At 40.5% G+C, this 72,089-nt stretch overlaps 3 protein-coding genes and 2 long non-coding RNA genes across 12 annotated transcripts; 4 read left to right on the top strand and 1 right to left on the bottom strand.

Moving 5' to 3' along the window:
- Nucleotides 1-19,094: 19,094 nt before the first annotated feature.
- On the top strand, nucleotides 19,095-33,934 carry LOC121591727 (U4/U6 small nuclear ribonucleoprotein Prp3). The gene is made up of 2 exons (XM_041912586.1): nucleotides 19,095-20,473; nucleotides 33,120-33,934. Exons 1-2 carry the CDS (start codon nucleotides 19,576-19,578, stop codon nucleotides 33,869-33,871), a joined length of 1,650 nt encoding a protein of 549 aa, XP_041768520.1. The 5' UTR covers nucleotides 19,095-19,575; the 3' UTR covers nucleotides 33,872-33,934.
- Nucleotides 33,935-34,032: 98 nt separating this feature from the next.
- On the top strand, nucleotides 34,033-57,004 carry LOC121591728. Of its 5 annotated transcripts, none has more exons than XM_041912591.1 (3): nucleotides 34,033-35,463; nucleotides 54,831-56,179; nucleotides 56,867-56,950. In XM_041912591.1, the coding sequence occupies exons 1-2, from the start codon at nucleotides 34,876-34,878 to the stop codon at nucleotides 54,846-54,848; spliced, it is 606 nt and encodes a 201-aa protein (XP_041768525.1). In that variant the 5' UTR covers nucleotides 34,033-34,875; the 3' UTR covers nucleotides 54,849-56,179; nucleotides 56,867-56,950. The 5 variants fall into 5 exon arrangements, with proteins under 5 accessions (XP_041768525.1, XP_041768526.1, XP_041768524.1 ...); XM_041912592.1 differs by having other exon boundaries at nucleotides 54,831-55,017; nucleotides 56,867-56,914; XM_041912590.1 differs by lacking the exon at nucleotides 54,831-56,179 and having other exon boundaries at nucleotides 56,867-57,004.
- A 3,379-nt stretch (nucleotides 57,005-60,383) lies between these two features.
- Nucleotides 60,384-62,319, top strand: LOC121594141. The gene is made up of 3 exons (XR_006004907.1): nucleotides 60,384-61,697; nucleotides 61,763-61,925; nucleotides 61,993-62,319. It is a non-coding gene; the product is annotated as an uncharacterized LOC121594141 (long non-coding RNA).
- An 81-nt stretch (nucleotides 62,320-62,400) lies between these two features.
- LOC121594140 (BRAP2 RING ZnF UBP domain-containing protein 2-like) lies at nucleotides 62,401-67,344 on the top strand. Of its 4 annotated transcripts, XR_006004905.1 has the most exons (4): nucleotides 62,401-62,643; nucleotides 66,422-66,533; nucleotides 66,636-66,996; nucleotides 67,099-67,344. XR_006004905.1 is itself a non-coding variant. In XM_041917142.1 (3 exons), the coding sequence occupies exons 1-3, from the start codon at nucleotides 66,531-66,533 to the stop codon at nucleotides 67,100-67,102; spliced, it is 198 nt and encodes a 65-aa protein (XP_041773076.1). In that variant the 5' UTR covers nucleotides 66,168-66,530; the 3' UTR covers nucleotides 67,103-67,344. The 4 variants fall into 4 exon arrangements, 1 of the variants encoding a protein (XP_041773076.1); XR_006004904.1 differs by lacking the exon at nucleotides 62,401-62,643 and having other exon boundaries at nucleotides 66,168-66,533; XR_006004906.1 differs by lacking the exon at nucleotides 62,401-62,643 and having other exon boundaries at nucleotides 66,168-66,533; nucleotides 66,609-66,996.
- Nucleotides 67,345-68,721: 1,377 nt separating this feature from the next.
- LOC121593925 lies at nucleotides 68,722-70,156 on the bottom strand. The gene is made up of 3 exons (XR_006004866.1): nucleotides 69,658-70,156; nucleotides 69,168-69,578; nucleotides 68,722-69,095 (listed from the first exon to the last, which is right to left on the bottom strand). It is a non-coding gene; the product is annotated as an uncharacterized LOC121593925 (long non-coding RNA).
- Between the last annotated feature and the right edge of the window lie 1,933 nt (nucleotides 70,157-72,089).

Below are 72,089 nucleotides of genomic sequence, written 5' to 3'. Positions count from 1 at the left end.
GCATCTTTGCGATCGGCTCTGCTGTTGGGGGTATTAAAAAGACACACTGTAGCATCTAAGCAAACGTGCGTGCGATATGTTGCACATTTATTTCTAAATCAGCTAGCGGACGCAAGTGGAAACAACATTTTGAATTGAATCCATACATAAGAGGATTTTGGATTTGTTTATTACGGTGCGCGTATGGTGCTGCACCTGTCCGTCCAGAATATGATGGCTTGTTGGTTTGGAGTGGTTATCATGACGCCGATTGACAGGCAATGCCTTGGAGTGGGTTCGGATCGGTAGGTTCATGTTTTGGTCGAGTGCATTCCGTGCATTTGTCGCGCCACAGCGGTAGACCCGGCAGCACCAAAGTCAAAACAAAAACTTTCCCCGAGTGTGGACTGCTATGCTAAGTTCTTCTTATTATTATTATTATTATTGGCGTAATAGCCAACGCGATCATGCCGGCCTTTTCAAGTCTTGAGTAGCACGTAGCCGGATAGTCAGCCCTTGCTACGGCGGACGGTTCATACGCGGTTAGAACCCACGACGGGCATGCAGATGTGCGGAATGATGGCGTTGCCGCGCGACCGTTCCTATCCAGCGGGTAACTTGCATACTGCCACACTGTCATCTGCCCGGTGCATACGCATACGCGGGGGATGAACCTCCACAAAAACACCGTCATGAACCAGCGGCGGACCTTACGGTAGGCGGACTAGGCGGTCGCCGAAGATCTCTTGTCTGTAGTATGCAGTATGTTTACAAGTGGACAGAGTATTAGCGACAAGGGCCCCCGAAAAGATGGTCGTTGGGGCCCCGTGGCGGGAGAACCATTTGCCCCCTCCCCCCCCCCCCCACCCCCCTCATGCCGGCAATAATTTTAGGGCCTGTGGTCGATGATCGTAAAGGTCCCATGGCCTAAGCACCCTCACCCCTCCCTCCCTCCGTTGGCAATTTAGATATACTGTTAAATCTCCCAACAGCTGCCCAAGCGGAAATTTTCGGACGATAACTCACACACTCCCATAATTTGACTAGCAATATATGACTGACTGTATGTGTGGTTCTTTCATTCGAACCATTTCGCTCTCCAAGCCCAGCGTTGAAGCAAGTCATATGTATTTCTTTTTGACTATTATGTTTAGTTTGCATTTAAATCCGTTGAGTTTTTTCGTAAAGTATCATTCATATAAACATCAACAATGTAAAAACTATTTAATCTCAAAATGTCTAATGCTAGACATGCAACGAAGATAGCAAACATGGCTAACACGCGGTTGAAGTTATGTGCCGAAAAAAGTATGAATCTCGTACACTGTTTCGTTTGTCAAATCGTGCACGAAATATCAATCGAAAACACAACCGAAAAGTGATAGGGCCAGTACCCCCACCCCCCGGTCATCAGCTACCATTTACAGGGGCCTCAACTCGTCCCATATAACCAAGATACCGAAAACGCCACCAATTTCTTGTACTAAAAATCCAGTTCCATCAAACAAAGCTATAAAACTATCAGTTTGGTGGGTTAAGCCACACGGCCACAGAAGCAGCCACCACTTCAATTTTGTTGAAGTCAGATTTTTATGCACGTGCAATTTATTTGCTCAACATGTTTCACCTGTGTTAAAAATGTTATTTATTTGTGCAAAGGAAGCAATTAAACGTGTGTGTTTAAGTTGCTTTGTTGTAAAACAGTCATGTGTAATATGTGTATATGTGTGTTTGTTTACTTGCGAATGAACTCTTCCATTTCGCTGGTCAGTGCATAGTTTATAGACTAATAATATTGCTGAAGTTGAAGTGCAGTGATCTAAGTGAATGAATTTAATCAACCGAGGAGTTCAAATCCTGTCCAGCACATTGACCTAAGCCAAACCTTGACCAAACTTTTCCTCAAAGCATTTTTGGAAAAGGTGGGTTAAGGGTGGACAAGATAAATACATCGGATCGGAACTGGCAGCTCCGACTGTTCTAAAATTTGGTGGGTTAACGACTGAATCGACCACCACAAACCCACGTGGGTTTGAAGTGGTTTTACAGTGGGTTAAAGACGATTTGGTTATTTGGGGTCTTTCACCCTTTCATGAACACCTTCCTTTCCGATGGATCATAACATTCCGGAAGAGCATACATTCCGCGACAGTTTTGCACACACACGCACACTCACACCCTTGCGCAGACGGCTCAGCATATCTGTGTAATCTACACCATACGAAAGCAAAAGCTTATGGTAACAAAGTTATGCTTAATGCTTAACACGTTCAGTTCGATGGCAGGCCCCAGGGACTGCCAGTGGACTTTCCAGTATGCCGGTTTCACAATCAGCTTGCGTTCTAGATGCCGGCGGAACGGAATGTTGATAGGGTTCTGCGCGTTGCACAGCAAACCCTCCATCGTGCGCTAGCGATTCCGCAGTCATTTTACTTTGCAGCGTTTGAACTTATTGCGCTTTTTTGGTTTGATTTATGAAAATGCAACTTCATCGCCGAAATGTTTGTTAACGGCTTTTTTGAGCGCCACAGCAACTCATGAGCATTGACCACACGCGAGAATGAGATAGCGCTATGGTGGGAAAAAGCACGGACGACGGCTGACAGCGATTGGCCGTCTGACGCACCAACACATCCAAACCTTCGACAGCGCGCTCAGGCGAGGGGTATGAGGCGGAGCCAGGGACGGGCAGCTCGACGAGCTGCTCGACAAATTTGCCGTTGGAGAGAAAAAGAAGGCATGATAAAATTCTCCGAACGCCATGATTTCTTCCGTCGCTTTGCACAGCGGGTTGTCTCGCCCTGCTCCGGTTTTAAAGTCCAGAATCAGTTTCGTTCGAAAACATCGCGTTGTTTTGGGCAGAAATACCCATCCAACTTCTCTATAGCCACCACGTATGGGTCAATAGCCTGGCTCTTGTCGTTCCATCACTTCTGCCCCTGGTAACGATGCATAAATCTCCTGGACATCGGGTCCGGCTCTTGCCAAAAAAATATTTTGTATTTTTGTTCGATCTTGCTCTCCAGTCGCAGCAATGATGTAATCAAAATTCCTTTTATATTTCACCCATTCACTCCTTATGGAGTTTCGATCCATCGACCTAAAAAGAAAATTAGAAATGTTCCAAGCATCCATTTCTTGAAACATACATTCATCATTAGCACTTATTTCAATTCTATTGTTCTTTCTACCTCGCCATTTTTTTCTTCCATTTCCTTATTTTATTTGTTTTCTATCGGTTCTCCGACCGATCCCTTTGGCGTTTCCCATCTGCTCTCCGACAGATAACCTTGATTTATTTTCCCTACTCCAATTGTGAAAATGCTCTCCGGCATTCACCACTTAATTTTGCGATCCCCGCAATTACTGTGCGATTCTATTATGTGTGCTCTCCGGCCTTTCTTCCCTATTGTAGTATTGTTCTCCGACAATCCTTTCTTCCCGATCATCCACTCTCCTGCAGATGATCATAACACATATACTTTGACACGGTACAATTGGACAATCACAACTGTCACATTTATTTATTAACCTTCTCTTTTTCACGTTTTTACTACTTTTCACAACTTTTCCTCGGTTTTACTTTTATCCTCGTCGCCAGATGTGGTACCCTTAAGATTCGACTGTCTCGGTCCGCGTCCTGCATCAAACTTACTTTATCATGTCGCCCCTTTATAATGATGGTCCATCGTCCCAGCTCCCTGTTCCATGTTGTAATTCCATCCGGATTGATGTAATCCGATCTTCTTTTCCATAACCTTTGTCATCATGTTGTGGTGATGGGTAGCTATATTTGCCGTACCACAGACTGAATTAAAAAGTGAGAATGCTAGGGTCTTTAGAACTCTGGTTTCGCTTTTCTTTTATTAGTCTTCATTCCAATGATTTAAGGTTGTAGTTTAATCTAGGTAACGGTGAATACATGACATAGTTTATGTAGTTTCACTAGGATCCTTCCACACTATGAGTAGATTCGATTTCGTCCCAACGAACATGGGATGTTTCCCCACCAAAAATCTTTGATTTGGCCCTAACGATATCCCGAAACTGATACTTTCCGGGTTATCTTACGAGTTCACCAAGTCTTTGTATCCGGCATTACAGTACCAAACAATTTTACTTCGTCGCGTAGCGAGCAGCAGCAGCATCAGATGCATTGACAAACGTACGCTTCAGTTTGCCTGCTCGCGTATTTCGGAACTTGGCAACAATTTCTTTAGATAATTCGGATATCAGACGCATTGTTTCTGGAGGATACTGGCACCCAAGAAGTTCAATGTTCGTAAATACTTGAGCAAGGCAAACAACTTCATCCTCTGGGAAACTATCTTGGTAAGATTCCATAAACGTTCTTTTCAACTGCCAATGCTCGTCACATTCGTAAAATGTTTTATATTTTTCCACATCAAACGGCATCTTGACGTATCACTCTATTTTGGATGTCTTCTTTTTGATGTTATGTACAAACGAAAGCTTTTTCTTCTATTCATAAGGCGGCGTTCTGGCACCAATCGAACATCACATCCGACCCAAGGTGGATTTAAAAATATCAGGTGGTGGACTCAAGTGCATTTTGCGATTATTTGGATGATTTTAATAGTATAACGATTATGAAAAAATAAGTTGAGATTGTTCCTACAAAACACCACACATTTAGGTTGACAGATAAAATCGGATGCGGCGTCCGACGAAATCAATAATTTTTTATTCCGTCGTATGACGAAATTGCACGTCCGACGTTATCCGTCAAATCCAAGGTGGAATGTATAATGAGGTGTAGTTATAGCGCTTTTGGCGATCCCCCCCCCTGGGCTCCGATTTTGACAGATGGTTTTCCGCTTGCATATGTATTGATGGAATGTTTACATTTTGCATGGTCAATATTTGGTGGAGATCAATTTGGGTGAATATTTTAGTTTATTACAACACAGCCCGTGATTTAAAATGGAAATTTTCCTTCGAGAACTTGAAGCGTTCGCCAAACGCGGAAAACTAACTGTCAGTTTTCTTCGTCGATTCTTCTTCCACCTAGCTGTCAAAACGGGCTTATAACTTGACCTGATATCTTTACGGTCCTTGGTCAAATCTCATATAAAATTTTGACAGACCTTCCGATAAAATCGCATCCGATGGAGCACAGACCCAAGCGAAATTTTTCGGGGATAATGAACACAAACTCATGCCATCTCTTTCTATTCATCAGCCCTACTCTCTCACACGCACCGATAAAATTTTACACATCTCTTTGTTCATTGTACTATATTTGAAGGGTTTAATAGTGATAGATAACAATTCATGTTCATGAGGTAGTTATGGTCAAATGTTAATGGTGTAATGTTTATACCATGGTCGATCTGAGTTCAATTCCATTTTTATTGTTTTTATTGATGATTTAAAGTTTTACGAAATTTTTAAATCATCCAGCTCCAATAACTTCAAACCCATTTACTCATTGTTAGAAATGCGTGTTTTATAGTTAATCTGTTATTTTTATTGTTTTACCCAAGCGCCACAGATTAAGCTTAAACGACTGGAAAATTGAATATCCATATAAAAAAATGAAAGCTCCACAGCTTCATTGGTTTGATCAATAGATGGCGTATTACAACTCATCATTATATTGCTATCCTGTTCTTGCAATGTGTTTCGACAAGTTTCATCTTTTCATGACCTATATAGCCTTATAACTTTCTGAGCAAAAATCTATGTGAATGCCCAAGCGCCACAGATTAAGCTTAAACGACTGGAAAATAGAATATCCATAGAAAAAAAATGAAAGCTCCACAGCTTCATTGGTTTGATCAATAGATGGCGTATTACAACTCATCATTATATTGCTATCCTTTTCTTGCAATGTGTTTCGACAAGTTGCATTTTATTATGACCTATATAGCCTTCTAACTTTCTGAGCAAAAATCTATATATATGGTCGTGTGGTTAGATACGTGGGTATCAACACCAATGACCATTGCTCAAATCTCACTTGCTTCAGTGCTGGTGGTTTCCGTTGGAGTTTAGTATTTAAACAATCGTATCGCCGTTCTAGTTCTAGCGATGCATAACTTCAATGCGAAACCATACAACAGTACAGAGGAAATGAGAAAGCTCTCCTCCAAGCGATGAAGCTCAACTGGTTGGGGTATCCCACCAACAGATAGCGCCACCAACTTTTTTGCTATTTTTAGAATGCATGAGTCGTTTGGCGTCTGCTAAACGAAGTCTTTCTATATTCCGTTTAGGTAGAGAACTTGAGTCGTTTAGAAGCCGTTTAGTGGTCGTTTAGTGGATTTGTGGCACTTGGGTGGTCGTGTGGTCAGATACGTGGGTATCAACACCAACGATCATAACTCAATTCTCACTTGCTTCAGTACTGGTGGTTTCCATTGGAGTTTAGTAATTAAACAATTGTATCGCCGTTCTAGTTCTAGCGATGCATAACTTCAATGCGAAACCATACAACAGTACAGAGGAAATGAGAAAGCTCTCCTCCAAGCGATGAAGCTCAACTGGTTGGGGTATCCCACCAACAGAGAGCGCCACCAGCTTTTTTGCTATTTTTAGAATGAATGAGTCGTTTGCCGTCTGCTAAACGAAGTCTTTCTATATTCCGTTTAGGTAGAGAACTTGAGTCGTTTAGAAGCCGTTTAGTGGTCGTTTAGTGGATTTGTGGCACTTGGGTATTCATTCTTCAATTAACGAATCTAACTTGTGCAGCAGCAATGAGATTATTGCCGGCGTCCGTCTTTGACACTTTGACAAGAGCCATCTCGTACCGATGTTATGCATTAAAAAGCTTTCAAGTTCCACCAAGTTCGGTACGCTTTCTTAACAAGCCTTCAAGTTCCACCATGAACCCTACACATAGTGCTAATCAGCCGCAAAGTTCCAAAGAGTACCATGTGCCTGTTAAAAAGCTCCATAGTTCCGCAAAGTACCGTCTATCTCTTAATCAGCCACAAAGTACGACATCGGAACGTTTTTTCGTTAAACAGCCCTAAATCAGCTATTAGGTACGAGCTGGCTATTTGGGATAATATGGTGGCGCAACTGGCAAAGTGATTCGAAGTAGAACTAGCCATGTGGTTGGTAGCATCAAGGATGAAGCATGAGCACGATTTGGAACATGAGTGGAGGGAGTGAATCCGAATGTTCATTTCTATTTTTAGCTCATTTTTGCTTGGGTTCATCTTTCACGTGTGTTTACTATCCCCGAAAATGATCTGTATTTCGTTGGTCTTTTCGGGGATAATTCGTTAACGAATTATCCCCGAAAAGACCACCGAAAACCAGCGTGGTCCGGTGGTTGGGGACACGGGCCTTATCCACTATCTGATATTTTTAATCCACCTTGATCGGACCCAAATGAACCAAGGTGTATGTTTTTAGAAGGTTAATTTTTGTCGCTTCCGCTGGGAGACCAAGGTTTTTTAATATTACATGGCAAGGTGGATTTCAAAATGTCAGGGAGTAGACCAAAGTGGGTAGAAAGGAGGTGTTGTCATGTAGAATAATTAGGCATCGAGGCTTTAGAAAAAAAGCACAAAACCAGGATCGACGGCAGTTGTCAAATGCGACGAATGTTGCTGGTATTTAGATATGATATATGAATTGTTTTCGTTTAATACACATTTTTTTAGCATTAAAAATTCGTATTTTGCATCCACACTCCATAAATCGACATTTTACACGTTATAATGTAGCTGCTGCCTGTAAACAAATATCGACGGCTGTTGTCAAACTGAATCTCAAAATGGCAACATGCCAAACGCTAAGAAGACACCTCCTCTATATTCCACCTTGGAGTAGACTCTGCCCAGTCAGACAAATCGGACTTAATTCACCCCTATCTTACTGCAAAATTACCGGTAATTTAAGAGTAATTTAATAGTAAATTAGCAGTCGTTAATTTCCTCATTCGAGCAGTTTTGGCAGATCCTATTCCTTCCTCTATATTGTTTTTTTTCGGCCAAATTGTAAATAAATAACACGAAAATTATCATATTACAGTTTAATGGTTATATTCAATCTTTTTCCTTAACTTATACACACGATTACAATGTATTTTTTTAGCAAACTCGACTTGAACAGCCGCTTCACTAAGAGAAGGTGATGCACAAATAGCAATAATAAACGCAATTTCTCGGCTGTTTTTTTTTAACTTTAACAGTTTTGAACACACCACCGACGTCTTCTTCCACTAAAAGATCATTTAGACAATACTTTTTTTGTTCTTATTTATATCTTTTTACTGCAACAAACGACAACACTTCGTACCGCTAAATTGCTCTTAAATTACTGTTATGACAGACACAAAACTGTCCGAATGGGTAAATTAACAGAAGGCTGTCTGACTGGGTGGTGCATTTTGACAATTCGTCACTTGACGTAAGGTCCCCAGGATTCAAACTTTGTTTACATTTATTAAATTTGTTCATATAATTTATCTACCAAATTTTTCCAATTAAATAGATCCAATTCCCCCCAAGGCCCTTATCCACCACCTGATATTTTTAATCAAGTTTATTGATTTAATTTTTATTAATTTTATTATTTGGTCCTTTGTCTTACAGCCGGCTCCGGAGCCGTTATTGCGGAGCCGGCTCCTAAATTGTCTGGAGTGTATATATCAGGTGGGCTTATAGTGTTCTTTCTCACCAATACAGCGACGCACAATTAGACAATTTGTTCCATAACAAAATCTAGTACTCCTTGAAGCTTAAACGGTATCTCGCAGATATAGAACAGTCTGTTCCTTAGTTACGCGGTTCTCGACTTAGGCAGCGGTAATCGCTACTGCAGGCGTGCGGGCGTTCGTGCGGAAAAATCAAAATTGTTTGATTCTGACGCATGCGGTTGCGGCCTGTCACCCGCTGTGGGAGTCAAATTCCATACATTTTCAGAAAACGCACGCACGCCCGCATCAGCGATTACCGCTGCCTTAGGCCCGTGTCTGTGCTCCATCGGATGCGATTTTATCGGAAGGCCTGTCAAAATTTTATATGGGATTTGACAGATAACGTCGGACGTGCGATTTCGTCGTACGACGGAATCAAAAAATTTTGATTTCGTCGGACGCCGCATCCGATTTTATCTGTCAAACTAAATGTGTGGTGTTTTGTAGGAACAATCTCAACTTAATTTTTCATAATCGTTATATTATTAAAATCATCCAAATAATCGCAATATTATACGAAAAAGCGTTTGACAGCACGTGCGATAAAATCGCATGCGATGGAGCACAGACACGGGCCTTACGCAGATTCGGAGATACGTGGTTTTCTAAATTTGACAGAATAAATGTCAAATAAGTACAATTTGCTTCAAGTTCGATAAAAAATCAGTTTTGCTATCACATTGAAAACGCTTAAAAGCCAGAAAAATTAGAATTTTTCCACAAATCATATCAAATAAATGATAAAGTGCATAAAATTACTAAATAAAAGAAAAAACTCTGAGTAATCAATAGTATTTTTGTTAAAAAACGTGAAATTTGACTTACGCGGATTCTACATGTATGCAGAAACCGCGTAACTCGGGAAAAGACTGTATGTGGTTCTACTCAGGCGTAACAAGAAGAAAGAAGCCAAAAAAACTTACGTTACGATCAGTTCTTGGATTACAATGATTATCTGAAGATTACTTGATTAACACATTTCCCTAGCAAAATCTGATGTATAGGAAACAATTATTTAATCCGTTTAGTCAGCAAGCAAGGAGCAATATACCAACCGAACCAAATACGGTACCATACTTTAAGTTACGAACTCATAAGAGTTCCTGTGCATATTTCCATTTTTTTCATTAAACAAACCTCAGATTGCTCTCCAATATCGTGTAAAATTGTGAAAATTTGAGATAGACTTTGGAAAAATTGTATAGAACAATCATCAAAGGATCCAGTTTGTTATGGATCCAACTGTCAAACCAGGTTTTCTTCCTATTTTCGATTTTAGACTTCAAATTACCCTGGATAAGCCAACCTGATTTATAAACTCACTTTGGTGTAACGAATAATTTTGATCATAGAAGCCAAGGTGGAATGTATAATGAGGTGTAGTTATAGCGCTTTTTGCGATCGCCCCCCTGGGCTCCGATTTTGACAGATGGTTTTCCGCTTGTATATGTATTGATGGATTGTTTACGTTTTGCATGGTCAATATTTGGTGGAAATCAATTTGGGTGAATATTTTAGTTTATTAGAACACAGCCCGTGATTTAAAATGGAAATTTTCCTCCGAGAACTTGAAGCGTTCGTCAAACGCGGAAAACTAACTGTCAGTTTTCTTCGTCGATTCTTCTTCCACCTAGCTGTCAAAACGGGCCTGTAACTTGACCTGATATCTTTACGTCCTTGATAGTAACCTATTTTTCACTGTGGTTCAAGGTGGATTAAAATAGTTTTAAATCCACCTTGCTGTGGTTATAACCAAGGTGGATTTAAAAATATCAGGTGGTGGACTCTAGTGCATTTTGACAATTCGTCACTTGACGTAAGATCCCCAGAATTCAAACTTTGTTTACATTTATTAAATTTGTTCATTTAATTTATCTACCCCTTTTTTCGATTGAACATTCTTTAAAAATATATTTTGAACTTTGCGAGTTCTTATTTATCATTAAAACATGGTTTAAAGTGTGTTATTTTGTGCTATTCCGTAAATTTATTTTATAATTCATTATGTTTTCAACATTTTAGGTGATAAAAATTAAGAAACCATGTTTTTTTATTTTTCACATTAATTCATCATTATCTACAAGCCGCATGGACAATTTACGTGAGATAAGAACTCTTACTCACATGATTTTACATTTCGTGCATAAAAAATCATCAAATCTGTTGTTCATACATCTCATTTTTTCGATAAAATCAATCGACACACAAAAATGCACATAATAACAAAGAAATCTGTTCTATTTGCTAAGCTTTGTGTGCAGAAACCAATGGTTAACGGTTTTAAAATGACGTAAAGTCTCCTAAGGCACTGGTCTAATCTTGTTGCTCGCAACATTGTTGCTGGCGAAATGTATGGATTTCGACAGCTAGCGCAACTTTGTTGCATGCCAAATTCAATCCAATTTGATTTTTGTCTGGCAACATTTTTTATTTACCTTGGTCATGATGATCGGGTGTATGAAATGACACAGCAGCAGTGTGCGTTTTGTTGACATCCGCTAAATTTGGATTTTAAGCATTTATAATTCATTGTTTGGTGTATATTTTGTTTTTTTCAACACGTTATTCAACAAGTGAATGATAAAAAATAAACTCTGAGCTGTTAATTAGCAATTTTTTGACGCTAAACAATGTCAAAGCGAAATGTTGCAAGCAACATTCATAGACCACCTCAGCGATATGTTTCCGAGCAACAATGTTGCGCGCAACAAGATTAGACCGCTGCCTAACTATGGCGACCCCCCAAAGCAAGGTGGATTTAAAGATATCAGGTGGTGGACTCTAGTGCATTTTGATAATTCGCATCTTGACGTAAGGTCCCCAGGATTCAAACTTTGTTTACAGTTATTAAATTAGTTCATATAGTTTATCTACCCCATTTTTTCGATTAAATATTCTTTAAAAATATATTTTGGATTTGCGAGTTCTTATTAAACATTAGAACATGGATTAAAGTGTGTTATTTTGTTTTATTCCGTTAATTTATTCTATAATTATTGTGTTTTCGACATTTTTGGTGATAAAAATTAAGAAAACATTGTTTTTTTCAATTTTAACATTGATTCTTTATTATCTACGAGCCGCATGGACAATTTACGTGAGATTAGAACTCATACTCACATGATTTAAATTTCATGCATAAACAAATCATCAAATCTGTTGTTCATACATCTCATTTTTTCGATAAAATCAATAGACACACAAAAATGCACATAATAACAAAGAAGTCTGTTCTATTTGCTAAGCTTTGTGTGCGGAAACCAATGGCTAACGGTTCAAAAATGACGTAAAGTCCCACAACTATGGTGACCCCCCAAAAGCCCTAATCCACCACCTTATATTTTTAATCCACCTTGCCAAAGGCCCTAATCTACCACCTGATATTTTTAATACACCTTGGGTGAAATCTTTGTTAACCTTCGTTTCTATGACCAAAAATACACCCTCATCTTTATGACCACCTACACGGGTAGGTAATACATTTTAGAAGGGAATTCGTATTTTATTGGTAAAAATGTCGTATTTTACTTATTCTATGCAGCTATAATAACAATACTTGTTTTTATGTTATAAATTTATGAAGTATGGCTTTTAGTTACATAAATTGATTGCATAGATGAACTGACACTAATACACCGCCATGTCTTCCCGACTGTCGGGGCAATCATTTCAATCTATGTCCCTACCAGCATTAAACGGCTTTGAAGGCATTCAGAAGGCATTTAAGGCCTTAGTCGCCTTAGAAGGCGAATAAAGATTTCAACCGAAACTTTCACGGCTGTAACGGGTTCTCTTCGAAATCTTTCAACTTTTTGATTCAAGGAGAACAGATAGCTTGCCGCCATCTTAGCTTGTTTATATACTGAATTTGCACCTATACCAATGTAACTGCCAAATAGAGCAGTGACAACGCTTTTGGTTCCGAACCGAGAAAGCGTGTGTTCAAATCCAGATTTTTATGATCTTTTTTCTGCGTTTATTTCTTATTAAATTAATTTTTTCTTACTATAATTACTTTAAACAAAATTTATGTGAAGCGAAATTAAAATAATACCTTTTAAAAAAACATAATAATTACACTTTGTTCACCGTTCATTATCAGGATGGGAGAAATATGTATCTCATTTTTCCTTTTATTTTAGTTATCGAAATGAGTTTGATATATTATCACCTTTCAATGAGTTGGTCTTTAACAACCGAATAATGTCCCAAATAGCCAGAATTGCTTAAGCAGCTCATTTTGGCACGCTAAAGATCGCTGCTCTAATTCGCCTTTAGCAGTAGATAAACAGCATCAAAGTTCTATGTGGGTCTTTCAAACAGCGCCTAAGCAGCTTCCTTATGCCACGATGCCAGGGATTATTTTTCTTTGTGTTTTATTTTCAAGCAAGCGTCATCAATGAAATAAACAACAAGATTTGTTTCGTTTAAACACATATGTATATTTTTAAATCCTTTGTATTGATGAATTACACAAAATTTTACACAATTTACTGATAATTTACAATCACTTCACTCAATATTCATTCTCCAATAAACGAATCTAACTTGTGCAGCAGCAATGAGATTATTGCCGGCGTCCGTCTTTGACACTTTGACAAGAGCCACCTTGAACCGATGTCATGCATTAAAAAGCTATAAAGTTCCACCAAGTTCGGTACACACTCTTAACAAGCCTTAAGGTTCTATCATGAACCCTACACATAGTGCTAATCAGCCGCAAAGTTCCAAAGAGTACCATGTGCCTGTTAAAAAGCTCCATAGTTCCGCAAAGTACCGTCTATCTCTTAATCAGCCACAAAGTACGACATCGGACCGATTTTTCGTTAAACAGCCCTAAATCAGCTATAAAGTACGAGCTGGCTATTTGGGGTAGACCATCTTTAATAAAGTGAAATAGCTCAGAGCTTAACGCAAGAGAACATAACATGTAAATCGTGCTATCGAATCTCACGCTCATATCTGGGAACACTACAACAGTGCAGTGCTGAAGACACTTGTAAGGTTTTCTTTTGACAGTTGCAATTTCAAATTTCAAATTAAAAGCGAAATTTTTCATTGACATATTTCAAAGGCATTTAATTACTGCTAAATGCACTGCTGATCGCCTTCAATTCGCCGGCGATTACAAGGCGATTAGAAGGCATTTAACGGAAATTTGCGGGTAGGGGTGGCTTTTGAAGAGTATTAAGAGCTAGAAAACTTTTGGAATGGATTTTATAAATATGCATTGCTATACCAATCATTACAAAATTAGCGACTAATCGAAACCAAAATCCTTTATTGTATGTATAAACTCAATTGGAAAACCCTGTAACTGTTGCTATAGGAAACTGTTTATACGATTGCCAATTTGAGCATACATCATTCAATAACCATGGCAACACCATAGAGGTGGTCCCCGAGATACACGGTACCTCTTATACGCGGATTCGGAGATACACGGTTTTCTATATTTGACAATTATTTCAGCAAATTGTACTGATTTGACACATCAATTGTAAATTGCAAAATAATTTCCGTTTTGATCGAATGTGAAGAACTATTTCAAAAGGTTTTTAAGTATTATATTCAATCAGACTCATATCAAATAATTCATACAGTAAAACCGCCCCCTACTTGCAAAATTAAACGAATATTAGTGATATTTTGGCTGGAAATCACGAGATTCGACTTACGCGGAAATTCGAGATACGCGGTATTTTGCGGCCGTTTTCGGTCCCCATGAACCGTGTATCTCGAGGACCGCCTGTACACAAATAAAAGGGACACAGATTTCAGAGGTTTTCCAAATTAGAGGAACAAAAATGTACTGGAAGTCAAGGGACTGTGCAAAATGTTAAAATAAGAGAGGTTTTTCAAATTGGAGAGGTGTCAAATAAGAGAGGGTTCACTGTATGTATAATAAACGAATTGTTTACATTTAATAAAAAAGACGTTTCGCACTAAAAGCTTGTATTTTATAACCACACTTCATAAATCGGCATTATCCACGTTATATTGCTGCTGCTGCCTGCGAACAAATATCGACGGCTGTTGTAAAACTGAATCTCAAAATGACAACATGCCAAAGGCTAAGAAGACACCTCCTCTATATTCCATCTTGCAATCAACTTACATGCTTTTTGTTTAAAAAACAAAAAAATGACTTATAATTTGTTCCAATCTATTTTTTGCGTTTGACATTTATCTGGCTCGTTAACAAACTTCCCAAGTAGCACAATCCTGTTAAGAAACCCGTAAAAGTATGCTTAAAAGTATTACTTTTAGCTTTCCATACAGCAGTAATTTCAGAGCTTAAAACAATGCGTAACGCTTTCTTGGCTTCTTTAAAAATTAAAATTTTGCCGGTATTTTCAAAGAAAAATATCAAACTCAACGAACAAATCGACAGAGATGGCTGTATTGCTCTGTCTCATTCTATATGCATTTTAGATCTTCGTTAAGTTACAACAGAAGGTGTTAATATTTCATGGAATAAATGCATAAATTCACCACAAATACTTTTATTCGACATTTCATCGTTTTCCCAAATAGCCAGAATTGCTTAAGCAGCTCATTTTGGCACGCTAAAGATCGCTGCTCTAATTCGCCTTTTGCAGTAGATAAACAGCATCAAAGTTCTATGTGGGTCTTTCAAACAGCGCCTAAGCAGCTTCCTTATGCCACGATGCCAGGGATTATTTTTCTGTGTGTTTTATTTTTAAGCAAGCGTCATCGATGAAATAAACAACAAGATTTGTTTCGTTTAAACACATATGTATATTTTTAAATCTTTTGTATTGATGAATTACACAAAATTTTACACAATTTACTGATAATTCACAATCACTTCACTCAATATTCATTCTTTAATTAACTGATCTAACTTGTACAGCAGCAAGATGATTGACGGCGTCTCTCTTTGACACTTTGACAAGATCCACCTTGTACCGATGCCATGCATTAAAAAGCTATAAAGTTCCACCAAGTTCGATACACACTCTTAACAAGCCTTAAGGTTCTATCATGAACCCTACACATAGTGCTAATCAGCCGCAAAGTTCCAAAGAGTACCATGTGCCTGTTAAAAAGCTCCATAGTTCCGCAAAGTACCGTCTATCTCTTAATCAGCCACAAAGTACGACATCGGAACGATTTTTCGTTAAACAGCCCTAAATCAGCTATAAAGTACGAGCTGGCTATTTGGGTTGTCACTGCATATTGTCACTGTATCACATAAGTTTCTTTCATTCCCGTAGCAATAGACGATGCGCAATCTCAGATTGCGCATATATTTATCTGTCAAACGGGTCGGTTTGATATATTTATCTGTCAAAAAAAATTTATATATCTCGGACATATAATCTTGAAAATTTATGCGCAATCTTGGCGCAATCTGAATTGTATGGAAATGGCGTTTATAGCTCAGGGTTGGCTACGCGAAATGACATATATTTTGATAAAACGAATATATGCGCAATCTGAGATTGCGCATCGTGTATTAATACGGTTCCATGGGTTTCTTCCATTATATCAGCATGGAGGTCAGCTGCAGCCGTGGACGAAAAACATGATGTCCAAACGCTATCCTAATCAAATATGCTGCGGAATATAAAACTTATGTAGCTCATGTGAAGGTAATGGTAATATCTATACACTGACCTGTTATAAAATCATGATGACACACAAATTAAACAATATTTGATAGAAATTGTCGCAGACGCTTGGTTTTGTTGCCATCTATACACAAGCTACACACACGAAGCTTGACGAACTTATTGACATAAACGTATTAATACACGATGCGCAATCTCAGATTGCGCATATATTCGTTTTATCAAAATATATGTCATTTCGCGTAGAAAAACTCTGAGCTATAAACGTCATTTCCATACATTTAGATTGCGCCAAGATTTCGCATAAATTTTCAAGATTATATGTCCGAGCTATATAATTTTTTTTTGACAGATAAATATATCAAACCGACCCGTTTGACAGATAAATATATGCGCAATCTGAGATTGCGCATCGTCTATTGCTACGGTAAGAAATGGAGACGCCATGTACGTGACCATGTACAGTATGTCTCGAAAATTATCGTCATCAAGAGCATATTATTTTGCCCAAGAAAAAAAATAAATTTTTATGAAAATTTTTCTCATTTGCATATATTGCATACCCTTTATCAAACTCTTCACATGTATTATATGAAAATATGAAATATTATTTTTTAATTTTTAATTTTTTTATCATTACCGCAGATTTAAATAGAGGAATAAAAGAAAACACATAATTTTCAAACAGTTAATAAAAAATAGTTTGATGTATAAATAAATACGCATTATTACATAAATAAGAATGAAAAATGATTTTCCGAATATTGAATAAATTAGAAATGGTGTAGATAAAATTTGAAAAACACTGTGTGTTATAATAACCCGAATCGAAAAAAAACGAGTGTAACCAAGGACCGTAAAGATATCAGGTCAAGTTGTAAGCCCGTTTTGACAGCTAGGGGGAAGAAGAATCGACGAAGAAAACTGACAGTTATTTTTCCGCGTTTGGCGAACGCTTCAAGTTCTCGAAGGAAAATTTCCATTTTAAATAACGGGCTGTGTTCTAATAAACTAAAATATTCACACAAATTGATCTCCACCAAATATTGACCATGCAAAACGTAAACAATCCATCAATACATATACAAGCGGAAAACCATCTGTCAAAATCGTGGCCAGGGGAGGGGATCGCCAAAAGCGCAATAACTACACGTCATTATACCCAAGCTCCCGACCACGCTGGTTTTCGCTGGTCTTTTCGGGGATAATTCGTTAACGAATTTTCCCTGAAAAGACCAACGAAATACAGATCATTTTCGGGGATAGTGAACACACGTGAAAGATGAACCCATGCAAAAAAGAGCTAAAAATAGAAATGAACATTCGGATTCACTCCCTCCACTCATGATCATGCTTCATCCTTGATGCTACCAACCACATCGCTAGTTCTACTTCGAATCACTTTGCCAGTTGCGCCACCATATTATTATTCATTATCGTGCTATTTACTGGTTTGTTTGTATGAAGGGGTACTGATACTAAAAGAATTAAAAGAAATAAATAAAACAATAAAAATAACAGATTAACTATTAAACACGCATTTCTAACAATGAGTAAATGGGTTTGAAGTTATTGGAGCTGGATGTTTTAAAAATTAAATAAAACTTTAAATCATAAAAAAAAAACAAAAAAATGGAATTGAACTCAGGTCGACCATGGTACAAACATTACACCATTAACATTTGACCATAACTAGTTCATGAACATGAATTGTTATCTATCACTTTTAAACCCTTCAAATATAGTACAATGAACAAAGAGATGTGTAAAAGTTCATCGATGCGTGTGAGAGAGTAGGGCTGATGAATAGAAAGAGATGGCATGAGTTTGTGTTCATTATCCCCGAAAAATTTCGCTTGGGTACATGCCACCCTGAGTGTAACCGTCCAAATAGACATAGAGCGACAACGTCGCGCGCGACTAAAAATAGCTCAAAATTTCACTCGGTGTAGATCAAAGTAGCTCATTTGACTCACTCAACCAACTTGTTTTTTATTTGAAAACACACAAAAATAGGTTAAAATGTGTTCAAATCTATTTTTTTGCGTTTGGCATTAATCTGGCTTGTAAACAAAGTAGATAATTCGATTATTTCGGATGAAGCAAAATTGTCGCGCGCGACGAGTAGCTCTGTTTGCAAAATTGAGCTACTTTTTGTCGCGCGCGACGTTTTCGCTGTATGTCTATTTGGACGGTAACGGAATACGTCGTTATGATGTAATGCTGGCAAATGTCATATTCTCTTAAGAAACTCTATTTGATTTTTAAAGGCTTTGAAAAACTGTTAATAATCAAATAGAGTTTCTTAAGGCTACTTGGGTTGATACCTCGATTATTGCGGATGCAGCAAAAATGTCGCGCAAGACAAGTACAGTAGAACGTTGATTTTCCGGGGACGGATTAACCGGCGGGCGGCTTAACCGTGCGCATGAATTTCACAGTTGGTCAATCGTGGCGAACATTTTCTGTGATGGTCAGGTTAGCAAAACATTTGCTGTGCAGCTATGTAGTGTATAGTGATATTTTTAAACTTCATTTTTGATAAAGAATAATTGTTAAATCCATCGTTATTTATTCAAAAAATATTTCAGAAGTGATTAATCGATTGGTTTAAGGTGAATGCTTAGTAAAACCTGTAAATTTTGTATTTTTTATTTCTATTTGACATTTCTTGGACCATTATCCGTGGAAATCGATTAACCGGCATCCGCCCGATCCCGAGCTGCCCGAATAATCGACGTTCTACTGTAGCTCTGTTTGCAAAATTGAGCTACTTTTTGTAGCGCGAGAGGTTGTTGCGCGCGACGTTTTCGCTTAATGTCTATTTGAACGGTAATAAACCCACTTTGGTATCAACATTGCCAGTTGAGCACAATTGACGCCGCGCCCCTGTACAGGTTATTTTTAATACTGATCGGTATTGATAGAAACAATAAGAATCTAACAAAGAATTTTTTCGTGACCTTCACTATGCCCAACTTAATCGGTTATAACTTTTGTGGTGTTTGATTGTGGTTAGATAAAATCGTCTACAAGGTCATCGGTTCGATTATTTCCAGCGATATACATACGCTGATAGAAAATCTTTTAACCATTATTAATAAGCGTTAAGCAGCTCGAATGTGTGACTAAAAACAGGATTTGATCGATGACATACGAAATAATGAACCGCACTCGGCTGTAAAAGATATCTTCGCTTCATCAATAGGAGACGCTGAAAAACGTTTGCAGAATTCCCAGTAATTTTCTATTAAAAAAAAAGTGTGGTGGCCAACCAACGAATGCAATCAATTCATCTGTTTTAGTTGAAGGAACCAACAAATTATGTCGGAAATCATCAGTGGAAGTAATGTTTCTGCCAACCACATTAAAAGAATGATGCAAAATGCGCAGCGAGAAATCGAGGAACGTAAACGAAAACTAGAAAACATTACTTTGAATAAATATCCAGATGCTTCTACTTCTTCCGATGCTGCTGCTACAGCAGTTAATGCCAAAGCTTCAGCCGTAGTGACAAAATCTGCTGATGGTCCTATTGAAAAAAAGACACGCGATGTGTCCGGATCTGTAACAGGAACATCGGACATAGAAAGATCAAAAAAAATTGCCCAGCTTCAAGAACAAATTCGGGCCAAACTTTCTGGAACATTAGTCAATGTTTTACCCTTACAGTCTGCTACTGACAAACCGAAGCCGCTTATACTAGATGCTGAGGGCCGCACTGTAGATGACAGTGGTCGTACAATTGTTGTACCCCAACTTACCCCTACGCTAAAGGCTAATATCCGTGCCAAAAAACGAGAAAATTCTAGAAATCAGCAATTTGTAGAACGTGCGTTTACCAATGAATCAAATGAGACACACTTTCATGATGATCGTATTACATTAAAACCAGCAGGGCGAACCAAGCGTTCATTACGATTTCATGAACCTGGAAAATTTCAACAGCTTGCTGAAAGATTACGAATGAAGATACAATTAGAGAAATTGCAGAACGAGATTTCGCAAATAGCGCGCAAAACTGGAATCAGTTCAGCTACAAAACTTGCTTTGATTGCTCCTAAATCGGACACTTACTTAAATGATGTACCCCAAATGGAATGGTGGGATTCTGTCATATTGATGGATGATTTGAATACTCTGAACGCACAGGGAAGTATTGCGATTAGAGAATCTTCGATAACTAATCTCATCGAACATCCGACGCAAATGCGACCGCCAAGTAAGTATTAGTAAGATGCATCGATTTGATTGTGGCTGTACCAAGTTAGAAACACATTCATAATATAAGTTAGAAACAATTATTTATCTATTTAAGTTAAGTTAGAAACATATAATATCTAATTTTTGGCGATTGTCCTATATTCTTTCGGTACAACGTTTAGCCTAATGGCAGGCCCCATTGCCCCATATGCCGTTTCCCGTATGATGTACTCTACTCGCATGAATAGCAGCAGTGCGAAAGGTGTTATTTTATGTCATGACGTAACTCCATTTATGTCTACACCAGATAAATCAAATTCATTTGATTGATGTGTCATTTTATTCTGATTATCTTTTTGCGGACCGCAATATGGAATTAGCATAACTAATATCTAATCCGACATTCGCGTTACACGGATTTTTGCGTACATCGAATATCGAGTTTCTTAGCCAAAATATAATTATGCGTGGGACATGCCAAGTTCTTAAATAAAAGATCTTCATTCCCTCACTTTATTTATCAAGTCCGTTGCGGGTGATTTCTTAATCTAAACTGAAACCTAGCTGGCCCTATTGCTTATGCTTAGCTGAAGCCGGGATGTGTTCAAAATTGTGATTTGCCAAATAATGGTTAAAAATAACTTAGCATCGCACAATTGAGATCTCAGATATGACCTCGGTTAAAAAATATTTGCTTAAACTGACAATAACGGATTACAGTCTGTTCCCGAGTTACGCGGTTTCTACGTTCCCGACGAATCCGCGTAACTCGAATATCCGCGTAAGACGAATTTCACGTGTTTTGACTAAAATACTATTGATTACTCGGAGTTTTTTTAAATTTATTGTAGTACTTTTATACACTTTATCATTTATTTGTTATGATTCGTGCAGAAAATTCTAATATTTCTGGCTTTTTCAATTTGTTTCAATTTGTTAGCAAAAATGCAATTTATACCGAATTTGAAGCAAATTGTACTTATTTGACATTTAATCTGTCAAATTTAGAAAACCGCGTATCTTCGAATCCACCTAAGTCGAGAACCGTGAAACTCGGGAACAGACTGTACAGGGGTTTCGAGGATTGTACTGACATGTAGGAGAAAGCGGGGCAAAATGGCACTAGGGTAACTGTACCAGTTTTCGGCACGCTAGTGCAGCAGTTTCACAAAAACTGCTCACAAATAAACATTTTTTATTATTTTTCATGAAAGTGATGTTATTCTGGTTGATAAACTATCATAATATGTTACACTATTTTTTATTTGCCGGTTCAAAACCCTTTTTCATAAATATTCGTAAAAATGCAAACATTGCTTTTGCTCCTATTTTCGGCAGTTTGTTCCTATTTTCGGCAGGTTGTGTTCCTATTTTCGGCAGCGCGAATACGGGTCAGAAAATGTTATTTTCTATGTAAATATGTACAAAAAAATGTTTAAAGCAATTTTACACTCTTACTTTCCTAATACTGATGTTAAAAAGCACTTTAATTAATAATTTTATGTTGCTTATTTTGGCCCGTTTTGACAGCCATTTTGATGCGACGTTTAAACAGAGCAGCCATTGACAGTTTGATGGTTATAGCGTACGGTGCGAATTGGCTTACAAATATTTATTTTTCTCTTAAGTTAGTGCATTGTTTGTCGTAAAATTGGTGATATTTGGTAAAGGAAAGGTCATATTATGTGTCGATATACGCATTGTAGTGTTCTGATCAATTTTTAAAGAAATATTCAGCCAAATCCAAGGTGTGTTATTATTCCGAGTTTCGGCAGGAGCCCACAACATTGAGCTGTCAAAAATGAACATTTACTGTGTACCTATTTTCGGCAGCATTTAAAGTGAAAAATAACCTGTTTATCGTGATTTTAAAATTCCGAACAAGTTAGAATAAATTAAATAAGCATAAAATCTTTAATATACACCACTTTTTCATTGTTTTACTGTTCTGATTCTCTCAATCACAAAACCTGCCGAACGATTGGCTGACAGCAAAGCTGCCGAAAAAAAGCACAATTTATTTGATATTTTGAAAAATACGCAATTAAATGGTGTGAAACTTCGTATGTGAATATCAAATAATTACACTTTCACTACAAAATTGTGTTTTGTGAATTTTTTTACCACATTTGTGCAGAATTTCACGTTTTTAGCTACCCTGCCGAAAATAGGCACACTGCCGAAAACTGGTACAGTTACCCTATAAAGGATATTGCACTGCATCTTTATGGGTGAATCACTTTGAAACTGTCACTGGCAACCAAAAAACCATCATATTCCAGGCAACCGGGCTGCCCGGGTTGCCAACGTCTCTGGGAACTTATATTAACTTTTACATGCGTAATCCAATTACGATGCAATATTCTGATGAAAATTAAATAAACTAAAGCGCCTACCGTAACTATATGGACAGTCGTTTTCGTGTTTTTTTTAAACAAAAAAGAGTATTAAACAGTTGAAACTACTTTCTTAACTCTTTTAAAATATTTTAATTAAGCAAATATACATTCATTCATTTTTTTAAATTGTTTTTTCGGTAAAATGAAACGAATAATTGGGTGTTTCCAATACACTGCTGTACACAAAGGTTATACGTTATCGGGAAGGGGTCCCGCGGTCTTGAGGTAAAGTGTGAATCCCTGTAAAACTCCTGAAAAAGTTATAATTACACTTTTAAAATCGTTTAAAAATGTATTGCCTTGAAACTTTCCTAAAATATATTAATTGTATTTTTGGACGGTTTTAAATGTATTACACCTGTTTCCAGCTACGTTTGAATCGCAAACCGCCTGCTTCGAATCGCATGCTACTACGATCAAATGCGTGCATCCACGGTTGAATCACGTGCCAGTACGGTCGAATCGCGTTCCCCTACGGTCGAATCGTATGTCACTACGATTGCCACACAAAACATGCGTCGTGTATTTGCGGCCTAACGCGTAACAGGAAAGTAAAAAAAACTTCTGTATTGTCGTACGGTTGAACAAAAATGAGCCCGCCGCACTCGGTTTCTTTCCATACCTCCCTTTTACTGCTTTCGATACTTTCGCTTTATCCTACTACGTGTCCTATCTTCGTTTTATCCGAGTGTGGTGTTTTATTCGTAATATTTAAAATGTTACGCATGTCTTAAAAATTACCAACTAAATCGGTAATATTTGTAAGAGTTTCGGCTGTATTTTCGATGTCCTGTAACAAATTTTACGAAAAAGCTATCATTTTCAATATCTCTCTATACAGCGTTACTTTTCCACTTTATAGTGAGACGATGTTGGTTAGAGAGTTGATGTTAGGTGCGGATAGCTTGGGTGATTTTTGTACCGTGTTGGTTTTTTTGCACACTTGTCACCGACTTAGCGATTCATCAATGTAGTCGTTGGACGAAAAACGACAAGGATGTTTTCATCAAACGAACTGACGAATATTGCCCATACTTACAGTCAGTCCAAAAAGTATTCGTTTAGCTGAATATTTTTCAGAAAAAGGCGAATTATGGCCGCAATACGTATGGGGCGATAAAAGTAATGATGTGGTTTGATAAAGGGACCATCAATACACACGTTTTGCTAAAACATAAGCATTGAAATAGTGCAATAGCACCCAAAATACATAAAAAACTAAAAAAAGTCGTTTGATGGGCGCGCAAAAAGTATTCGTCCATCTAGCTTTTTAATTATTTACGCTGGACAAACACTACGTACACGTGAATTAAATGTATTATAATCAATATACTGGTGACTTCCTTCTAAATTAATGCATTTCTGTTGTTTCAATTGCACTTCAGTCAGAGAGGCACTAAAGGTGGGGAAGTTAAATGATTGGAACAGGATGGCGAAAATCTTATCTTTAACTTATGCATAACCTATCCTACCCATTTTTGAAGGTTACAAAATGTGTGGGGGGCCTCATTACTTCATTTGATCAGAGTTTGGCCATTTTTCTGACACTAATTGAGTGACTAACTGCCGTGTAAGCAGCAATTCTTGACCGTTAATCTAACGAAAGAAGCGGTTTAATGTTCAAAAAATCCAATATAACCCAGGATTCAGTGCATTTTATGATAGCCAACAAGATCAGGAAAACAGATGGGTCACATTTGGTTGATGGGTCATGCTACATTTCATCGTAGCTGGTTATGTAATAGCTTGAATGAGTGAGTTGTTACAAACATGTTTTGTTTGAATAATACGATACACAGAATGTGGCCAAATCTGGTAAGGAGCATCAAATAATTCAGGAATTTATTTCAAATTAGGCTCTACTAACATATTAAAACAAGTTTAAATCGCCAAGTCATACGGCCGACGTCTACCATAGCGAAAACAGTCTACTAAGATGCAGCAGCAAAATCTCGTGTAACGGTTGCACCATGATGTTATGATACTAGGACTCATTGAGGTAAGCTGAGCTAAAAAAATAATTCAAAATGATAGGAGACGAGGTGGGGAAACATATTAATGCAATTTTTTAAGTACTTTGAGTGCCAGTTCTGAGAAATTTTACTTAAAATGTATCACATGTTCCAAGAACAGTCGCGCTGGAGAACATACAGCGCATTGTCATTTGCCCGGAACACCAAACCAGTTGAAATCAAACTGATAAAAATGATTTAGTAGACTCTCAATATGATATCAGTTGCCATTTTTTCAATGGAACTTGGCCACGTATTCCGGAAATGCAACATTTCTACCAGAGAATAATTGGAACAAGTCTTGTTGGATGAGTGGATAAAAAATACGCCTTTTTAAAGGTTCAAATGAGTTCTTGCGTTGTGCAAGTAGTCATCAATAGTCATAAATGCAATAAGAAACAAGATAAGGACATTTTTTTAATCCATAACCTTTGTTTTCATACGCATATTACGTCAAAAGTCTGATGGACGAATACTTTTTGCGCGTCCATCAAACGACTTTTTTTAGTTTTTTATGTATTTTGGGTGCTATTGCACTATTTAAATGCTTATTGTTGTGTCCGCACAAAACAGGCATAATAGACGGTGGTGTACGGCACAAACAGAATATATGTTTTATTCCTTTCTTTGGTATGTGTACAATAAACACGGGTAATAAATAATAAACACAACACACGCAGTGCGGGGAGAAGACGACTGGTCCTGCTCGCGCCGCGATCCTCACTGAGGACGTCACAGGATGACAGCCCTGCTGTCAACAGTGAGCCCTCAGGATGAGGCAGCGGTCTGTCCACAACATCTCCCCGTTTTAATTAGGCCGGTACGGCTTAAGCCGACGCAGCGGTTTTAATGCAATTAAAACCGGCGTGGCAAGCGTACGGCTCAAGTGGCACTGTGTAAAACGGGGGAGAGTGCTGACCGGCCTCCATGCCAAACGCTCAAATGGGAAGAGCGTTGCGGGCTGCAACAGGGGGCAGTCGATGTGCTGCGCTCGCTCGTTCCGTTGCAGCCACTGTGGTGTTGTTGATCATGGTGCAACAGTAGCGGATAATCCTGCCGCTATCAATGGCTGTTGCACCGGACGCCGATGATGATGAGACAGCTCTCCCGGATGCTGCTGCCGATGGGGCGTCACTGTGCGGTTGAGCAGGGGGCGGCCGTGGTGCCGCGCGCTTCGACCGCTCAGCCGGAACCGCTGCACAGGGGCGACCGTGTTGTCGCTGCCGGTGAACTGCTGTGCAGGGCGCGCAGGATGATGGTGATGATGATGACGATGCTAGTGCACAGCGGGCGACCGTGATGCCGCGCACGACGACTGTGCACTCGGGACACATTTGATGGTGCTGCACAGGGGCGACAGTGGTGTCGCCGTCGAGATGCACCTGTGCAGCTGGAGCGCCGGCGATGAAGATGCACAGGGGGCAGCCGATATGCCTCAGCACTGTGCCTGCTAACCGGGCTCCGCGATGATGCTGGTGCAGAAGGGCGGCTGTGGTGCCGCGACGCCGATGCTGCACCAGTGTGTGTCCCATGACGCTGCAGCGGGCGGCGGTGATGCCGTGTGACGACGGTCCAAGGCGGAATGTCCCCTCGCCTTGTCCGGTATAGCGCTGCAGCGGAGTGAGGATCCCTTCGGGGCTTTGCGCAAGCCCCGAGCGTGCCCATCCTGCGCGATGGCGGTTGCGCGATGGTGGTCTCCGTGTTGCGTCGGTTCGTTGTAGGATCCCCCCCTACGCGAGGAGGATCCCATCCTCGTCGCCACTGTTGTGTCCGCACAAAACAGGCATAATAGACGGTGGTGTACGGCACAAACAGAATATATGTTTTATTCCTTTCTTTGGTATGGGTACAATAAACACGGGTAATAAATAATAAACACAACACACGCAGTGCGGGGAGAGGACGACTGGTTCTGCTCGCGCCGCGATCCTCACTGAGGACGTCACAGGATGACAGCCCTGCTGTCAACAGTGAGCCCTCAGGATGAGGCAGCGGTCTGTCCACAACACTTATGTTTTAGCAAAACGTGTGTATTGATGGTCCCTTTATCAAACCTCATCATTACTTTTATCGCCCCATACGTATTGCAGCTATAATTCGCCTTTTTCTACAAAATATTCAGCTAGACGAATACTTTTTGGACTGACTGTATGTGGAGTTATGTAATATTTATGAATTAATCTAAGTAGCATAAATATAAAATAGGTAAAGGTAAGCTTAACATTAATTCCAGCAGCTTTCGTGGTATGTTTGTACGAGTAACCAGTGAATCGGCTGCTGCAAGCTGTCAAGGACCACAAAGCGCTGCGACTCATAGATCAGCACCTGCGCGAAATGACGCCGCAGAAGACGTTGACGATGTTTCTAACTATGCCACAGTTAGCTGACTTTGTGCAGATACGGCCAGACCTGCTACAATCTGCCTTATCTGCTGACGAAATATATCCCCTGGTGGACGCTACTCGTACGACATAACAACATGCCCCATACGTAGGACTGACTATCCTGCTATGGTAACAATAAGTCACTTGAAAGCCAAGTTTACTTCACTAGTGGTTACTTACAGGCCTTGACCAACAACGGTTATTGTGCCAACGAACGAAGAAGAAGAAGAAGGACCAGAGCACTCTTATGCTATTGATGGACAACATATTAGCAAACCATGTAGCTACCGCAGCAGTGGATAGCTACGGTTTGACAGAATAATCTATCCTTGATGAACCTGATGGCACCGGGAAGCCGTTTTTACACAAAACTATTATTGCGTACACGCGACGGCAATCGAAAATTGCAATTGCAGTGACTTTGAGTAGAATTGCTGCTCTGCTGCTGCCAGGGGTATGTACGCTACAATCTACATTCAAGCTATCGCTCAACCTGGACGCTAATATATTACTATAGTTCCTGTAACATGTAAGTCAGCACAGGCTGAATTGATGCAACAGGCATCACTGATCGTATGGAACGAGACATCCATGAGCAGCATTATGCTCTAGAACAGGGGTCTCCCAAATGTCGCGCGACATGCATGCTTGAAATCGATGCTTGTTAACATTTTATTTCAAGCATCGTGATTGACCAAGCTGAGCACACTTCCGCTCATTCTCAATGCCGCGTTTTTGGTTAATCCTCACTCCCACCCTTTCTTTCCTTCTCCTCAACGGGCACACCATTCCCGCGAGCGTTGCCCGACCAAAAAATTCCAGGAAATTCCGACAGTAAGTGTGCAGTTTTTTCACAAAGCTATTCGGGAATATTTGAATTCTTGATGGTGCGTGCTGGGCGAACAAATCATTAGCTGCTTGATCCACCGATGGTGCGTGCTGTTGGAAGAGAAACACTTGCTGTTTGATGCGTTTGCCTTAGGAATGAAAGATAAATCGAGCATTAGAATGGTGAACAAAACTAGCACTATTTAAAACTTACCGATCTCGAAGATATTTTAAGTTAAATAAACGGCGACTCTGTATGCCTGATCCATCTGCTTTGATCTGTTATCAGGAGCTTTGGTAATGAAATAGCTAGGTGTGATGGAAAATAATAGAAGAATAAACAAACATTAAAAGCAGTACAATTGTTAGAACACAAACATCATTTGGAAGATTCTTTTTCTTGTGAATGTACTTACCCGTAGATCATGTAACAAAACAAACTGCATTTACGCCTGGGTTGATGCAATTTTTTAAGTACTTTGAGTGCCAGTTCTGAGAAATTTTACTTAAAATGTATCACATGTTCCAAGAACAGTCGCGCTGGAGAACATACAGCGCATTGTCATTTGCCCGGAACACCAAACCAGTTGAAATCAAACTGATAAAAATGATTTAGTAGACTCTCAATATGATATATATATATATATATATATATATATATATATATATATATATATATATATATATATATATATATATATATATATATATATATATATATATATATATATTTCCTCCTCCTTCCTGCAATTCGTCGGTTTAGCTATGTATACTCTATGTTTGATTTCAACCTTGCCTTATCCTCTTTCCGATCCCGCATTAGAACCCTCAATAATCCCGAGCTGCCTTAGTTCTTAAATTTTAATTTATAATTTTTAATTTTTAATATAATTATAATTTAATTTATAATTTTTAATTTAGGCGCCCGTAAATGTTTTGGAGGAAGTGCAGACGAATACGATACTCCATTGCAATGGGCCTAGAGTATTACTCTTTGCACATATTCTTACCGGCATTACAAATACTTATCTAATACATGTAAATACCACATTACTAATTCAGCCAGTCCTTATTTAGGCTCATAAACTACGTAAAAAATTCACGACTAAACTCTACAAGCAGACGGCAAGCGGCGACTTTGTAGCGGTCTAAGAGAACATCGATGGTGAAGATGGTGGTGGGAGGAAAAAAATATCGGGCTAGGATTACATTCCTTAACTATGCATGTAACAGCAGCAAATATTTAGATTCTGCTAAAAAATCGTTTTTAAACTTTTTGTGTCGCTTTTGTTTGATCGGATCAGTTTTGAACCGTTGTTCACAAAATTGATAAGGTTCTCATGGCAGTTTCAAAATAATTTTTCAAAATCTTTTTATACACTTTGGTTTGTATTTTTTATATTTAAAAAAATATTTTGATAATTACTCTTATAAAACTTATAAAATCTTAAAATTAGTTATAAAAAAAACACTTTTTAAAAATCTTCCAAAAATGTATGTCTTGAAAACCTTTCTAGAATATGTTATTTACATTTTTGAATGATTTTTAAATGCGTTATTTAGCTCATAAAACTTGTTTTTCGAAGTGTCTTTATAGTTATTGTACGACTTCGTTAATGTTGTAAATATTACTGTTCCCTGTCGGATCACACTCGGCCTATATCGTGCCAACAGCCTGTAAAGGCCGACATGTCCGCGTAGGACGTTTTTTTGTAAAAAATAAAAAGAAGAAGATGACTGAAGAAATTTTAGTAAAAAACTTAAAGAATTGAAGCTTGAATAAATCGGCTTGTAGTGTCCGGAACCGTTACGTCAATCGACTACACTAATATATACAGTGCCTACCACAACTATATGGACAGTCGTTTTTCGCGATTTGAGGAAAATCCATAAGAGATAGATAAAAAGCAGTGCATGTATGAGTTGTGCAGAATACTATTTTACATCTTTGTATATTTTTTCAAATTTTTTACACGTTTTCACACCGTAGGTCGGCATGTCCGCATAGGACGTTACGCCCAATTTTTCTTACTGTGTGTTTAGAACTACAAAAGTGTTTGTTTTTTTTCGTTTTAGTAGGCTTGTTATGTTTGAAACTTTACTTTTTTAATTTACACTTATAAAAGCATTACACGTTTATAAATAGTAACAAAAACACAATATGACACAATGCACAATACACGTTAAAATATATATGTGTGGGCCATGCACCAGTCGCACCGAGCACCCCTGCCGATCGGCTCACTTACACACACTCGGCACACACTAAGCCTCGCACGCGTAGTGTGTGCGACAGTATGCGTGACCAACTGCTGACCTCTAGAATGGTGACCGGTGGCAGCGCAACTGCCACTTCAAGTCTAGATCGGCACGGCTGCTCACTAAAAAGTGTTGTTTTGTGTAATATTAAAAATGCTGTAAAATTATGTTTTGTATCGACAAAATCGATCGTTGTGGATATAAATGAAAAAAAATATTAAAAAAACACATGAAAAATGAGGTGCATTATAACTTTTCTACTTACTTACTTATCCGGCACTTTTCTACAGTGGCTTAATTAATACCTTTATTTCAGTGAAAATATTTGATACATATCTTTAGGAATGTAGTAAACAAAATCAAATGGGAATGATTATGAAACACAAGCACTATAGCCCTGACACACAACATTTCTACTACAATCAATCATCACGCCTCGCCCGGGAATGGTGTAAGCAGGCCTTTAATAAATAAGAATTTTTAGAAGAATAAGTGAACAATCGCGAACGTTTCGGATATGATTTTGCGTGGGTTGAATATGTCCTATGAATATGAATATATGGCCGATATGTTTGAATTTCCAAAGTGCAAGAGAAAGTGTATTCATTATGTTGCCCTATTTATAATTTTTCTATGATTGCCACTCACGCGAGTGGCAACTCACCCGCTACTCATCATTTCCTACCGTGCTCATTCTCACTTGACGAAACTCACTTTCGTCAAGTTATCTTTTGACATCCAAGCGAAGCGTCAACAATAAGAATACAGGCGTCCCCCGAGTTACGACCCCCTCGAGTTACGACGATTCGCAGATACGACGATTTTGATTTTGACAGTTAAAAGTTGTCATTTGACAAGAAAATGATGTATTTTTTTGAATTGCTGGGCTGATAATCGTTATACACACATTTCCAAAGATTCCACAATTACCCTATCTTGAATATCTATATTGTGAACGGCTTTTAAAATATAATTATTACATTATCGAACATTATTATAAATAAAATACACAATATCATAAATTCCAACTCTTCAAATTCGGTTATAAACTTAGTATTCATAGATATTCGACATACGACTTTTTCGACTTACGCCTTGCTTTGGGACATTTTTTCGGTCCCAAATACAGTCGTATCTCGGGGGACACCTGTAATAAATATAAAATTATTATGTTCAAAATTGTAATGAGTACAACAGTTTGAGATGAAGTTGCTGGAGGATAAGCTTAAGACATGGCCTCATAAAGTGTAAATATGGCATATTCAAGGTGTAAAATTCTATAAGGCGTTAACAATTACCTTTTTAGCCTGATCAGTGAAGTAGATCAGACCGATGCCTACGCGCATGCTTTTTTAATTAAAACGATGATAAGAATCAAGTAACAACGCACATACAACCTTTCCGCTTGATGTTAAAATAGCAAGTCTTTATTAACAATGAAAAATGTCGTATATTCTATTTTACTTTACAGGTTTATCAGATTTTCCGGGGTACGATTTACGCTATCTTTTCGTGGATCGCTTGTCCCTCTTCTTTTCCGCGAGGACCGAGGATGTGAATTTTCGCCCGCCTTATCCTTTGTTTCAGCCGGTCTCATGGTACAGTCGTCAACTCGTACGACTTAACAACATGCCCGTCATGGGTTCAAGCCCCAAATAGACCGTGCCGCCATACGTAGGACTGACTATCCTGCTATGGGGGGAAATCAATTAGTCACTGAAAGCCAACCCCACAAGTGTGTTGGCAGGCCTTGACCGGCATCGGTTGTTGAGCCAAAGAAAAAAAAATCCTTTGTTTCGCATGGAGTTTCTTTTTACCGCGATCCTTTTTGCCTGCTTGTCTTGTTTTATTGATTTACCCTTTTCTAACGTTCGTCGTGTGCGGGCGTGGGTTGTTTATGTTATTTGATGAATGTGTGCATGGATCGCTTTCGTGCCTAGCCCGTTGTTTTATTGCACCGAGTTGTGCGTATGCAGCTCGCGTTATGCTTATTTCGTATGGCGATCCTCGAAAGCATATTATTTATTTAGAATAGTAATAATGATCCCTGAGTAGAATAATTTGCGCTAATCTGAACTGTTGATTATTCTGTGTCATACTGTTGCAGGTTTGTTCAGCTACGTTTGTTATAGGAAACTGAACTTATTTACGCACGTTCGTACAGCGTTTTCCGTCTATGTTTTATTATTTTGGCTAATTCCAAAAAGACGGCTCGCGATGTATGTTGATTTTACGTAATCTAGTCTTATCTTTAGAAACGTTAATCTTAACAAAGGATAAATAAGAGGAGGGAGTTTTTTAAGGTAAACCTATGATTTAAAACAATCACTTCCCCTTATCCGGAATGAATGAAAAATCGGTCGGGTATTTCATTATTAACCAAATGTTCACATCATTATATCTTGATGAAACCGACAAGAGAAGGGAAAGAGAAGGGAAAAAGAGGATATAGGGGTTAAAAGGGCAGAAAAATCATACCCTGAACTATAAACTACCGTTGTGGTAAATTTGGCTCAAACTATCGTTTTAGTTATTGCGTGATGCAAAACTACAGACAAAAACGATACAAAAGACCCTATCATTTTTATTTATAAGTTTTTTTCAGCATTTCATAGGTTATTTTGTCTATTCCTTTGTCTGTATTCTTTTTAGTGTTCATAAAATCTTTCCAGATTTTATGCAAATGCGAATGACGCGCTGTCGTCTAAAAACACTTTAAAACATAAATTTGCGGTTTGTACTTTCAAGGATTCTTATAAGTTTTTATTTTTTTTTTATTTCAGATGAAACATCGCGTACCGTATATCTTCCAGTGTTTCTTACAAATAAAGAAAGACGCAAATTGCGACGACAGAATCGTCGTGAAACTTGGAAGGAAGAGCAGGAAAAAATTCGTCTAGGACTTGAAGCTCCTCCAGAACCAAAATTAAGAATTTCCAATTTAATGCGTGTGTTGGGAACAGAGGCAGTACAAGACCCAACTAAAATTGAGACTCATGTACGTGAACAAATGGTAAAGCGTCAAAAAATACATGAAGAAGCAAATGCAGCACGTAAATTAACTGATGATCAACGACGAGAGAAAAAAATTCGTAAAATGAAAGAAGACACAACATTAGGGGTACATATTGCTGTATATCGTATTCGAGATTTGCAGGACCAGCAAAGCAAAAAGTTTAAGATCGAAACAAATGCAAAACAATTATTCTTGACCGGCGCCTGTGTACTTTTTCGCGATTGTTCTGTAGTTGTAGTGGAGGGTGGTCCAAAACAACAAAAAAAATATCGTAGGCTTATGCTCCATCGTATAAAATGGGAAGAAGATTTAGTGAAAAATGCTGATGACAAAGAGATTCCCAATTCATGCGTGCTTGTATGGGAAGGAATGAATCAGCGTAGACATTTTGGAGAATTTAAGTATAAATCGTTCTCATTAGAAAAAAGTGCAAGAGATTTCTTCCAGAAACATCACGTTGAGCATTATTGGGATTTGGCTTACTCTGGGGCTGTTTTAGAAGCTTCTGAAGACATATAATCAGGTTTTACAATACAAGGCAACAAATCATAATTAAATAAACTATTTGAAGGTGTATAAAAATCTCGTGTTGTGGTGTTGTTTTCATTATGGTCATGGACATTTATCGCATTAATTTAATCCTGTTTCCATTTACGTTCGAATCTCGTGCCGTTTGTAACGAATCGCAAACCGCCTGCTTCGAATCGCATGCCACTACGATCGAATGCGTGTAACCATGGTAGAATCGCGTTCCACTACGGTCGAATCTTGTGCCACTACGATCGAATCGTGCTGCTACCATTGGATTTCTGAAAGGTAGAGCATAGTAAACGTTAGTAGTTTGTTTACGTTTGAAGAGCTGCTTCTTTCTTCGCTGACGGCAATTCATTTGTAAAATTCTAATGAAATGTAATTTTTCACTGACTACTCGTAAAATCCTTGTTATCAACGAATATTTATGGTTCCTTGTTGGCGATGAAAATTGGGATAAGCCCACCTATATATTATATCAACTTAGATAGCTGCTCGAAAACTGCCATACAATGCAAACAGCTGACAGGCTGAAATTTCAGCCAACCAACTTACAACGGAAAGGGCCCCATTTGTAGATTTTATCCATAATCAATGAATATCAGAATAACCATTAGTATTTTAGAAACGAATTGCTATCGGCGAAGAAAGAAGCAGCTTTCAAACGTAAACAAAGAGTTAGTGTTAGGATAGCTCGAACGAACTCGGCCTGCGATTGTAAACGCGTGAAGTAGCAGGTCGTTAGCGGAAGAGAGGAACAGGAAACACGATTATCCGGGCGGATTGGATCGGTCTCTTGATCGGTGAACGCCATACAAGTCGGACGTGTTTTTAAACCTAGTGCTAAAATAAAATAAAGTTAAAGGTTCTAAAAAAGTCCTAAAGTCGTTTACCGGGAGCCGCAACATTTTTAAAAACACTCTAACTACACGCGACAGTATATACATACGCGTTATTAGTGAAGTGAAATCAACACCAAGCCAAGCATCACGATGAACACCGCACCACAGCACAGCATCTCGGCAACGGATGGCACGCGTGACGAATCCGGTAAGGTAGGACAAAGCTCCACTACCACAATCTCAGCGGTCACAGAAGTGCGCGAAGAACCGTGCGACGAAGCGAGTGGAAGTATGCAGCAAGGCAAGGTGCGTGCCACGGTGGCGAGAAGCACAACCTCGTCATCGAGTAAGGCAGAAACCATGAGGAAGCTTAACCTCTACAAGCAAAAGGAGATCGATCTGCGACGCCAGTTGATCGAACTCGAGCTAGAATCAGTAAAGTTGCAACAATCGAGGATCGAGCAGGACATGGAAGAGGAGATAGATGAAGAGGAAGAAGTCCATTCTATCACGGATGCGGCCTACACATCGACGCTGATCGATTACGCTGTACCGAGGATGGACCAACGAGAGCAGCCGAAGGACGTTGACCTAGCGAAACTGAGTAGCACTCGATACGCTACAATGCTGAGTAATGAGGATACGAGTGCCGATCGTCGCAGCAAAAACGACCTCAACGCAGCTACGAGTAATGCACCGGTACCCGAGAAACCAGCGGAGCAGCAAGATGCAGTACAGGTGAGAAAAGTGACTAAACCTAACGCGGAACAATGGGCAGCGAGACACGCGGTCTCGGCGCTGCCTCCCTTTGCTGGGGAACCGGAAAAATGGGTACGTTTTATAAGTAGCTACAAAAGGAGCACAGCGTTGTGCGGATTTTCTGAAGAAGAAAATATTGAAAGATTACATGCCAGTTTAAAAGGGCCAGCCTTAAATCTGGTCGAAGGTTTATTAATGCTACCTGGCACACTTGAGGAAGCGTTAGAGACGTTAAAAAAGCGATTTGGCCGACCGGCGGTCATGGTAGAAGCGTTATTAGACAAAATTAGGAAAACGCCAGCGGTGAAAACTGATAAACCAGAAACCTTTCTAGAATTCGGTGCAGCGGTTAGAAACGCGTGTGATTATCTTAGGGTTGCGGGTTTAGAAGAACACTTATGCAACCCAACACTGATTGAAGAAATAGTTAATCGCCTACCAGGGCATATGCAAATAGACTGGGCGATAGCTTGTGAGGAATATGTGGAGGGAACAAAACGAAAAGTGACGTTACTCGAATTTAATCATTTCATGAAAAAAATAGTGAATGCAGTGGGAAGGTTAACGCACTACAGTGGACACAACGAGCGTAAGCAGGAAAGCAAACAGAGAGATAGGAATTACTCGCACGTTCATAGAGAAGGCAACCATGAAGACCAAATGTGTTACGCGTGCAAGTTGAGAAATCACGAAATACGAGACTGTAGGAAATTTGTGAGGTACAGTACAAGTGAAAAGTGGAATGTTATACGAGCAGCTAAATTGTGCATTAGGTGTTTGCGATCGCACGGGCGAAGGCCATGCAACAATCCTGTAGTTTGTTTCGTTGACAGTTGCACAAGGCAACATCACCCATTACTCCATCAATCGTCGGAAAATCAGAATGTCGCTCCGTGTAATCACAGTGCGCACATAGAAAAAAAGGAAGAATGTTTATTTCGTATAATGCCAGTCACATTGTATCGCGGGAATAACCAAATTGACACATACGCCTTTGTTGACGAAGGATCCTCCCTAACCATGATCGAAATGTCTTTAGCTAAAGAATTGGGTGTCCATGGGGAAAAGGATCCACTGCAGCTTGTGTGGACAGGACAAATTTCTAGAATCGAAGAAGACTCCGAGCGAGTTAACCTAAAAATATCTGGGAAAAATCAATCTAGAATATTCTCACTAGCAAACGTTAGAACAGTTAGCAATTTAAATTTACCCAGCCAATCATTGTCGACAAAAAATATCCATCGTTTTCCACATTTAAAAGGCCTACCTATACAATGTTACACAAATCAAACTCCTAGATTGCTTATAGGTATCGACCACCTTAAACTAATTGTTCCATTGAAGGTTCGTGAAGGAGCAAAACAAGAACCAATAGCGGCAAAAACACGCCTAGGGTGGGGCGTATATGGCGGAAATTGTGCTTTAAATCGAGCACCTTATCTAAATAATTTTCATTCTAAATTTGATTTAATGATTGAAAATCAACTAAAATTTTATTTTTCTGGCGAAGATATAGGTACGAAACCCTTACCCAGACCGATTTCTCAGGAAGAAGAACGAAGTGCAAAACTATTAAGGGAAACTACAAAATGTATAGGAAACCGATACGAAACTGGTTTATTGTGGAAATGGGACGAAATCCAGTTGCCTGACAGTTACCAAATGGCGTTGAAAAGATTGCAGCAACTAGAAAAGAAATTACTACGAAACAGTGATTTGAAGGAAAATGTTGAGAACCAAATCCAACAGTACGTAGCAAAAGGTTACGCCCATGCAGCCAACGAAGAGGAGCTGACAACTGTCGATCCTAAAACCTGGTATTTGCCAATTGGGGTAGTTATTAATCCCAAAAAACCAGGTAAGGTGCGTATAATATGGGACGCATCAGCTACAGTGCAGGGAGTATCACTTAATAGCACACTTCTAAAAGGTCCAGAGGAATTAATAACCACAATACTTCCCTCTATTTACTTTAGATTCAGGCAGTTTCCATATGCAGTTAGTGGCGATATACGCGAAATGTTCCATCAGGTGAGGATAAGGAAAGAAGATAGAAATGCCCAGCGCTTTTTGTGGAGAACCGATTCTTCGTTAAATCCCACGATTTACATTATGGATGTGGCAACTTTTGGATCTACTTGTTCGCCAGCATCTGCAAGATACGTGAAGGATTTAAACGCGGCAACGTTCAAGGATCAGTATCCAAGGGCTTACGATGCGATCATAAACGAACATTTTGTCGACGATTTTGTTGCAAGTTTCGAGTCTATCAGTGAAGCAAAAACGATCGCTAAGCAAGTCAAGGACATCCATTCTAATGCAGGATTTTGTATGAGGAACTGGATATCTAACCGACCAGAAATAGTGAAAGAGTTAGGAGAACTAGACGATACTAACGAAAAAACGATTGGTCTCCCAAATGAGGAGTACTCAGAACGTGTGCTTGGCATGTTATGGACGCCAACCAACGATTCTTTAGCTTACTCAACAGCATTTAGTGCTGAAGCAAAACATTTATTTGATACAATCAATAGACCCACTAAGAGACAGGTACTCAAATGTTTAATGAGTTTATTCGATCCTTTAGGTTTGATTAGTAACTTCACTATACACGGCAAGATACTAATGCAAAATGCTTGGCGTAAAAGATTAGGATGGGATGAACCAATAGACGAAGACCTTTACGTAGATTGGAAGAGATGGATTGAAAACCTAAAATTTCTATATACACTAAAAATTTCACGATGTTATTTTTCGGGAGTTACTAGTAAAATTTATAATACCTTGCAAATGCATATTTTGATAGATGCAAGCGAACAGGCTTATTGTACAGCAGTTTATTTTCGTATTGTTAGACCTAACGGAAGTATAGAATGTTCCTTAGTGTCGGCAAAGTCTAAGATAGCACCATTGAAAACTATATCCATTCCTAGATTAGAATTATGTGGAGCTGTGCTTGGTACAAGGTTAGCTGCTTTCATACAAGCACAGCACAACATAAACATTTCCAAAAGATACTTCTGGTGTGATTCAAAAACCGTTTTAGGTTGGATCATAGGTGATCCCAAAAGGTACGAGTCATTTGTAGCTTGCCGCATAGGTGAGATTCTTAGCGCTACAAATGTAAGAGAATGGAATTATGTCCCATCAAAATTAAATGTAGCCGACGATGGCACCAAGTGGAGTAGACAGTCTGCATTAGATTATAACAATAGATGGTTCCAGGGACCAACGTTCCTATTTGAGACAGAAGACAAATGGCCTCAACAAGAAAATATACAAGAAATCACAGAGGGATTAAAAGCCAAGTACTGTTTGAACGTACATACATCACCGGAGACAGAACTTAATATCGAATTTGAAAATTTTGACGATTTTAAATGTCTGCTTCTGGCAACAGCACAAATGGTAAAATCGTCTAAGAACTCTTCAGGTGGAACTATTGAAGAGTCAATGGACTTTAGTAAGGAAGAACTTATTGAAGCAGAAAATTATGTATGGAAATTAGTTCAACACGAAACTTTTCCAACCGAAATCGATAGCATAAGAAAACATAGAGGAATCGCAGGTAATCTGCGAGACTTAAGCCCATTTCTAGACGAGGTAGGAGTTTTGAGATCAGAAGGTAGAATCGCCCTAGCTAAATGCATTCCATACGATATGAAATTTCCAATTATATTACCAAGAAATCATAGAGCTACTAAGCTTCTTATCAAACATTATCACGAAGATATGCACCATGCTAACGGAGAAACGGTAGTAAATGAAATTCGCCAAAAATACAGTATCCCACGATTAAGGGCGACATTACGTAGCATTACGAAAGATTGCCAATTTTGTAAAATCCGCAAGGCAACCCCATGTATACCACGGATGGCGCCATTACCACCTGCTCGTTTGGCAGTGGGATTTCGTCCTTTTACCCATGTAGGGCTCGATTATTTTGGTCCTATGACTGTGAAGGTCGGTAGAAGTGCAGTCAAACGTTGGGTGGCCTTATTCACATGCCTAACCATACGCGCAGTGCATTTGGAAGTTGCTCACAACTTGACAACCGAGAGTTGCATAGCATGTGTGCGACGATTTATATGTCGTCGTGGAGCACCTTCCGTGATATACAGCGACAACGGAACCAATTTTAAGGGTGCAAAGGCCATACTAGAACATCAACTTGCTCCGATAAATAGGGAATTGAGCATTAGCTTCACAAACACCGATACACAGTGGAATTGCATACCCCCTGCTACACCGCACATGGGTGGCGCATGGGAGAGGATGGTGCGATCGGTAAAGGAAGCTATGCGTAGTATTGCTTGCGCAGAAATGAAAAATTTGAACGATGAAGGCTTGCTTACCCTAGTAGGAGAGGCTGAAAAAATAGTAAATTCTAGACCCCTTACCTATCTACCATTGGATTCAGAAGAAAGTGAAGCATTGACCCCAAACCATTTTTTACTTGGTAGTTCAAGTGGTTCTAAACCACTACTAGATCACGACTGTACCTACCCTGTCAGGATTAAAGGAAGCTGGGAGCTAATTCAAACACAAACAAATCAATTTTGGCGTCGATGGGTTATTGAATATTTGCCTGTAATAACACGCAGGACAAAATGGTTTAACGAAACAAAACCCATTGAATTAGGAAACATAGTACTTATTGTTGATGAGAAGAGAAGAAATAAATGGCTTCGCGGGAAAGTCATTGAAATTCGGAAGGGTTGGGATGGAAGAATTCGTCAAGCTGTGGTGGAAACGTCTGAAGGAAAATTTTTGCGAGCAGTGTCGAAACTTGCCATACTTGATATAGTAACGAATAATTTTGATACCCCGACCATTGATGGAGAAAATCGCGAATTGAAATAATTGCAATTGTAAGTAATACAGGAGTGGTGTATGCCTTCGTTCGACGCAAGGATTCAGTGAACAAAGAGCCTAGGTAGAATAGTCCACACTTAGTTCACGGGAGGAGGAATGTTAGGATAGCTCGAACGAACTCGGCCTGCGATTGTAAACGCGTGAAGTAGCAGGTCGTTAGCGGAAGAGAGGAACAGGAAACACGATTATCCGGGCGGATTGGATCGGTCTCTTGATCGGTGAACGCCATACAAGTCGGACGTGTTTTTAAACCTAGTGCTAAAATAAAATAAAGTTAAAGGTTCTAAAAAAGTCCTAAAGTCGTTTACCGGGAGCCGCAACAGTTAGATTTGCCCCTATTTTTTATGGAGGAGGAACGGCTAGTTTCGCGGTTCATTAAATGTTTTGGCGATGTCATGCGAGGCAGCGCTTGAGTTATGTTTCTCAACTTTTTGTGAATTTTGTTATTCCCAAACATTGTAAAGTAAATTATTACAAAAAATCTATTCTGAATGTAATTACATGCAATTCAAATGGTTTGAATATATTTAATTAATAGCTAAACCGTAAAACAAAACGCTTTCAGCAGCTTTAACCTGACGGAAAGCTGTTGGACAAAGAACGGTCTCCGCTTGAGGAAGGTAAAGCAAATGACCTTCGTTCAGTTCGATAAATCAAACCAGAGACAAATTGAATTCTCTAACACGGATCATAATATAAAATCAGCATTTCTGATACTTTTTCTCAAGCACTCTAGTCACATAATTGGCCCTATACTATCCCGTATTCATGATCTCGCGTATTGTCTGCTGCTGTAAGAATATATATGAGGAGAAAAGAAGGAGCATTAGCTTTTTTTTGCTCTCTCTAAAAAAAAAATAATAAGTCCAAAATTATCTGCCTTTGGGTACCAGTATAGTTTGCCCATTCGTCGCATTTGGGTCGTTTGGGTTGTAGCCGTTTTATTTATTTATTTATTTATTTAAATGAAAGTTATCGGACAGTATGCCTTAATAACTAAATGCTTACAGTGTACATGTTAAAAGTATGGCTCTAGAACTAACTTGAATATGCTGATGCAGCTAACTAATGGATTGATTGAAATCTGCTGATAATCCTAACCTATTATAAACATCAATCATTTTGAGCAGTGGATCATTGGCACCAAAACCAGTCGATCTAAAAGGGCTTCTTAGTCGCTCTCTACTTCTAAGACCTCTAGAGGGAGTAGAAAAGCAAATAAAATTTAAAATGTCAGGTGCATCAAAATCTCCAATTAATAATTTATGCATAAAAGCCATTGTTGTGTCTTTAGCAGTGGACTGTATTTTAGGGGGGTGGGGTAAGTAGTTTCTTTCACCGTAAATCGGGAGCCCAGAAAGCAAGACTATCTCCTTTGATGTCGCAAGCTAGACTAAAGTTCATTTATTACTTCAATGTGTGAGTGTAACAATTCAGCTGTCACAAAAAAATGCAACCCAAGCAGCAACCCAATCCATGTGTCATGTCTCCGTTTTCCCAAGCAGCAAACGCTGTGCGCAACTCGCACAACATCCTCCCCGGCGTTGAAATGTCATTTCAATCTTCATCCTCGTCTAATGGTAGAATGCAGACCTCAGTTATCGCACGCTTGAATTCCGCTCCATTCGCTGTCCTAACGGTAACGACACGAATTGTACCATCGTCTCCAGGGTGTGCGGCAACGATTCTGGCAAGTGGCCACTGCAGTAGTGGCGCATTCTGGTCAGCTAATAGCACAAGTGATCCTACTTTAATCACTTTACGTTTCAGCCATTTCGGTCGATTCTGCAGCTCCGGCAGATACTCGGCGGTCCATCGTTTCCAAAAGTGTTGCAGCATGGACTGCACTAACTGCCATCGTGAGAGATGATTTTCCTTTAAGGTAGAGTAGTCGGGTTCCGGAACCGTCTGCATCTCACGTCCGATCAGGAAATGGGCAGGCGTGATCGCAGTGTAGTCGGATGGGTCATCTGAGCTCGGTACCAAGGGACGAGAGTTTAGTACCGCTTCTATTTGGGTCAATGTCGTGTAAAGCTCCTCGTAAGACAGCTTTCTATCGCCAACAATACGTTTTAGGTGGTATTTGACCTGCTTCACACCAGCCTCCCAAATGCCGCCAAAATGCGGACTTCGTGGTGGTATGAACGACCAGTCAATGCCCTTGTCGACGCAATAGTTGGTGATCTTTTTCGTAGCGCAATCGTTCTGGAACATACGCCAAAGTTCATGTAACTCGGTTTTGGCTCCGACGAAATTAGTCGCGTTGTCAGAACGTATTGTTTTTGGACAACCACGTCGACTCATGAACCGTCGCAAACTCGCAAGAAAGGCGTCTGTCGTCAAGTCTGAAACCAACTCCAAGTGAACCGCCCGAGTCTGCAAACACACAAACATGCACACGTACGCCTTGGTGATTTGCGGTTTGCGAGAAGTCGTTGATTTTATCCAGAAGGGACCGGCGTAGTCTACTCCGGTATTCGAAAAGACGGGGGCTGGCTGGACGCGATACGACGGTAGGTCACCCATCAGTTGCGTCGTCTTCAACGGGTTTGCTTTGAAGCACACAATGCACTTCCGTATCACCTTTCGAATAGTATTCTTCACATTCAGTGGCCAGTACCGTTGACGTACAACTGCAAGCAAACCTCTTTGCCCGATGTGTAGGTTGTCGATGTGTAGTTCGCGAACGAGAGCTTCAGTGATTGGATGCTTAGCCGGCAACAGCATCTGATGTCGACTGTCGTAAGGTATGAAGGCTCGCTTAATTCTGCCTCCAACTCGTATGATCCCATCGTCAGGATCCAAAAATGCTTGTAGTCCATTAAGTCGATGTCTTGTTTTCGCACCGTCCATAATTGCGATGATTTCGGGCTGGAAAGTCTCACGTTGAACCAGCCGTACTATTAAGTGCGTCGCTGTACGCACTTCCTTCGCTGTCAGTCGGCCCTTTATCACCTTCTTTTTTCGTGACTTGATGAAGCTAGCTAGTCGCATCAAGTAGGCCATACTCCTTACAATCTGTGTGTAACTGCTCAACCTGTCAAAGATCGGAAAACGTTCGACCGGAACAGTCATGGCCAAAGCCACTCCAGTTCGCATTTCCGGCAGCTCATTGTCCGGAATTTCCACTTCGTCCTCATCCTCGATGAGGTGCTGTGTTGGTTGGGGCCGCCACCAAATAGTTGAACCAATCAATTTCCTCGGTGTAACTCCACGTGAAATCAAATCGGCCGGGTTATCGTGTGTGGAAATGTAATGCCAGTGGAAGGATTGGCTAAGCTGCTGGATCTCGCTTACCCGATTTGATGCGTACGTCTGCAGCAATTCCGGGGGTTTCTTGACCCAAGCCAAGACGATTTTTGAATCGCTCCAAAGATGTACTGATTCAAACTTAAGCTCCGTAGCGTTCAGGAACTTCACAACCATTCGAGCGAGTAACAGTGCCGCCAACAGTTCTGCTCGAGGGGTCGTGATGGCCTTCTCCTTCTGACTTCGTTTTTTCGGTAGGATCCGAGACTTGCTGCAAACAAGCTGCATCTTGGACTCTTCGTCGGTGAAAGTGCCCTGCACATACAAGCAGGCACCGTAGGCTTGGTCGGATGCGTCAGCGAATCCTTGTAGTTTCAGCTGGAACACACTCTTCCAGGAAATCCATCTCGGAACTCGGATTTCCCTCAGTGATGTCATCTCGGTCCGAAAGTTTCGCCACTTCTCGTTGATTTCGGTTGGGATATAGTCGTCCCAATCGATTTGTAGTTCACCTACTTCTCGCAAGATCAGCTTCGCGTAGGTAATTACTGGGCCAAAGAATCCAAGTGGGTCGAAGATTTTGGCCAGTTGACTCAGAAGCTTCCTTCGAGTCATTCCTTCTGGGTTGTCAAAGTCAGGAACAGACACCGAGAACCAGTCCTCCAACGGGTTCCATGTCACGCCCAGTGTCTTAACGATGGTCTTCGAGGTGTCGTCCGTAACCTCGAAAGTGTCTCCTCGTTGTTCTTCAGCTACACCTAAAACGATATCTGAATGATTGGCGCACCACTTGTGAGCGCTGAAGCAGGCTTTCGCTAGTAGTCCAGTCACTTCTCGCTATAGTTGGCAAGCCTCAGCAAGGGTATCGGCACCAGTCAGGATATCATCCATGTATGTCTCCCTGTTGACCACCTCTGCAGCCCTTGGGAACTCATCGTGATGATCTTCTGCAGCTTGCTTCAGAGCCATGGTTGCTTGAAACGGGGAAGGTCCCAAACCATACTTAACTGTCAGCAGCTCACGTACCGTAAGTGGGTCGTTCCGGTTGTACCTCCAGAAGATTCGCTGGTACCTTGTGTCATCCGGATGGACCGCCACTTGACGAAACATCTTCGGAATGTCGAGTGTGAAGACGTACTGAAATCCTCTGAAACGAAGCAAAATGGCAGTAAGATCGTTCTGAACCGTCGGTCCAGTCATCAAAACGTCGTTGATCGAGACGCCGGTTGACGTCTTCGCGGATCCATCAAACACGACTCGCAACTTGGTTGTCGTGCTCGTAGGCCGCAGAACGCAGTGGTGCGGTAGATAAAACACCGATCCTGGGTCGTCATTCTGTGTTTCAACAATCTCGCGCATGTGTCCGAGATCCTCATATTCTCGGATGAACCGCGAGTATTGCTCCTTTAAATCCGGCTGCTTGTCTAGTTTTCGCTCTAAAGCCAGAAAACGTCGCATCGCTATGTCTCGCGAACTGCCAAGCTCGCGTTTACGTTCGTTGAACGGATGTCGTACTACATACCGTCCCTCCTTAGTTCGCTCGTGTGTGCGCCGGAAGTGTTCCAGACACACTTCGTCATCCGCCTTCGGGGAAGGGCGGAGCTCGTCGCAGGATTCTACCTTGTAGAAGTTCCTCAGCAGTTCGATGAGAGGCTCATCGCCAGCAGTGTGGCAAAGTGTACGCGCAACGACCGTCGTGTCGCTCGCGATCACACCTCCAGCGATCCAACCCAGCTTTGTGTATCGCAGCGCAGGTCGGTTCGGGCCGAGTTCATATCGGCCGTCAAGCATCAGGTTCCAAAAACTTCCAGCGCCAATCAGCATATCGACAGGTCCTCTTCTGTTGAAGGTAGGGTCGGCCAGCACCTGTTCGCTCAAGATGGGCCACTGTGATATGTCGAAAGACTTCGTCGGAAGTTCCCCAGTGATTCGTGGTGTCACTAGGAAGTCTAACTCAGCTGTAAAGTCACTGGCACGAGACCTGATCGTCGTGCGCAGTTTACGGCAAAGACGAGTTCTATTGCCGTTCAGACCACTGACTGTGACGTCAGCGGGTTTTGTCCTAAGGGAGAGAAGGTTTGCGAATTGCTCGGTGACGAAGTTCATCTGCGAAGCAGAGTCTAATACTACTCTACAAGGGTAGGGAGAGTCGCACAAACCATCCACTAAAACAATAGCAGTCGAAAGGACGGTCTGCTTCTCAGGTTCCACGTCACTCGCGCACAGGGTTGTCGGTGTTTCAGCTTGTACGTTGGCTGTATGGGATTCTCCTATCACTGATTCACTAGACGTCGGTTGACCTACGTTAGTTGCGACCTGACTTGGGGGATCTTCATGGAGTAAGCTGTGATGTTTCTTGCCGCAACGACGGCAAGAACCGGAAGAACATGCTCGCAATTGATGGCCTTTGGAAAGACAATTGAAGCAAACGCCGCACCGTTTTGCAATCTCGAACCTTTCATTAACACCTTTAGCCCTGAAAAGTTCGCAAGCTCAGAGTTCATGAGTAGCACTGCATACTGGACACTTCACTAGCTGTTTAGGTTCACTCACTACCAGGCTCCTTGCCACTGTTTTCGACTTCGTACTCTCCGTCGATGTTTTCACGCTGGTATCGAGCTTCTCAGAAATTCGACACTGCTCCTCCAAAAACTCCATCATAGCGGCGTAGGAAGAAAGTACGTTCTTCCTTTGTTTCGTCTCCCAAGACACACGCAACTTTTTGTCTAACTTACCAGCTATAAGGTTGACCAACATTTGCTCACCGAGACCACTTACCGGAAGGTTCTGATTCTTCAACGCCTCAACGTTTTTAGTGCAGGTGTCAATCACTTTACGAAGGCTCGAAGCGTTGTCCTGGTTGATCTTGGGCAAGCTGAACAGGTTTTCAACGTGCTTATCTACAACCACTCTTTTGTCTTCATACCGCTGTGTGAGAACCTTCCAGGCAGCTTCGTAGTCGTTGTTGTTTACCAGCTCATCGTCTATGATACCAGCCGCCTTTCCGACAAGGCAGTTTCGCAAATGAAAAAGCTTCAGGGCCGGTTCTTCTTGCTGGTATCGGTTCATCACCGTGGTGAACATCGCCTTGAACGAATACCACTTTTCGTATGACCCATCAAATGTCGGTAGGGGCACTTGCAACGGGGGGAGGTAGGGCTGAGCCTGCTGCTGGGTCAGCGGGAAAGCAGGTGGAATGGCTACTTCAACTTTCGTTACGGCATCGAAACACGCTGTCAGTTTCAACGAAACGTCATTGAAACTTGTCTCAAATTCTATGTATTTGTCATTTTGCTCTTTGTCTTGGTCATCGTGCAGCGTTAACTCGTAGATTTTGTTCTGTATTTCGTTGCACTCACTATATATGTTTTCTAAAGCCTTTTCCTGGAGTTGAAGGAAGCGCACGTTTTTTACGTTGAGGTTAGGCTGCTCTGCGCTGTCACACAAAGCTGCACACACACGACTAAGCTTTCCACACACTGCTTCCCGTTGCTTCTCCAACACCTTTAGCTGTGCCTCCATTTCGTCGGAATTGTCTTCCACTAGCTGTTGTTGTGATGATGTTGGTTTCGGTGATGTCGTCCCACGCTTAACTGGTGTTCGTTTTAGCTTTTTCGATCGAGTAAATGGTGATGGCATCGTTCGTCACACATGCACACACACCATTAACGTCGTATCGAGCCTTTGCACAAGAATCCGCGCCAAGCTAAGCTGTCACACACACACTCGCATACACGTACACGTACATTCGCTTGCGCCGCTGCGCAATTGCACACGAACCGAAACCAAGCTGAACGCACTAACACACATTCACTTGCACCGGCACGCCATTTGCAACCGCTAAAACCCAAGCCAAACACTTCTGCTGAAAAGAACACTTTTCCCTTCTTGTTGTCTGGAATGCCCTCAGGCAGCTTCCGTCGAACAGCACTGACCGAAAACACTCTCGTTTACGGATACTGTTCGATCTGTTTGTCAGTAGTAACGCACCAACGGTCACGTCACTGTAGGGCGTCTAGAGCCCTTAACACCCGGTCTCGGATGTTCCCTTGTACCGACTTTACGCGAGAAAGACAACCACTTATCACAACACTGGGTAACTTTATCCGGTTCCGTAGGACCACAATGTTGTGTCTTTAGCAGTGGACTGTATTTTAGGGGGGTGGGGTAAGTAGTTTCTTTCACCGTAAATCGGGAGCCCAGAAAGCAAGACTATCTCCTTTGATGTCGCAAGCTAGACTAAAGTTCAGTTATTACTTCAATGTGTGAGTGTAACAATTCAGCTGTCACAAAAAAATGCAACCCAAGCAGCAACCCAATCCATGTGTCATGTCTCCGTTTTCCCAAGCAGCAAACGCTGTGCGCAACTCGCACAACAGCCATCTGAGCAGTAGTTCTCCTATGCTGTAAAGTCTCTAAGCCAAATAATAAATACCGAACATTATACGAAGGACGTGGAATTTGGTTTGACCAGGGACCAGGCAAATTCCAGGAGGGGACGGACTAAAGAACAGTATAATGTTTTTAAACTGAAAGGATCTTTAAAGTCGGTTGAGACACGTAAGACAAATCCTAATAGTTTAAGAGCTTTAGTGACGACAGTTTGATAATGGCTAGATAAACTAAGCTTACTGTCTAAAATAAATCCTAAGTCCCGAACCTGAGGAAAACGTGGAACGCTGTCCTTGATTGATTTTGTAGCTATAAATAATAGGATTTTTTTATTTGAGAATGTTATGCAACTACATTTGCTAACATTAAGTAACATTTCATTATTAAAACACCATGCAGAAAAATAGTTTAACGAGTCTTGTAACATTTCACAGAATATTTAACAGGTAGGAAAATTTTTAGATCGTCAGCATATAATAACAGTTTAACATGAGGAATAGCAAACACGACATTGTTAATAAATATAATAAATAGTAAAGGTCCTAATATCCTTGAGAAACACCAGATAAATTATGGAATGTGGCAGATAAGCTAGTTCCTATCTTAACGTTCATGCAACGATCCGTTAAATAACTTCTTAACCACTCAACAACATTTGTGTGAACATCATACTTTGATAATTTAGATAGCAATAGAAAGTGGTTGACCTTGTCAAAAGCAGCGCAGAAGTCAGTATAAATGACGTCAACCTGTAAGGCCATGTCAATATAGGTGTTAGAAACTGCCGCTCTAACTCGGAAAAATTGAACAAAATGAATTTCTTAGGTTGGCACTACAGGTGCACCAAAAAATTAGTTTACTTTTATTCTTTCTATTGCTTATTCACTTTTGGATATTTTTTTGTTATTGCCCTGTTTACGTGGTTTCCTTGCCTTTTATCTCTTTTCGCACGCACAAAACATCGCCTTGGCTGACAGTCCGTTGGAACCTTATAACAGTTTCCAACATTCTCCCTCCCAGTGCGACACAGGTATATCTCTTTCTTACAAGTGATCTAGACCAATTGAACTGTTGTCTCACTCCTATCTTGACTGTCAGTTATTGTTTGTTTGGCTTCCGCTAAATAAACGTGCTTTGCAGACTAAGATGTTTTGCTTAATAAGAAAGTTAGCTAAATAGTGAGTTGGTTCTAGTTGCGTATAAAATTAACTACTACATGCGGCCGAAAACTACATGTGTTGATTGTATAATGTTTATGCAGTGTATCTGGTCTCCAGCGCTTACGGAATATTGTGTACACCTCTATTTCATCCCTCTCTTATTTTCGTAAAGGACCGATTGGCAACGACTGCTTACGGATGGCACACATGAGAGGTCAATCATCTCGTTGAGTCTTGTTATCAGATCGATCTACGGCTGTCGTCGTTACCTTTGGTTCACGTAGCGCTTCGGTGATCGGATGGAAGAACCCCGACGATCTTTTGTTTACCTTCGCAGCTGAAAATGACTGATTGATTAAAAATGATTTTTGTTTCAGCCGTACATACCACCACACTACTTTGCTTCTTGCACGAAACAGTTCGACGTTAACTCGCGGCCCGATCCGTTTAGTGCCGAAACTCATCATGACAAAGATCGGATCCCTTTTCGCCAACACCGAACACTTCATCTCACCAATCCATCCAGCCTGCGGGATAGAATCATCCTTTCCTGTCGCATGAGAGATACATTTATCCCTCTCATCCCATCGCAAGGTTGCGACCAAGCCACCGCACGAGCGCGCCTTGTTTCCTTCAAGCTGGGTCGCAACTAAAAACCCCTCACACTTGGGCTTACATTCCTTCATCAACGGATCAACGATACACCTATCGGTCGCGAGTGAGACTCCCGCACTGTTTCCATTAGGCATTGTTAATGATAACCGCTCTGAAACTGCTTCGGAGTTGCATTCTTCTATTTTAGATACTCCATGTTGTTGCTCATTTTCTCTATTCTGGACCGCAATCAATATTCGTCTTTCAAGGAAAGCCTTTACAGTGCTGATTTCTTCATTCAACCTCTCAGGATGCAGCCGTAAATGGTGATATGACCCGATAAGGTTTTCATTTGGATTAGTGTTCGTGTGCAGTGTTGTTTGTGAGGTGGTGTTAGTAACCGTTCCAGCTAAGTTTTTTTGTGTTTGTCGTGCGTGTATGGCTTGTCGCAATAGTTTTGCTCGTTTGCCATCGAGAGCGTTCGCCATCGAAATGTGTCAATCTTCCACCATTATTGTGTTGTAGGTCATTACCCTTGGAACTTGGAACCAAATGCTTGGTTGGAACTTGGCATTGCGGTGTGCCAATAATAATTGTGCCGCTGTGCCTCTGCGATTCTTGCGCTGTGAAATGCTCGTCTCCCGATGACTTAATATTCGATGCTCCCGAATCAGTTGTTGCCCAGCACCGCTTTTCGTCACTCCCGGACTTATTCGTATCGCATAATTCGCGAAGCTCGCGCTCAAGTTCCATTATGCGTTGATGCCGTTGCTCTCTTTTGATCTCGAGAAACCTGCGTTCGATCTTGGCTTTTACAAATCGCAGCGCTTCTTCATACGTTTTCTGGAACACTAATTCCCGATAGTTTTGACATGGAAAGTCTTGGTGAAAGGTCTCACATACGTTGCCAATAGCTGCTGATGAAATTGGAGATTCAGCCATCGAATCTGCCGCTTGTTGGTCCCGCACCTGCATTTGTGGTATCGCGTCACAGCCCGTGACGCACCTGCTCGTGCCCGCCTCAAACGGAAATCCTCCATCAGCTTCACGCGTTGTGGTCAAACCGAATGGCCCTCTGGCAAACACTTGAACGCCGTTGCGCTCCGCGATCTGTCTTTTTATCGGCCTTGATGCTGGTTCTCGTTCCACACGGTGAAAATACTGCACGAAATCCATTTTCTTTTCACTATTGAACCTCGTTAATGTTGTAGCACCTTCTAACTTCACGCGACTTTCCTATCGTTACCACAGTGAATATTTTATTTCGCGATATAGTGCCGAGTGTAGAAATGTTTCTAAACTAATTTTTTGGAATGTTAGAAACTGCCGCTCTAACTCGGAAAAATTGAACAAAATGAATTTCTTAGGATGGCACTACAGGTGCACCAAAAAATTAGTTTACTTTTATTCTTTCTATTGCTTATTCACTTTTGGATATTTTTTGTTATTGCCCTGTTTACGTGGTTTCCTTGCTTTTTATCTCTTTTCGCACGCACAAAACATCGCCTTGGCTGACAGTCCGTTGGAACCTTATAACAGTTTCCAACAATAGGAGTGGCAAAAGATACAGGGTTTACCAGCGTAATAAACAACTGTCCACTTGTTTATAACAATAGTCGTTTTGAATAGACACCGCTGTCTACCACTTGCTTACACGTCAGATGGTGTAAGCTACTCTGTCCAATTCAATAACACAATTTTCGCCTTCGATTAGCAACTGTCAGATTCGGCACAGTTTGTTTTGATGGGACACATTTTGCAAAAATCAAACATTTTCAAACACGTTTCTTTTATTCAAGCAATATGCAGTATAAATTATACATTTCAATAACTCAAAACATTAATTTTGTTAATTATACAAGAACCACACGAAACCGTGCCGAATCCGACCGTTGTGCAATCGAAGGCGAAAATTGTGTTATTGAATTGGACAGAGTAGCTTACACCATCTGACGTGTGAGCAAGTGGTAGACAGCGGTGTCTATACAAAACGACTATTGTTATAAACAAGTGAACAGTTGTTTATTATGCTGGCAAACCCTGTAAGTAAGTATATTAGATCAATCAGATCAATGGTCTCAATCGATCGTTTCGGCATAAAGCCATGTTGAATATTAAAAATTAATGGTGAAAAGGCTTGGGGCATATGACGAGACATTATCTTTTCGAACAGTTTAATGCACGCACATAACATTGAAATTCGTCTATAATTGCACACATTAGTTTTATCAGATTTTTTATAAACAAGAAACATCCACGATGATTTCCAAAGACGCGGGAAGCATTTCGATTGCAAGGATTTGTTGAATAATTTGGTCAGTATGGGAATGAGAGCTGAATGATAATGGCGCTGGGAATATTTTCAAGCTCAGGTGCATAGGAAAGCTTCAACAACGAAATAGCAGATTCCACCTCATCATCGTTGATTAGTGGTGTGCATAAATTAATCTCATCATTTATGAAGGACTAGTTAAGGTCCGGTAAAATCTACCGCGTATCCGCCAACATTCGACGTGCTTTCAAACGCTACATGTATAGTATTTAAAAATAAGGTTATTTAATACGCACTCAAAGTACCAATGCAGATTACAGAGTTTACCAGCGTAATAAACAACTGTCCACTTGTTTATAACAATAGTCGTTTTGAATAGACACCGCTGTCTACCACTTGCTCACACGTCAGATGGTGTAAGCTACTCTGTCCAATTCAATAACACAATTTTCGCCTTCGATTGCACAACGGTCGGATTCGGCACGGTTTATTGTGGTTGTTGTGTAATTAACAAAATTAATGTTTTGATTTATTGAAATGTATGGGTTATACTGCATATTGCTTGAATAAAATAAACGTGTTTAAAAATGTTTGGTTTTGGCAAAATTTGTCCCAACAAAACAAACTGTGCCGAATCTGACAGTTGCTAATCCAAGGCGAAAATTGTGTTATTGAATTGGACAGAGTAGCTTACACCATCTAACGTGTGAGCAAGTGGTAGACAGCGGTGTCTATTCAAAACGACTATTGTTATAAACAAGCGGACAGTTGTTTATTATGCTGGTAAACCCTGTATTTACTTAAAGACGACAGTAATGACAACAATCGTCAACTCGTACGACTTAACAACATGCCCGTCATGGGTTCAAGCCCCAAATAGACCGTGCCGCCATACGTAGGACTGACTATCCTGCTATGGGGGGAAATCAATTAGTCACTGAAAGCCAACCCCACAAGTGTGTTGGCAGGCCTTGACCGGCATCGGTTGTTGAGCCAAAGAAAAAGAAGAATGACAACAATGTTAAATTTCATAGACATAATGCCAGCTTTTTGGCCATTTTGATAATGCAAAAGGTTATGTAGACATGTAGAGATCCGATTTTCAATACACCTGATATATTCCATGCCTTTGTTGACATCAATGTATGATTCTTTTATTTTTTATTTTTTGTTGCCGGCGTCATTATCAGAGTATAGCTAAACAGTAATGTAAGATCCAACTACAAAAATACTATACAATATTTTTAGTGCCCATAAATGTAACATAAAATCACAAAATATGATATCGCATGTGGTTCGAATCCCATTTCTACCCTTTTTTACTTATGTTTCATACGTTGGGTAGTAAGTAATAGATGCATGGACCAATTTCAATGTAAATTTTCCCGGTCTCTAATTTCATGAGGGTCATTTCCAAAAATGCCATTGATAGTTTATTTTATCGTCCTGAAACTGGGTTCGAAGTGTTAAATGGAATTAGTATTGGTACATGTGACAATTGTTATTGTTGCGCCAAACATAAAATTTCAACGGTGAACATATTCCCTCATACAATTACACCAACTGTGTAGTTGTAATATTCCAATCTATAAAGTTGTAAAAATAATTTTTTCACAGTGTTTTACATCCACCCAGAACAATGAACCAAATTCGTACACGACTTTACATTCTTGCCACATCTCACATCTTTCAGATTCTGCCTCTAATTTGACGTGTCCTTAATTATAGCGTGGTTGTTGTAAACCAAAACCATTAATAGAACGGTGATAGCATTGCCTGATCACTTTTGATAGATAGGTTCAGAGTCCTTTTCTGCCTTTTTAGTTTGCAACAAGCATAGTTCCAATGTTGGTCTTTCTGCAGTCGATACTGATCCGGCTGAAAGCAGTGCGCACGGTTGCCTTATCTAACGCGCAGTGTGTTGCAGCCAGTGTTGTTAATTATCGACATTTGTTTATGATATTCGCAGTAAGCGGCTGACAAAATCATTTTTTGATCATGATATTCATGGTTACCATGACACGACTTTCCAAAAGCGACAATCATTTGTGCAATAACAATCAATGCTTTTGCGATGACTGTGGTATGTGAGAATAGCAGTGTGGGTGTGCGGGCAGTATGAGGTTGGACGGAATAAAGAGCAGACGTGTGTTACTGTAGTTCCGGTGTTTTCTATGGAATATCACATTGGCGATCCTGCCATGATGAATAAAAGCGCTCCCAGGTTGAAGAAAATAAGGAGTGATAAAAGAAAAAAAAAAGAAAAAAAAGGAGAGGAAGGATAAAAACAGGCGATATAAAGGATAAACCGAGTGGTAGCCTGGTTCACCTCATGGCCCCTCCAAAAAGGTGTAAGCCCGAGTGGTAGCCAAGTTCAGCTCATGGCCCCTCGAAGAATGTGTAAGCCAGAGTGGTAGCCGAGTTTAGCTCATAGCCCCTCGAAGAAAATGTATACGCGAGTGGTAGCCGAGTTCAGCTCATGGCCCCTCGAAGAAAGTGTAAGCCAGAGTGGTAGCCGAGTTTAGCTCATGGCCCCTCCAAGAAAGTGTAAGCCAGAGTGGTAGCCAAGTTTAGCTCATGGCCCCTCGAAGAAAATGTATACGGGGTGGTAGCCGAGTTTAGCTCATGGCCCCTCGAAGAAAGTGTAAGCCAGAGTGGTAGTCGAGTTTAGCTCATGGCCCCTCGAAGGAAATGTATACGCGGGTGGTAGCTGAGTTCAGCTCGGCTGAAAAAAAACATAAAGCGGTATATCGTTTTTTTTTATTTCGCGTTCTTCTTCTTCTTCTTTTTCTTATTTATTTCAGCCAGCAGAACCCGGCTGACCGGTCTGGTACAGCTGCCCGATATTCAACAATAACAATTCTATGGAATACAATGGATGGTCGGTCACTGGTTTGCTTAGATGGATTCAACCGAACCAGGCTGTTGTCCGGCGTGATGGCGTGCCGTCCAAGATTTGGCAAAAACAATTCCATGGAATTCAATGCCATGGTAAACAAGTGTGATCGTATAAGTGACGATCGCACACATAGCACTGCAACGGGTGGGCTGGTGGCAACCTGAGCTATCAGGATCAGTCGCTTTTGGTGTAGCAAGCGGACAGCATCGTCGCAGAACAAGCACGGAAGTGGTTTAGAAAGATGGCAGGTTGGACAGTTGAGAACAATTTGGAGTGTGCCCTGGAAGTGCGTAGTGGGAGCAAGGAAAAAGATTACAAGGGGGATTTTCTGGCCGGTTCTTGGCCGCTTAAACCATTTTCGGAAGAGCTTCCTATCCACGAGCGGAAAGCAGAGTGGGCGCGTTTTAAAGGACAATATGAGAGAATAGTGATGTGTAAAGGAAAAGTGAATTCGGAAATGAAGTTGATAGCTTTGAAAGTATTTGCTGGAAGCTATCTGCTAAACATTATAGAAATGCAGGAAAGACGAGTGAAAAGTGGTGAAGGGGACGTGTATACAGAAACAGTGAAAGGGGTAGACGATTTTTTCAACGGCATATGTGATGAGGGAAAAGAAAGGATGAAGCTGAGAGAAATGAAAATGGAAGCTGATGAAACATTTGGTGATTGGGTGTTAAGATTAGAAGCTCAAGTGAAATTCTGTGGTCTGCCAGAAGAACAGAAAACTGAAGAGTTAGTGCAAGCTGTGCTGCGACGTTCGGTTCCCCAGATTGCCGAAAAATTGTTTGAAATGGCAGATTTATTTGGGAATGAATTGGACAAATTAGTAAAGCATGGTAAACACCTTGATTTCGTAAGAATGGAAAAGAGAGAGATAGAACAAAAGCTTGCCAAAAGCACGACAAAAGAATTTACAGATAGCGATAATTATGTAGCGGCAGTGACTTCGTGGAGAATGAAAAGGGAACAATATGAGCCGTACGAACAACAACAAAACAAGAGACTATCGGGAATGCATCCAAACGGTTTTTGGAACACGTATAATAAGGTAGCAACGAAATGCTCAAAGTGTGACAAAATACATGGCTTGGGGAAGTGTGGAGCATCCAGATCAAAATGCTTCCGGTGCGGTGCCATAGGACATCTGGCAATTTGTTGCAGAACCAGATTGGGATCAAATCGATTTCTAAATGTGGTGAAGAAGCAGACCGAGGACATTAATCAGGTGGTAATAGGAGACCCCGCTGCAGAACGGTACCAAAAAAAATATAAATGAATAAATAAATAAATAAAAAATAAATCAAAAAATAAAAAATAAGAATAATAACAACAATAATCATAATAATGAAAAAAAAACTGATATATATATATATATATATATATATATATATATATATATATATATATATATATATATATATATATATATATATATATATATATATATATATATTCTTCTTCTTTGGCTCAACAACCGATGACGGTCAAGGCCTGCCAACCCACTTGTGGGGTTGGCTTTCAGTGACTTATTGATTTCCCCCCATAGCAGGATAGTCAGTCCTACGTATGGCGGCACGGTCTATTTGGGGCTTGAACCCATGACGGGCATGTTGTTAAGTCGTACGAGTTGACGACTGTACCATGAGACCGGCTGAATTAATGTATATTAATATATATATATATTTATATATATTTATATATATATATATATATATATATATATATATATATATATATATATATATATATATATATATATATATACATATATATATATATATATATATATATATATATATATATATATATATATATATATATATATATATATATAGCAAGCTGAAATTGCTCGCCGTCAAAAGTTCATGAGTGTGTGGGCAAAAGTGTATTTTTGATTCACTTATCTTATTTATTTCGTTTTATTTTAATTTACTTTAACAGTTTTCCGGCGAACGAGGAAGGCATGCAGTAACCAACGATCCAAGGTGCATTAACTGCATGATCGGAAATGTGCCTATCATTTTCTTACTAGATACTGGGGCATCGGTGAACACTGTTACTGCTGAGAGTTGGTAGCAAATAAGGACACACGCCCAGTCGAGTGTGCGTGAATGGCAGCCACACCCTGAAACAACGCTGCGGAGTTATGCGAATAGTGCAGTTTTGGACGTGGAATGTTCATTTAAAGCAATAATATGTGCAGGTGGAATTAATAGAACTATGGCAAAATTTTTTGTGGTAAAGGGAGCTGAAATATCCCTGTTAAGTTTTAACACAGCAGTCAGCTTAGGTTTAGTATGCATAGGACCTGGAAAGCATTATATGTTGCGTAACAAAACAGAAGAGACGACGGTAAAGGATACATTTCCTAAATTGAATATTGGTGCGGTGAAATTTAGAATAGACAAAACAGTCACACCCAAACAAATAATACGTTATAATATACCTAAAGCATTTGAGAGAGCCGTGAATGAGAGACTAGAGGAAATGGAGCTTAACGGTATCATTGAGTATGTAGACAGCGAGGATGCGGAAATATCTTTTGTGTCACCTATGGTGCTAGTGCCGAAAGGAAATAAGGACTTTAGAATTGTTATTGATTATAGAGAAGCGAATAAGGCTATCATACGAGATCCGTACCCCATGCCATCATTAGAAAGAATTTGGACTGATATCCCCAACAACGATGGAAAGATTTTGTTTTCTAAAATAGATTTGAAAGACGCATAAATTCACATAGAATTACATAGTGAGGTGCGCCATTTGACTGCATTTATGACGATGAATGGATTAATGCGGTTCAAGAGATTACCTTTCGGGCTATCTTGTGCACAGGAGATTTTTCAAAAAGAGATGGAGAAAGTTTTCAGGAATTGCAAAAATGTTCTTATATACCTAGATGATATTTTGATGTACGCTAAATCGTTGAAAGAACTAAAGGAAATAGAAAATATGGTTAGGGAAGTTATTAAAAAAATGGACTTACCATTAACGAAGAAAAATCGTGTTATGGTCAGGAAAAAGTGAATTTCTTAGGATTAACACTAGATGGAGAAGGAATATTACCGATGAGGGAAAAAATGACAGCCATTCAAAATTTTGACAGACCTAAGGACGCAGGTGAACTTAGAAGTTTTTTAGGAATGTTGACTTTTATTGGCCCATTTATCAGAGACTTTTCACATAAAACTAAGCCGTTGAGGGATTTGATAAAAAGAGATAAATTTAAATGGGAAGAGATGCATCAAAATACGTTTGAAGAATTGAAAAAGGTTGCTATGGAAGACCTTATCAAGAGGGGTTATTTCAATGAAAAGGATAGGATCATACTATATACTGATGCATCACCTTGGGGCTTGGGAGCAATTTTAGCCCAAGAAAAATTGAGCACGTCCGAAATGCGTATTATCGCATGTGCATCCAAAGGATTGACGGAGACGGAAAGCCGCTATCCGCAACTGCATAGGGAGGCTTTGGCCATAGTTTGGGCTATGGAACGATTTGCTTACTATCTATTAGGAAGGAAATTTTTGTTGCGATCAGATAGTGAAGCGTTGAAATTTATGATTAAACCGACTAAACAAAAAGATATAGGAAAGAGGATTATGTCCAGGGCAGAAGGATGGTTCATCAGACTGGACCATTATGATTTTGATTTCGAACACGTTCCGGGAAACGAGAACATAGCTGATACTGCGTCTAGGCTGGGCAGATCTAAAGAGGATTACCAATTTGGGGTTGCTAAGGAGCCTCACGAACTATGTTTGGTTACTGCGTGCGTAAACCAGGTTAATGAAACACTATTGGCGTTAACCACGGAAGTAGTAGGAAAGGAATTAGAAAAATATGTTATATTAAACAAGGTTATTGCTTGGTTAGCTAAAGAGAGTGAATGGCCACAAGAAATTGTAAGGTATAAAGCGTTTCAGAGGGAGCTGTATGTGGAAAACGGTTTCCTATTTAAACAAGAAAAGATGGTCCTCCCGCATATACTTAGGAACCGAGCGTTAACATTAGCTCATAGAAGCCACCCTGGCATGTCCACGATGAAAAATGTTCTGAGAACGGGACTTTGGTGGCCCGGTATGGACAAAGAGATTGAAGCTTTTGTTAGAAGCTGCCCAGAATGTCAGCTAGTGAAAACGACAAATACGGCGGTACCTATAGAATTAACGGAGCTACCGGAGAATCCATGGGATTATGTGTCAATGGATATTTCATCTACCACAGATAATGTTAAAACATTGGTGCTTACAGATAATTACTCGCGATTTCTGATAGCCGTCCCTCTAGAGCGAACGGATGCGAATAGTATACAAAAAGCATTGAACAGGATATTTTTAACATACTATGTACCTAAGAAATTAAAAGCAGATAATGGACCCCCGTTTAATGCGGTAGATTTCAAAAGATGGTTAGCAGATGTATGGGGGATAAAACTCATAAATAGCACGCCTCTAAATCCTACCGAAAATGGGTTAGTTGAGCGTGGAATGCAAGGTATAAATAAGATTGCAGCCATTGCACGGTTAGAAAAAAAATGCTGGAAACAGGCCCTTGCGGAATATGTAGCGGATTATAACTCATGGCCGCACCATGTAACTAAAATAGCACCAGCCGAACTAATGTTTGGTAGAGCTATTAGGCATAGGTTACCAAACCCAAAAACGGATACTAGACAAGCGAACGATGATGAATTACGAGACAGGGATAAAATGGCGAAATTTCAGCGCAATCAAAGAGAGGATACAAGGCGTGGAGCTAGGCCTCTTAGCATTAAACCTGGGGATACGGTTTTAGTTAGAAATCAAAAAGCAGATATGACAGACTCATCGTACAAATAAGAATTGCATGAGGTACTTAAAATTTGTGGTGCTGGCAGGGTAACGGTGAAGGAAAAAAAAAATCAGGAAAAATTTACGATCGTAATGTAAAGCACATAAAAAAATTTTTCATGCGAAAAGCGGAAGAAGGGTTGACTAGTGGTAGTAGTAGTTCGGAGGAAGTAGCAGGGCTAGTGAAAGAACGACAGGCTAGGCTGATTAAAAAACCAAAACGATTAATCGAATATTAAAGAATTTGTAGCCTTATTCCTCAAGGGGAGGATGTGGTATGTGAGAGTAGCAGTGTGGGTGTGCGGGCAGTATGAGGTTGGACGGAATAAAGAGCAGACGTGTGTTACTGTAGTTCCGGTGTTTTCTATGGAATATTACAATGACATGATTGCAAAAAATGTAAAATGAATGTCATTTGACATTTTTCATGAGACACCAGAACTGCTTAATCGTGCATTTACCGATACTTAGCCATTAGACCACTTGATAGACCATAATACAGGGTTTTCCAATTGAGTTTAGACTAGCAGCATACTTTTTTTGAATAGTCGCAATAGATTCTTGACTAGCATCCTCTATTTTTGATTACGATCAATGGATTTTTGACTAGGAGCAATTGATTTCAGCAGGCCGGTTGCTGGCGCGGAGTGACCAATTTTTTTTTTAGAGGTTATCGGTAGGAAATTTAAAGCATATTCGGTAATTTTCGGTAAAAACAACTTTTATTCACTCACAAAATTTATTAAATTCCAATTTTATTGTTGAACGGTGAATACTTAGAAAAATATTTGATTTTCGGTCAGAAAAATTTAGTTTTATTGTGCTCAATTGTAAACCGATATTTGATCGAAAATCGATAGAACTACATATGGTCACTCTGAAAAACTTGTACAATCTAGCTTTTGGTTAGGTTATTTATTTATTTATTTATTTATGAGCGGATGAAATTAAATATGGTAAAAACCCAATACCGCGCTGTAAATAAACCAGTGACAGTTCGAACATGCGACCTGGGAACTGTGGGTCGCTCCACACTCTTTGTGTCAGTTTCAATTGGTGTTGTTTTCATTTATGGCGGTTTGTTTACATTTCGTTGCGGTTATCATCAGTTCCCGTGGTTCGATATTCGGTCGAGCTTTCTTTTCGTCAACCTCATCGTGACGATCGTGGTGCTCGGTGGACTGTTGGCAACGATCGAAAAGCATCTGCCCACTGCCATCCGGCAGACGTTTGCTGCCCTCTGGTCGGTGGCCGGATTTGCCGTCATGATGTAGCCAGCGCGGGACTACGTAATCGCCTTCCTCGATACGTTGGCAACCAACAAGCGTATGGTGCGCACCACGCCTACCGAGACGATGGCATGACGGCATGCCATGACGCTGATCACGCTGCAGTGTTTGCGCCGGTTCCACAAGACCTGGTTCGTGCAGGTGTTCTCGAGCAAGCTGAAAATCACCCACCAGTTGTACGTGGAACACTTTCACAACTATCCGAAGCAAGCTCGTCAGGAAAACACTCGTCCCGTTCGTTCTGTGAGATCGACGGTGAGGGTGCGGATAATATCGTTCCGGTTGTTGGGCTTTTTTTAGGATCGAAAAAATGGTATGGTTGGTGTCCGGCTTTTTTTAGGTTGCTGGTTCCCGGCTGATGGGATTCAGCTGGTTTTCCTGGATCTTCTGTGAATGCCTTGTTCCACGGACCGGTCGTCGATGCACTCGAGGTGCACCGCATTGACGAGCGGCAGTAGCAGGATGCAATCGGCGCGGCCGAGCTGGCAGCGAAGCCGGTTCTCGGTGAGCCATTCACGCCGAATGAGGGCGGTCAAGAGCCGGCTGCATACGTTCGATATATTCGCTACGCGCACGATCAAACTGTGTAACGATGCCGAGTGTGTCCGGCCATCGCGACTAGGAAGTTAAGTTGCGTCGTCTATTGTGGTGCGATGCACTGTATGTTCCGGGTGTGCGATTGAGCTTCATGTTTGTTTCTTTTTTGTTCACAGACACCTTTTCATCAACAACTGGCATGACTATCGGCGCACGGTCGGTGGCTCTAGCGAAGGGGAGGGTGCGTTCCAATCGGCTGGCAGGACACAGATCGGATCGGTTAGGACAACGATCGGCATAGTACGGCTCGCGACCCGCATGTGGCTATTTGTTGACTAGGTGGAGGCTCTTTATCGTTCACACATTTTCAATAATTTTCATACATGTTCTCTTTTGGTTAATCTAGTTGCCTCTTCAAGTGCAAATCTACGAACATGTTTAGAAGATTTGGCTCTTTCGGTCGCAACGTTTGCGGAGTCGCTGGGGATATTGGATTGTAAGGAATGAATATACTGTCCGCAGGAACCAGATGATGACATCACCAAGGAGCTAATGCGCTAAAGCTTACCAGGAGGAGGCGAGAATGGTTTGATGTTTTTGGCACAGCTCCCACGTATCATCCATACCACACCAAATCATTATGGCGCAGCCGTGAATATGTACAACGTCATCCTGCTCGGGTAGGATGGTGACGGTCTCCCGCTCGGTATATCTTGACGGCAGTATAACGCAAGGCAAGTATACATATAGTTTCTGTACGTTTAATAAGTGTAAAGAATGCTAATATCTTTGTTTCTTTTTCAAATTTTCAGAATCAAATGAACAATATACAAGGTGCACTAAACATACACTGGACTCTGTTTGGAACGGGTCTAGTAAAAGTATTTGTTAGTGGTGCGTGCATATTATTATGTGTACCTATTTTATTTTTCCTATGTTGTTACCGATCGAACCGACCGAACCCAGTAGAATAAAAAATATGATTACATTACATATTCCAAATGTGGCTACTACACCCTATTGCCAAACGAAAGAAAAACAAATAGGCTATTAATTGGTGAGTAATGCGATATATTTATACAATTTCAGTTAAAAAATGAGTAGTATATTTGATGCAATAATTATATTTGTGTTTGTATAATGAATAATTTTAACATGTAAATAACGTTATAGTGCAATAAACACTTGCGATAGTGTCACGATTGTGTGCATGATTGTGTACACAGTTCCAAATCAGCTTCATTATCTGTTCCATTAGATAATTTGTTAACTGATTCAAATTTCAATTACAGTTTCCTTATGCTTGTTGCGTGGTTTTAACTATAACGGAACCATGGCCCTTAATAATACTCCTAGATGTTGTTAATATATAGTTACGTGCACCATAGTGACACGCAAGGCTCACCTCACCGCTTGAATTAACCATTGATCCGCTGAACAAGCGGAGAACATCGAACGATCGCGACCAAGAAGAAATACTGTTCTATGGATTACGCACCTGCGGCAAGTGCTAGGATCGATTGTCTATAACCAATTGTCTTGTCCGCATTTTGTTCGACCCGAGAACCGCAGCCAACACAACGAGCGTAACAAACAACGGCCTCACATACGCTCTAACACAACGTTTAGTTTTTATGATTAGCAAATCTGATGTTAATTATTTCTCAAAGTGCGTGCTTCCTCACGAGTACACGTATTTTTTTTTTTACCCAAATGGTGTTGCTCAACAAACACATAATTATATGTTTCAATAGTCCATGCGTATATTAGCACAATAAAATCTTATATCTAATTAAACCAAACTAATACTAATACTAATCCTATGCTAACATAAAACAAAAGAAAAAAATAAGGCACTGGTCACATTATAAGGCAAAAAGGGAGGTACATGATGCATAAAATTAACTCATCCATTCTATTCCATTTGGTGAGTGTTTTGCTCAGCAATCTCATTCACCAGATGTTTCATGATGTGTGCGTTGAAGGACGTGCGTGAGTTACTGAGCACTTGCCTGTCACGGGTTAGCATGATACAACATTAATGTTTCGTCTATATGCTTGGCTATCGTAGGATGTTGCGCAGTGACTGTTTCTTACAGTTAGATGAAGGAAAACGAATACCTTAGAAAATGAAAAAGAATGTAAAACAAACAAAATAACGTTTAAAAAAAACATAAGAGATACAGTAAAAAGTAAATGAGCATGTGGTTACTTACCGATAGTGTGTTGTGGCATGTGTACTGAAAAACGATTCTCTATCATTTCGCGTGTAATTCCAACATGTAGCACGAACTCATGCGGTAGGGAACATGCAAAAAAAAAAGAAACATTTAAGTTTACAAATTTTGTTACCGTCTTGTACTGGTGATGTGAAATAACTTACCGCAGGGGAAACCCCACGATAAGAGACGTTTCCTTTCTTATCGTGAACACTGTCGGATGGTTGGCGTTGTAGATTCCTTTTCCCGCTGCCACTTAAATCCGGATCGACGCGTAGGTCGGCGAGCTCGTGCGGCAAGAGGCATGCAAATAGGAAGAAAAATAAAAAAAAATATTAATAAACTGCCTACATTGTCTCTTGCAAACCGATCGCTATGATGTATCAATACTTACCGCAGGGGAAACCCCCTCGACTAGTGAGGTGTGCTACCGATTGGGGAAATCGGTCGGATGGTATGCGGTATACTAGATCTATCCCTTATCCCGCTTGCCACTTAAAACCGGATCGACGCGTAGGTCGGCGAGCTCGTGCGGCAGGAGGTATGCAAATAGGAAGAAAAATAAAAAAAATATTAATAAACTGCCTACATTGTCTCTTGCAAACCGATCGCTATGATGTATCAATACTTACCGCAGGGGAAACCCCCTCGACTAGTGAGGTGTGCTACCGATTGCGGAAATCGGTCCCGCTTGCCACTTAAAACCGGATCGACGCGTATGTCGGCGAGCTCGTGCGGCAGGAGGCATGCAAATAGAAAGTGTTAGGAAAGGAAGGAAATTGTGTTATCATCTCGTGCAAGCCGATCGCTATGATCTAGAATTACTTACCGTAGGGGAAAACCCCCGATTAAAAAAATCGATGTTTTCAACTGCGCTGCCTTAAAATCTTAGAAAGGGATTTGTTTTAAAATTTAATTTCTTTTTTTTTTTACAAGGAGGGGAAATGTAGAATGCACCTTAGCAAGGTGCCATCAAAACCTCCTCCTTGGGTCCGTTTCGCAGCTAAGCTTCTCTGGACCAAATGAGAATCTGCTTTGAGTGTACCTGCTTAAAAAAAAGAAAACTAATTATTAAAAATGTTCGATTTGGTTCCCCAAGGCATCTATCAAGGCGACAAACACATCATCATTGCATTTCCGGAAGATATGCTCAGCAAAATATTTGTCCATGTTGCTTTTAATATTAGTGCCTTGTTTTCTCAAAAATGCCTTCAACCATCTCCAAACATTCTCAATCCGTTGTGTGTTGATGTTGTTATCATCTGGATTGAGGAAATTTCTGGAGTGGTTGACACATTCGTGGGGATATCCAAGCTCCTCCAGCCCATTATAACCTTTCCAGAGATCGGTCATAATTTTCGTTCCGGGTTCAACATGCCGAACCACCAGATCGCTCAAAACGGCAAGCGAGCGTTTCGGGACACGCTCCAGGAAAATGGCCTTATTTTCCCGGCATATCCCACCCACAAGCCACTGAGGACCGGAACTACCGACCCGGCCGACGTTGTACTTTCGACGAGTGATGACAGTTTCGTCGATTTCCACCGTCATGCCAGGGCCCCCTATCTTCTCTCGTGTACGATCGAATGTTTCCCAAAGAAAACTTCGGATCGTATCGTACCACGAGAGAACCGTGTTGTGGGAGAGGCCAGTCTCCAACGCACAACGAGTTGAGTTGGCCCCATTGGCCCACTCGTAACAACAACGCACAAGGCTCCTAAGCGAAGCCTTGTGGTTGGCAAATATGGACCTGGCCCGGATGCTGCTGGTCCCGCCGCATTTGTAGTCGGGACATACATACCTGTAGCCGTCGATGCTTTTGTAGGGAGTTAGCTTCATTTCCTTTGGACATCTCGGGCACAATTGAACCGGCTGCAGAAGAGCCCGCTTTTGCATCCACTCGATCGCTTGTTCACGGTCCTGAAAAATATCAGAAAGCATATCAGTATTGTAAGCCATTTTCAATTGCCTCTTTGCGCTTTGCAAAATATGCACAAGTGGCGCCAAATATTGTGTATGTGTGCGGTATATCGATGGGGATACAAACCAGGGTTAAGATATGGGTGAACAACGGTAGCACTGCTTAAATTTGCAAATGTAGGAGCTGGTTTAAAATATAATATTTATTGCGGATACACATTGAAAGGGATTCATAATTAATGCAGAACATTAATGTATTTACTCAAATATACTTTCGTTATATTTTTATTTATGAGTTTTCAAATATTTTCATTTCATGAACACTGTCCGTCCCACAGTTACCTTTGCAATTACCGTTATTTTTAAAAATTCACATACGCACGCAGGCAATCAATGATATCGTAGTGTACGTGGTTAGCTCTCATACTGAAAAGGTAAACAAACCATTTCAGTTTGTTTACCACTAGCAAACAGGTGTTTTGTGGGATTTGTGCTTTATTTTATTACAATAATCGTTTGGTTTTTTACTATCTCTCGGTATTTTATTACTTGAATCTACTATGACAGTGTGCCCTGTGTGGAATTGAAACGCGTCGACAGTTGTTTGACCTTCTTCCGTTTTGTTTTCCTTGCGTTATCGGAAGAATTAGATTATTACCTTCCGTGTACCATTAATATAACATTGGTTTCGTTAAGCTTGCTGAAAATTGAACTACTAGCAGACCAATTCGCCGCCAGACAACGGTCATGTTGGGCCCCTCGGAATCCTCGCTCCAAAACCCGATGAAGCAGCTGATGATTATTGATGGTAAGCATGCATTTTAATTATTGTGTGCGGCTAGGGCTGATGAGCGCAGCTTTACCACACAATATTACTTCTCAGTCTGAATTTCTCAATTTCCATTTCGAGTGATTGCATCACCCGGTTACATAGAAGCAGCTGGTGCTGTATCGAAATCAGATACCACGAGCAGATGCCGATGGACGAGATGCTGCCACCATCGGCCATAAAGAACCTGGGGAAAATCAATTTTATTTCCGGCAATCCGTTCGCACCTACATTGGATGTGATAATTTCAGGGCAATCACGTTGCCTCCCATTGTTGGATAACAAATCCCACGGACGTGCTTCAGCTTGGCACGAACCGGGTTTGGGATTATATTGGCGACAACTTTGTGTACTATTTGCTGCAGAACAAATCTAACGGCAAGCTGCCCCCGACAATCACCCGGCCATCTTCTGTCTGGCAGAGGAAATCACGCAATTCAAAGTAAGTCAAAATAAGCGCTTTAACGGATGTGGGGTCGATCGATGGACGCTATAAGAAGCACCTAACTATTAAAATTTTCCGACGTTCTCTTTTTTTCCACAGATAATCAACAGTTTGGAAAAAGTAGTACAAGCACACGTAGAAAGGAGTAGCACACGTGATTGCCGGTTCGGAGCTTCAGAGTGTGGAATCAATGGGACGGTAGTGATTCCGGTGGACTCAGTGACCAGCGACGGATTTGCCGCCAGTATTAGCGCTAGGAGATGGATAGTTTAACGAACCCAATGGAGGAAACCCCGTACCACGATTTTAACTTTTCTGCGCTCCGAAATATAGTAATAAATTGGATAAACCTTCGTACTTTATGCGTTCAGGTACAATTTCCTACACATTGCGGGGTGCATTTTGCGTTTATCTTAAGGATCGCACTATAACTAACTTTCGTTTACTTTTAATTTTTAATTCATGAGCACTACGAAGGAGTGCTTTACTGATGAGTGGTACAACTGATCAGATTTGATATGGTTCGTTTTATCTATTTATTTCTTAATTAAGATGGTGATAATAATGAGCAGCTGCTGCTTCGCGTACAATGTTGCGGTCTTATTTTTTTTCGAAAGATACGTGAGTTTGTTTAATAAAATTCATTGTTTACATTTATAGTTCATGGCTATTTAAATCGAATCTAATACTTTTGACCCAATACTACGTAACACTCTTGCTAATAAGCTATGTGATAATATACGTAAATATCGTGCTATTTACAGTGCGGTAATTTGCATTTGCATTTCTGTTGGCCGTATGATTACAACATGTCCGTCATGGGGTTCAAGCCCCAAATGGACTGTGCCCCCATATGTAGGACTGACTATCATGCTATGTATAATCAGTAAAGCCAGAGAGAACTGGTACGAAGCGGAGTAGTGGATCTTTGTCATCTGAACGTCCAGGCAATCACGAACACCCGGAAGGGTACATTTGGAACCGTTTGAGCTTAGAAGCCTTACCTAGGGTAGGGGGACGAAACTAAGGTCATGAAATAAGTTGGTTGACAAAGTTTTAGGAAGTTTAACGACCTATTTTGGCAATTCGAACGAATCTAAATTGCTATGATCGGTGGTGGTTTATTTATACTACGAAAAGTTATTGATTTGGTACAAAATTTTGTGGCGTTCTAATTATAATACGTGGTGATTGATTTTCCTATTGATCCGTGTCCTGCAACTGACAGCATCTGAGATCGTGGAAGACCGTTAAGGGTTTCGGGAGCGATCGAGCTACCGAGAAGGGCTACTCGATCATAGGCTACGACCCAATACACACAACAATCCCGATCACGTTTATCTTATTTTATTAGAATATAAGTGTTTGATACCAAAGATCCGCGAGTGTCCCTAATCCCTCTATTGTGCACCTTGTCCGAAACACAAAAATAAAAACTCTGGGTTTTGTGGACTAAGTTGTTTTGGGTGCTGGAGTACAAAGTATGTGGTAAAGTGTGAGTTTTGTGTGTGTGGAGACCTTCAGAAATATCGCTTAGAGTGTGTTGTGTTATAATGCGTATGCTGTTTCTGCCTTGGCTTAAAGTGTGTCTATCTTTCCTTACGCTGCGCTATTGGCTATACGATGTGATGCGTTCTTGGTCTACCTTACTCAATTGCAGTAACGCCTGTTTTGCTTGTGCTGCGTGTTTTGGTTGTTTTTGTATGAACGGTGTGACCTGAACTAGTTTGCTAAGTTTATTAAAATGTGTTGCTAAGAGTCTATATTTGGTAGTGTGGTTTATAATGTGTTCTGCATAGCAGATATGCTATGACGTGTACATAGCAGATGGTACATGGTGGTTGCAATCACAGACAGGTGGGCAATCAAGTGTATACCTTCCTTAAACACCTACACTCCAAGTATGTCCTTCGTAAACTCCTTAGCAACAGAGCAGCTCTGCTGTGACGTCGGGTGCATAGAGGTCGGCATGTTGTTTGGTATGGTGACAACGTGTAACGGCAGCGCAGGAAAGTTCGCCTGAGCATTGGACGGTACATCGCGGAAAATGAGCAGCCATAGCTCTTGTGCAGAAGGTATCAAAGATCCGAAAAGGACTAAACAAAAGGGAGAGAAGCATATTATTAGTAGAGAAATGGAATAAATAATGTCAATGTGAAAATAATTACCTTTCCTTTTAGTGATAGTATAAACAATTGTAAATTACGGATTTTAAATTGATAGAATAGAACTAGCATTTCACTTTCCTTCGATTCAGCACTTCCTTTTCACAGTCCTGCCATTGTTATAGGTTGCCAAATTTTCCGGATCCTGGCTGCAGCTCACCATCGAAGTATGCATCGTAACGCAGACAAGTTATGCTACACTTCATCCAGCTAACGTCGTGTCGCACTGAGAAATATTGTGGTAACCTTTCTTGCTGGGATATACGGCCAGCATGCTGTTAATAAGCTAAAGTAATCGTATCCTATTACGACAGCAATCAACAGTCCTCTGTAATCCTCAGCAAGCCAGCACACCGCCAAAGATGGTCCGGAGGATCTGCCGGTCGGATACAGCTAAGGCGATTGCAACCGTCGCTGGGATGATCGTGTTCAGGGAAAGAGGTTAACGCTATTAGAAATGGTTTTCACACACAACATATATCTGGCTACATACCTCAAGGTAACCGTGTTACAGTGATTGAAAGTTGGCTCATTTTCGGGTTAAGTTCCGGCAGCATCGAACCCCGATATCGAGATCGAGATGAAACGCTGTTTGTGTCTCCTGCTTAAGCGACTTGTAAAGGTTTACGCGAGCAGGAACTAAATGTAGATTTAGCTTTTAGGGGTAATAATACCTAATACCTAGCGATTTGTGGTTTGGACTATCAACTAAATAATTTAAAAAAATACAAATTACTAAACTATAACATATTAACCAAGTACGACCGGTCCTATGACAGGTGAAGTGGCTTGCGTACTTATTACTTTGATTAAAGTTATTTGTAAGGTTACCACCGTTGCTAATTAGTAAATATAGCTATTGATGCTTATTATAAGAGTGTATAAAAATACAATGGAATAGCTTAATTATAACAAATCCCACAAAACACCTGTTTGCTAGTGGTAAACAAACTGAAATGGTTTGTTTACCTTTTCAGTATGAGAGCTAACCACGTACACTACGATATCATTGATTGCCTGCGTGCGTATGTGAATTTTTAAAAATAACGGTAATTGCAAAGGTAACTGTGGGACGGACAGTGTTCATGAAATGAAAATATTTGAAAACTCATAAATAAAAATATAACGAAAGTATATTTGAGTAAATACATTAATGTTCTGCATTAATTATGAATCCCTTTCAATGTGTATCCGCAATAAATATTATATTTTAAACCAGCTCCTACATTTGCAAATTTAAGCAGTGCTACCGTTGTTCACCCATATCTTAACCCTGGTTTGTATCCCCATCGATATACCGCACACATACACAATATTTGGCGCCACTTGTGCATATTTTGCAAAGCGCAAAGAGGCAATTGAAAATGGCTTACAATACTGATATGCTTTCTGATATTTTTCAGGACCGTGAACAAGCGATCGAGTGGATGCAAAAGCGGGCTCTTCTGCAGCCGGTTCAATTGTGCCCGAGATGTCCAAAGGAAATGAAGCTAACTCCCTACAAAAGCATCGACGGCTACAGGTATGTATGTCCCGACTACAAATGCGGCGGGACCAGCAGCATCCGGGCCAGGTCCATATTTGCCAACCACAAGGCTTCGCTTAGGAGCCTTGTGCGTTGTTGTTACGAGTGGGCCAATGGGGCCAACTCAACTCGTTGTGCGTTGGAGACTGGCCTCTCCCACAACACGGTTCTCTCGTGGTACGATACGATCCGAAGTTTTCTTTGGGAAACATTCGATCGTACACGAGAGAAGATAGGGGGCCCTGGCATGACGGTGGAAATCGACGAAACTGTCATCACTCGTCGAAAGTACAACGTTGGCCGGGTCGGTAGTTCCGGTCCTCAGTGGCTTGTGGGTGGGATATGCCGGGAAAATAAGGCCATTTTCCTGGAGCGTGTCCCGAAACGCTCGCTTGCCGTTTTGAGCGATCTGGTGGTTCGGCATGTTGAACCCGGAACGAAAATTATGACCGATCTCTGGAAAGGTTATAATGGGCTGGAGGAGCTTGGATATCCCCACGAATGTGTCAACCACTCCAGAAATTTCCTCAATCCAGATGATAACAACATCAACACACAACGGATTGAGAATGTTTGGAGATGGTTGAAGGCATTTTTGAGAAAACAAGGCACTAATATTAAAAGCAACATGGACAAATATTTTGCTGAGCATATCTTCCGGAAATGCAATGATGATGTGTTTGTCGCCTTGATAGATGCCTTGGGGAACCAAATCGAACATTTTTAATAATTAGTTTTCTTTTTTTTAAGCAGGTACACTCAAAGCAGATTCTCATTTGGTCCAGAGAAGCTTAGCTGCGAAACGGACCCAAGGAGGAGGTTTTGATGGCACCTTGCTAAGGTGCATTCTACATTTCCCCTCCTTGTAAAAAAAAAAAGAAATTAAATTTTAAAACAAATCCCTTTCTAAGATTTTAAGGCAGCGCAGTTGAAAACATCGATTTTTTTAATCGGGGGTTTTCCCCTACGGTAAGTAATTCTAGATCATAGCGATCGGCTTGCACGAGATGATAACACAATTTCCTTCCTTTCCTAACACTTTCTATTTGCATGCCTCCTGCCGCACGAGCTCGCCGACATACGCGTCGATCCGGTTTTAAGTGGCAAGCGGGACCGATTTCCGCAATCGGTAGCACACCTCACTAGTCGAGGGGGTTTCCCCTGCGGTAAGTATTGATACATCATAGCGATCGGTTTGCAAGAGACAATGTAGGCAGTTTATTATTTTTTTTTATTTTTCTTCCTATTTGCATACCTCCTGCCGCACGAGCTCGCCGACCTACGCGTCGATCCGGTTTTAAGTGGCAAGCGGGATAAGGGATAGATCTAGTATACCGCATACCATCCGACCGATTTCCCCAATCGGTAGCACACCTCACTAGTCGAGGGGGTTTCCCCTG

Source organism: Anopheles merus, chromosome 2L (genome assembly GCF_017562075.2).
Source record: "Anopheles merus strain MAF chromosome 2L, AmerM5.1, whole genome shotgun sequence".
Taxonomy (NCBI): Eukaryota; Metazoa; Arthropoda; class Insecta; order Diptera; family Culicidae; genus Anopheles; species Anopheles merus.
The sequence above is the reverse complement of the archived record's forward strand: the minus strand, read 5'-3'. Positions and strand labels throughout refer to the sequence as shown.

Bases quoted from the DNA above. Each gene is read 5' to 3' on its own strand.
- LOC121591727 (XM_041912586.1), top strand. From the start codon at position 19,576: ATGTCGGAAATCATCAGTGGAAGTAATGTTTCTGCCAACCACATTAAA. The intron at 20,474-33,119 runs GTAAGTATTAGT...TTTTTATTTCAG, and splicing joins GACGCAAATGCGACCGCCAA to ATGAAACATCGCGTACCGTA.
- LOC121591728 (XM_041912587.1), top strand. From the start codon at position 55,167: ATGGCAGGTTGGACAGTTGAGAACAATTTGGAGTGTGCCCTGGAAGTG. The intron at 56,151-56,866 runs GTGGTAATAGGA...TTACTTTAACAG, and splicing joins AGACCGAGGACATTAATCAG to TTTTCCGGCGAACGAGGAAG.